The 72,089-nt window shown below is 35.9% G+C and overlaps 2 protein-coding genes across 4 annotated transcripts; one reads left to right on the forward strand and one right to left on the reverse strand.

Moving 5' to 3' along the window:
- Positions 1-16,653: 16,653 nt before the first annotated feature.
- Positions 16,654-20,883, forward strand: LOC110807317 (oxidoreductase, zinc-binding dehydrogenase family protein). Of its 2 annotated transcripts, none has more exons than XM_022032416.2 (11): positions 16,654-16,913; positions 17,021-17,233; positions 17,358-17,453; positions 17,713-17,801; positions 17,903-18,031; positions 18,331-18,451; positions 18,679-18,763; positions 18,852-18,961; positions 19,783-19,934; positions 20,149-20,245; positions 20,532-20,646. In XM_022032416.2, exons 1-11 carry the CDS (start codon positions 16,833-16,835, stop codon positions 20,553-20,555), a joined length of 1,197 nt encoding a protein of 398 aa, XP_021888108.2. In that variant the 5' UTR covers positions 16,654-16,832; the 3' UTR covers positions 20,556-20,646. The 2 variants fall into 2 exon arrangements, with proteins under 2 accessions (XP_021888108.2, XP_021888107.2); XM_022032415.2 differs by having other exon boundaries at positions 16,655-16,913; positions 20,483-20,883.
- Positions 20,884-20,893: 10 nt separating this feature from the next.
- On the reverse strand, positions 20,894-24,692 carry LOC110807318 (phosphoglycerate mutase-like protein). Of its 2 annotated transcripts, XM_088221299.1 has the most exons (11): positions 24,552-24,692; positions 23,785-23,849; positions 23,540-23,647; positions 23,353-23,432; positions 22,956-23,085; positions 22,786-22,860; positions 22,564-22,652; positions 22,200-22,304; positions 21,932-21,976; positions 21,265-21,469; positions 20,894-20,993 (listed from the first exon to the last, which is right to left on the reverse strand). In XM_088221299.1, exons 2-10 carry the CDS (start codon positions 23,845-23,847, stop codon positions 21,271-21,273), a joined length of 894 nt encoding a protein of 297 aa, XP_088077425.1. In that variant the 5' UTR covers positions 23,848-23,849; positions 24,552-24,692; the 3' UTR covers positions 20,894-20,993; positions 21,265-21,270. The 2 variants fall into 2 exon arrangements, with proteins under 2 accessions (XP_088077425.1, XP_021888109.2); XM_022032417.2 differs by lacking the exon at positions 20,894-20,993 and having other exon boundaries at positions 21,083-21,469.
- Positions 24,693-72,089: the final 47,397 nt, after the last annotated feature.

The raw sequence follows: 72,089 nt of genomic DNA on the forward strand, positions 1-72,089 counted from the left end.
TAATTCTTTTCATGACTTTTCAACTGCCTGAACCCATGGGCAATGACCTTCCCATGTTGTATGAAAATACAACCCAATCCCAAGTAGGAGGCATCACTATATACTGTGTATCAACTTGTCCCACTCAGTAGAGGCAACACGGATGCAGTAGTCAACCGTTTCTTAAGTTTTGTAAAGCTCATTTCGCAATTCTCGTTCAACTCAAACTTGACGTTTTTTTTTGTAAGCAGGTCAATTGAGCAGCTAGACTAGAAAATCCTTCCACAAATCTGCAATAATAACCTGCCATTCTCAGAAAGCTACGAATCTCCTCAATGAGATCAATTTCTCTTAACTAAGTACTGCCTTAACTTTTTGGAGTTCACTGATACCCATCCCTAGATATGATGTGCCTTAGGAAGGTAGTCTGCTCGAGCTAAAACCTATACTTACTCAATTTTGCATATAATTTTATTTCCCTAAGAACCTGCAAAACCTGAGTCAGGTGGTGAACGTGTTCCTTGCTGCTCTTTGAATAGACAAGGATATCATTGATAAACATAATGACGAACTGATCTAGGAATTGTCTGAAAATCTTGTTAATCAAGTTCATAAAAATGGCTGGTGGATTTATTAGTTCAAATGGCATGACCAGGAACTCATAGTGTCCATACCTAGTTATGAAGACTGTCTTGGAAATGTCATCTGCCCTGATCTTTACCTGATAGTAACACGAATACAAGTCTATTTTAGAGAAGACCTGAGCACCCTACAACTGGTCGAAAAGGTCATCAATTCTAGGGAGGGAGTACTTATTCTTGATCGTGACTCTGTTCAATCCCCTGTAGTCAATACATAATCTTAACGTCACATTTCCTTTCTTTATAAATGTGACTCCAGCACCCTAAGGAGACACATTATGTTGGATGAACCCACTATCCAGCAATTCATTGATATGTTTCCTAAGCTTTTCCATCTTAACACGACTTATGCGGTAAGGGACAACTGAGATAGGCTGGGTACTAAACTGAAGATCTATAATGAACTCAACTTCTTTGTCCACTGCTAGTCTAGGTATTTCATCAGGAAATACATCCAAAAAATCATGAACTATCGAGATCTCTTGAATGCAAACTTTTTTCTTAGGTTTGCCTATGTAGAGAAGACAACTAAGTTAAAAATGTTATGTAATAAGGAAATTGTCATGAGGGAATAATATTCAAAACTTTTATTAACTTGTAAATGACTCTTCCTTAGAAAGGTTGAATACAAGTTTCTTGTGGAATAATCTACAGTGGTGTGATGCACCGCTAACTAGTTTATTTCTAGAATTACATCAAAGTCCCCCATGTCAATCTCTATCAGGTCTACACTTAGTTTTTTATCTACTATATCTATGATATAAGCTTTGTATATAATCTCTCCTAGTAGTGTCCTACTTCTATAAGTAGATACAAACAGTACAGAATCAAGTCTCAGGTAAAACATTCAGGTTTTTTGCAAAAGCATGTGAGACAAATAAATAGAAAATACTAGTAACAATCAAAATTTATGCAAGATGATTACAGATAGTGCACGTACCCTATATCACGTTTGGGTTGGCTTCAGCGTCCTCTTGGGTGAGGTTGTAGACTCTGCTCTGGATAAGAGGTCTGGTTTGATTCTGATTTCATGGACACTCTATCGCATAACGTTGGACACTTCCACATATGCGGTAGGTATTGTTCAGACAATAGTAGGGTCGGTCCCCATGATCCTTGACACAATGCTGACAAGTCCTACCATATTCTGTTGCTAGAGTCTGAGGAGGAGCTTGAGTCACTGGCCTAAGCCTCTTGTTCTGCTGAACTGGTACATTGGGTGCTGGTCTGTGGTATAAGACTGGGGGTTTGGGATTCCCCACTACTGGAGGGAAGATATAAAGATTCCTCTCCACTAGCTGTGCCTTGGCCAAAACGACTGAGTAGGTGCTGAACTTAAATACGTATAGTTGCTGTATGATCTTAAGACAGAGGCCCCACTCGAACTTCCTTGCCTTCCTACCTTCATCCATCATACTATCGGGAGAATACCGGCTCAGTTCTAGAAACTTTTGGGCATACTTTGACACAATCATATCACCCCAGACTAGGTATGCAAACTCTATTTCTTTCAAAATGCCAGAGGTGCTCTGGGATGTACTCTACATTGAAGGCCATCAGGAACTATTCCCAAGTGACTGGAATGGGTAGGGTGGCCTGCTTGAGCTGCCACCAGCAACCTACATCTCCCACAAACATGTAGGTGGCAAGTACAACCTTCTGTTCAGGAACCACTTCAAGAGTTGCAAAGACCTTCTCTGTCTCAGCTAACCAATACTCTGCCTCTTCGAAGGAGCATGTCCTTGTAAAGGTAGATGGATTTAGTTTTTCGTACCTTTTAATGTAGCTTAGATCCATCATGGGTGGAACTGGGTCCTGTGGAAGAGGGACTGAATTGTGCTGGGGATGAACCGGCTGGCCTAATGGCGTGCCGGATGATACGGTGGATGAGCAGGGTTGTACCGAAGTGGCTTTGGATCTTCTCGCTGCAAGGGTGACTCAAACTGTGGCAGCGGGGGAGGGTCAGACAACTCTCTCCTTTCCTCCCTAGCCTGCTGGGCAGAGATGAGTCTCTCCAGCATCTTAAAGAGTCGATCAACTTCCTCTTAAAGTGAACCTCCCAGGCTACTCAGTTTAGTCGGGGCTTTCATCTCCTCATATTTTTGTACCTGTATTTTACAAAGAAGGGTTGAACAATAGTTTGTAGTTGGTATTTTTAAGTCTTTGTGTAAGGAATAGTTCCGAGAAACCTAATTCTGATACCAACTATAAAGACCCGAAACTCAAAATAAATGAATTTGTATTTTTAAATATAGAAATAAGCAATAATATTAAGGTTTACATTCCTTACACAATAAATTAGAATGCCCAATAGGGCTACAGAAATGTCTTTACTACAACAGATTGTAAAGAGAAACAAATAAATGATTTAAAATAATTAAATAGATGTTCTAAGTATTAACCTCCACTAGCTCTTGAAAGGTTTTGGGAAGTAAACTACTCATAATCTTTTTGCTGATTGGGATCTGGATTTTGCTCTTCTTGATCTAAAATATTTAATAGAAGAGTGAGTTATAATAGAAGAGTGAGTTATACTAGCATAGTAAGAATATCATACTAATCACTGATACAGAAAATTAAATATTAGTAAAAATAAGAAAAACAACTAATAAAGCCCTTAATTTAAGTAAATTCATTTATCATGAAGAAAACTGTTTATTTTATACTTACCATTACGAGTTTTCCAAAAATCAACCTATAAAGACCAATATCCATACAACTTTTCAATTTAACGCACAAGTGAACAAGAAACGATAATTTTCTTTTTTTACCTGCTTATTAGTACCCTTAGGGGTCCATAGGGAAGTCTCTATACGCGTGAACCCAATATCTAAATTTATCAATTAACCAATTGTCCCCATACCGCGTCCGGTAATGAGCGCCAAAGATTTCATTGCCTCGATACCCCGTCCGGTATGAAGGTGAACCATATCTCCCAAACCCTTCCGGTATGGGACTTCTCAGCCCCGTCCAACTGAGATAACGTTCACTCGTCCGCCCTTTCCTAAGATACCCGGTAAGCATTTTACATAAAGATCCCCATCAATCAAATAACCACCAAGCACATACCAATATCTTATTTCATATTCACAAATTAATTAAACAACATTTGTGCAAATAATACAATTTCATACCTTAATAACAAAGAAACATACTTAGGGTCTTTATTTCCAATTAGTCAATCAAATCAATAAAATAACGATTAGGTAGTCAATAAACGAAAAAATAATTAAAAGCAATAATTAAGGCACATGGCGGAATATTAATCAATTTAGGTAGCATAGGAAAATGAATAAGCAACACAGACAAACTAAGACAAATATAAACTGAACAGTTCCGGCTCCACTAGTGACCTGTAATTATTTTTAGGATTTTTTTAATTTTTCACAAAGCACAACATTATTGATTATTAAGTTTCAATTTATCCTAACAGGAAATAGGGTGAGAGATTCTTACCTGGATCGGTGTTTCAAAACGTCGTACTATCTACTACGTCTCTTAACGGGTCTTCAGGTATGACGACTCTGCCGGTTCTCTTTCACGGCTGGGGTTTCTCCTTCTGTTAACCTGTATAGAAAGGGACGGTGAACATAATGGTCAAAGAATTGTTTGAAATGAGAAATAGTAAGGGCTCATCGGAGGGGTTTTAGGATTTTGGCCATGGCAGCTCCATCGGACTTTGCTCGCGATTTTTGCCTCACTCACCGTCCTTTTTGCTTCGATATGGCCACAGGGAGACTCAAATCGAATTTCGAGCAGGAAGGGAAAAATTTTATCTTTTTTGGCTATTGGCGGTGGCTTCAGTGCGGCGGTGGCCGAGGATTGGCCTCCTTCTCCAGCATTTGGTTCTTCTTTTCCAACGAGAGTTAGGTGGCTAGGGTTAGATTCTCCTGTGATGCGATGTTTAAATACCAATTCTGTGTCAATCTGGGCTGTTCGTTCGAGGACACGTGGAGCGAGGAGGGTCGTTCGATGATTTTTTGTTTAAGCTGATTGTGTGGATGAATATGAGCATTCCATCGCGATCAATCTCGTTCGTTTGATCGTGTATAAAGAAGGAATGCATCTAGGTCGTTCGCATGTGTGGGATGCGATCTAGGTTGTTGGATCGCCCAGGCACGCGGATCACCCGCGTGCCCTTCCGCATGGAGCCGATGTCAGCCTGCCTGCCATGCGACGTGCTCTGGTTCGCTGGGGTTGCTGACTAGGCCGTTCCACGTGGCCAAACTTTCTCTTCTTGCGATTTAGCCTCATATTTTTAATTTTTCTTTCAAAAATATCTCTAATATTCAAATTTTCGCCTATTTTTTCTAAAATTAGTTTCAATTTCGTCCATAAAAGAGATTATTTATATTGAAATAAAATTACATTAATTATTTATATAATTTTTATAAATAAAAAAGATTATTTCAAACCAATTTTCGCGGCCGAGTATTACAAATAGAGCTCTTGTTAGAAGGCAATAAAAAAAGCCTGCTTAATCACGTTCTACCATAAATAAGCCTGTAAACATTAACAATTGGCTGAATACATTATAATAATAATAACAATAATAATAAATTCTTGTATCCTTATTATTGTTATTATTATCATTATTAATTTTTCATTAATTACCTTTTAATGTTAATTTATCTTTTATATATATATATATATATTTACCAAGTATTTTTTTAAAGATAAATATTGCACCAAGTTAACGTAAGAAATTACGTGTTCCCATTTTAAATTAACATTTTTAGCAAAAATAAAAAATTGTCATTATTACTTGTCTAATCTCTAATTTTTTTAATATTAAAATCAAACTCTAAGAGCATGCTTGGATGATGGTTCACAAATAATAGTATGATTTTTTCATAATTTTTTTCTATTTATTTGCACTAACACATAGTATGGTTTTTTTTGCTGGTTGAGCCATAGTTCTCAAAACCATGATTTTTCTCTTTTTTTCAAACCACCCATTTAGTGATTTTAGGATTGTTTGATAATTTTTTTTTCTTTATACTCTTAATATTTTTTATTATTTACAAAATTACCCTTCATTTTAAATCATTTTAACCGACACTTTTCACTCTTCTTCTTCTACCCAACACTGATTCAAGAAGAACCGCACACCTCGAGCCGCACACTTCTTCTTCTTCTTATTTTATTGTGTTGTGTGTATATATATATATATATATATTATATTTTATATATAAACATATATTTATTTATTCAATTAAATTCATGTAATTATAATTTTAATTATATATAATGTATTTAATTATATCGATTTTATTGTATATATATTTATATATTTATATATGTATTTATATATTTAATTATATATAAATACATGTATATAATATTTTAATTATAAATATACATGTATATAATATTTTAATTATATATGTGTATATATATTTAATTATATATATTTATATATCTCTATATTTAAAACTATATATTTTTTAATATTTTTTTTATTTTTCATTTATTATTATATACAATAAAGCAGAGAGAAAATAGATAATTTGGTCAAATATACAACTATACTATACTGTCAACTCAAATAAAAACAGTTACTACTACCAGGTTAATATATTATCATTCAAATATAGTTAAATTTGAACATTAATGAAACTTGTACATACTATACTTGTAATACCTGTGTCCAGAATTTGGTTCATGATTAATTTTGATATTTCAAAAAATATAAAAAAATTTAATTTTAAATTAATTTATTTTAATTTTTGTTGAATTTATGAAAAAAAAAATATGTTATGGATGAAATTGAAAATACTTTTGTGAAAAAAAGGGTGAAAATTTGGGTTCGGTGGGTGTTTTTGAAAGAAAAATTAGAAACAGTGGGTCAGAGTGCAAATAGAAAAAATTATGTCATGTAGGACGGTCCAGTCAGTAACCCCGATGAACTAGAGCACGCTGCGTGGCGAGGCACGCTGATGTTGGTGCCATGCGGGTGATCCGCGTGCCCTGCAATCGAACGGCCTAAGATCGATCCCGCGCACGTAGATGGTCTGGATTTATTTATTCTTTAAACGCAATCGGACGGTCGAGATCAAATCGCGATGGAGGGTCTAGATTCATTTTCTCCTTAAGCGCAATCGGACGGTAGAAATTAAATTGCGATGGACCGTCCAAATTTATTTCCTCCTTAGGGGTGATCGGACGGATGAGATCGATCGCGATGAACGGCCTAGACCAAAGTGGGATGGATATAAGTACCTCGCATCACACGGGAATCCAAACCCTAGCCGTTAGCCCCCACTGGAGAAGAAAAACCAGATGCTGGAGAAGGAGGCTGACCGCCGACTACCGGTGCACCGGAGCTATTGCCGACCGCCAAAAAAGATAAAAAAATTTTTAACCCGCTCAGAATTTGATTTCGAGCACCCCTATGGCCAAATTAGAGAAAAAAGGACGACGGATGAGCCAAAAACTATGGGAGAAGCCCGGTGGAGTTGTCGTGACCAAAGTCCCAAAACTCATTCGATGAGCACCTTTCTAATTCTCGTTTCATGTGATTTTCGATTATTGTATTCACCAACCTTTTATGTGCAGGTTGGCCGAATAAAGAACCTTAGCTACGAAGGAGAACCAGCAGAGCTATCGCACCCGGTGGTCCCCCCCGGTAAGTTCAATTTTCTGTGATTTTTCGGCCAACCGAGGCCCCTGACGTATTTTTCTACAGAGATACGGCCAAAATTGCCCAAAAATTAGCAAAAATTAACTAAGCCAAGGTGAACCGCCACCGTAGGCGGTGGAGTCAGTGCTGGAGCATGGCGCTGCCGTTATGCTGGAACTCCAAAATTGGCCGAAATGAGTTTTGGACATCGATTTTGGATTTATATGATATTTTTGGGCATGTGACAAGTGTTTTGAATTCTGCATGAATAATTTTAGAAACTCGGTACTCGTTTCGAAGCGTAGCAGACAATGCGATCTCCCAAAATACTAATCTGGGTAAGGATTCCTCATCATTTTCTTTGGTACGAAAAATTGAGATTTAATAATCAATAATTATGTGTTTTTAAAAAAAATTAGAGAACTCTAAAAATAATTACAGATCACTAGTAGAGTCGGAATCAGTTAGTTCACGATTGTTTTTGATTTCCTGTTTATTTTCCTATATTGTCTATATTTGTTTACTATTATACGGTGTGTAACTGAATTGATAGTTTTTAGGGTCTTTTTGGTTATTTGGTTATTTAGTTCCCCTGTATTGTTTGTTGGTATTTCGGTTATTGGTTATTTGACTATATTAAACTATATTGTTTATTTAAGTGAACTATGAGTATAAAATAAGTTATTAATATTATGTAGTTGATTATTATACTGATGGAAATCTGTATGAAAAAGACTTACTGGGTACCCAGGAAAGGGCGGACGGGTTCGAGACATAGGGAACCCTACCGTGAACATTATCTCTGTCGGACGAGGATAGGAAGTCCCTTACTAGTAAGGTTTGGGAGATATAGTTCACCCTCATACCGAATGGGGTATCGAGGTGGTGGAATGTTTTGTTCCTATTACCAGACGGGGTATGAGGACGACCAGTTATTTGTTTAATTGGATATTGGGTTCACGAGAAGGAGGACATCCTTATGGACCCCCAAGAGTACCGGTAAGCGGGTAAAAATCAAAAGTGATCATCTCTTGTTATCTTATATGTTAAAATAAAAAGTGTATGGATATGGGTCTTCATAGATTATTTTTGGAAAAACTTATTACGTAAATATGGAATAAATGACTTTCTTTATAGTAAATGAATTTACATTAAATTAAGGGCTTTATTAGTTATTTTTCTGATTTCTACCAATCTTCAATTTTATGTATCTATGATTAGTGTGATATTCTTACAGGGTTAGTGTAGCTCACCATTTCATTAATTATTTCAGATCAAGAGGACTAAGAACCAGATCCCAATCAACAAAAGAGTTGTGAATAGTTCACCACTCGGACTCCCTTCAAAAGCTAGTGAAGGTCGTCCTAAGATGCTTAGTTATTATTTTTCATTTATTTTTTTAGTTTTTGTTTATTCTTTTAGAAGAGACATTCTCATAACCCTATTGGACATTCTAAATTATTGTGTAAGGAATGTAAACCTTAACTCAGTTATTTCACTTCTGTATTTAATTTATGAATTTATTTTTATTTAAGTTACGAGCCTTTACAGTTGATATCAGAGCCGCGTTCCTCGGAACCATTCCTTACACAAAGACTTAAGGAAACACCAAAAATGAATTATCACTCAACCATTCCTTGTGAAATGCAGGTACAGATAGCTGAGGAGAGGAAGACCCTCACTAAACCAAGCAGCCTGGGAGGGTTCACTTCGAGAGGATGTTGACCGAATCTTTGAGATGCTGGAGAGACTCATCGCTACCCAGCAGGCCCGAGTGGAAAGGAGGGAGCTACCTGACCCTCCCCCGCTTCCATAGTTTAAGTCACCCTTGTAGCGGAAAGATCCAGAGTCACCCCGGTACAACCTTACTCCTCTATAGTACCATCTGGCACCACCACAGTATAGTCCAGTGCCCCTACTGCATCACCCGGTACCACCACAATACAATTCAGTGCCTCTACCGTATCATCTAGTACCACCATAAGGCCGTTTGGGCTCTCATCAGCATAATTCAGTCTCTCTTCCAATGAACCCAATTCCACATATGATAGACTCAGGCTACATTAAAAGGTACAAAAGACAAAATTCATCTACTTTTGAAGAGGTATTCTCATTTGAAGAGGTCGAGTACTGGTTAGTTGAGATAGAGAAGGCTTTCACAACTCTTGAGGTGGTTCTCGAACAGAAAGTTGTACTTACCACCTACATGCTTGTGGGAGAGGCAGGTCGCTAGTGGTAGCTCAAGCAGGCCACCCTGCTCGTTCCAATCACTTGAAAATAGTTTTTGATGTCCTTCAATGTAGAGTACCTCATAGAGCATCTCCGACATATAAAAAAATAGAGTTTGTACACCTAATCCAAGGTGATATGACTATGTCAGAGTATGCCCGAAGGTCCCTAGAGCTGGGCTGGTATTCCCCTGAGAGCATGATGGATGAAGGCAGAAAGGCAAGAAAGTTCGAGTGGGGCCTCCATCCTAAGATTAGACAGCAGCTATACATGTTCAAGCTTAGTACTTACTCAGCCATTTTGGCCAAGGCACAGTTAGTGGAGAGGAGCTTTCGCATTTTTCCACAAGCAGTGGGGAACCCCAGATCTCCGGTCTCACAATGCAGACCAACACCCACTGCATCAGTTCAATAGAATAAGAGACCGAGGCCAGTGACTCAGGCTCTTCCTCAGGCTCTAATAACAGAACGCAGTAAGACTAACCAACACTGCGGCAATGATCATAGGGACCGACCCTGCTATTGCCTCAACAATACTTACCGTATATGTAGGAGTGCCCAGTACTACGTGAGAGAGTGCCCGCAAAATCAGAACCAGGTCAGACCTCCTATTTAGGGCAGAGCTTATAACCTCACGCAACATGATGCTGAAATCAACCCAGACGTAATATATGGAAAACCTAAGAAAAAAATTTGCATTTAAGAGATTTCAGTAGTTCGAGACTTTCCAGATATTTTTCTTAATGAACTACCCGGACTGCAGTGGACAGAGAAATTAAATTCACCATAGATCTTCAACCAGACACCTAGTCTATCTCGGTTGTCCCTTATCGCATGAGCCATGTTGAGATGGAAGAGCTGAGGAAACAAATCAATGAATTGCAGGATAGTGGGTTCATCCGACATAGTGTGTCCCTTTGGGATGGTGGAGTCACATTTGCAAGGAAGGGAGATGAGTATTAAAGTTATGTATTGACAGCAGGAAATTAAACAGGGTCACGATCAAGAACAATACCCCCTCCCCAAGATCGATGACCTTTTTGACCAGTTGCAGGGTACCCAGGTCTTCTCCAAAATATACCTGCATTCAGGTTACCATCAGGTAAAAATCAAGGCAGAAGACATTTCCAAGACAGCCTTCTAAACTAGGTACGAACACTATGAGTTCCTGGTCATACCATTTAGACTAACTAATGCACTAGCCATCTTTATGGACTAGATGAACAGAATTTTTAAACAATTTTTGGATCAGTTCATCGTTATATTTATCGATGATATCCTGATTTATTCAAAAAATAGAGAGGAACATGCTCACCATCTGACTTAGGTTTTGCGAGTTGTTAGAGTAAAGAAGTTGTATACAAAGTTGAGTAAGTATGGGTTCTACCTCGAGCAGATTAACTTTTTAGGGCACATCATATCAAGAGATGGAGTGTTAATGAACTCCAAAAAAAGTTGAGACAATACTTGGTTGGGAGAAATTGACATCGGTCAAGAAGATTCGTAGCTTTCTGAAAATGACAGGTTATTACTGCAGGTTTATATAAGGATTTTCTAGCCTAGCTGCTCCTTTGACCCAACTCATAAAGAAGAATGTCATGTTTGAATGGAACGAGAATTGTGAAAGAAGCTTTTCAGAACTAAAGAAGCGGTTGCCTATTGCACCTATGTTGGCATTGCCGAGTGGGACAAGTGGATACACAGTTTATAATGATGCCTCCTATCTGGAGTTAAGTTATGCTTTAATGTAGCATGGGAAGGTCATAGCCTATGGGTCTAGGTAATTGAAAAGTCATGAGAAAAACTACCCAACTCATGACTTAGAACTTGCCGTTATTATCCACGCCTTGAAGACTTGGTGCCACTACTTGTATGGGGAGACTTTGGGGATCTATACTGACCATAAGAGCTTGAAGTATATATTTACTCAAAAAGATCTTAACATGCATCAGAGACGTTGGATAGAACTCCTTAAGGACTACGATTGCAATATTTTGTATCACTCGAGCAAAGACAATGTTGTAGCTGATGTACTCAGGAGAAAAAATACAGGTATGTTACCTCACCTAATGGTTTTAGAATGCAGGGTAATAGGGGCTACACAACAGATACAACTTCAAGACTTGAAGAGAGTTACATGCTTGGCCTACCTGACTGTTCAACCTGAGTTGATCCAGAGAATAAAGGAAGCCTAATTCGCCGATTCCACCCTAGTAGCTCTTAGGAAGGATGTAGAATAGGGAGCAAATTCAAAATTTTGAGTCCCTGTTGATGGGTTGCTCAGATTTTAAAACAGAGTGTGTTTTCTAGGTGACAGTGAACTGAAAAGAAACATCATGATAAAGGCTCATAACTTAAAGTTTGTCATGCATCCTAGAAGTACAAAAATGTATCAAAGTATATAACTCTGATTTTAGTAAAATGAGATAAAAAGAGAGGTAGCCGACTTTGTTTCCAAGTGTCTAGTGTGTCAGTGGGGGAAGACAGAGCATCAATGCTCAAGTCGGCTACTTCAGCCATTACTGATCCCAGAGTGGAAGTGAGAACACATCACAATAGATTTCGTGATAGGATTATCTAGGGCACACTCGGGACATGATACCATTTGGGTAATTATTTACCGGCTCACCAAGTCTTCTCACTTCTTGGCCATCAAGATAACTGATCCATTGGACAAGGTAGCAAGAATGTATATCCAAGAGATAGTCAGGCTACATGGAGTGTCAGTGATAGTAGTATCTGACAGGGACCCTAAGTTCACTTCTCGATTTTGGTCTAGTTTTCAGCAAGCCATGGGAACAAAACTGTCTCTTAGTACTGTATTCCACCATCAGATTAATGGACAATTAGAAATAACGATTTGCACACTGGAAGATATGCTCCGAGCTTGTGTTCTTGATTTCGGAGAATATTGAGATGATCATTTACCATTAATAGAGTTCGTCTACAATAATAGCTACTAGGAAAGTATCGGCATGACTCCGTACAAGGCATTGTATGACCGTCCATGCAGATCATTGATCTGTTGGGAAGAGGTGGGTGATAAAAAATTATTCCGCCTAGATCTTGTAAAGGAGACTACAACTAAAATAATTAAGATAAGGAAGAACACTCAAATGGCTCAGAGTAGGCAGAAGAGTTATTCAGACACTCGGAGGAGAGATTTAGAATTTGAGATAGGTGATCGAGTATTCCTCAAGGTCACCCCTTTCAAAGAAATAAGTAGGTTTGGCAAGAGGGGGAAATTAAATCCCCGGTTCAATTGGTACTACCACTTACAGACTGGCACTACTTTTAAAGCTATTCAGGTCTATAATATGTTTCATGTGTCCATACTACGCAAGTACAACTCGAACCCCTCGCACATCTTGGTCCACGAGCCTCTTTTACTCCAGGAGGATTTATTCTATGAGTAGGTATCAGTGGGTATTGTAGACCGGAAGTGCAGAGTACTATGCAACAAAAAAATTTCCTTCGTTAAGGTCCTATGGCATAATCACACACAGAGAGAGGCCACATGGGAGCAAAAATTAGATTTCAGAACTTAATATCCCCAACTGTTTGATTAAGTAGGAGGGAGATAAATTTGAGGGACCAAATTTCTTTTAAGGGGGGGAGAGTTGTAATACTTGAGTCTGAAATTTGGCCCGAAATCAATTTTGACATTCCAAAATATATAAAAAATTTATTTTTAAATTAATTTATTTTAATTTTTGTTGAATTTACGAAAAAAATAAGTTTGAGATGAAATTAAAAATAATTTTGAGAAAAAAGGGTAAAAATTTGGGTTCGAATGGTATTTTTGAAAAAAAATTGAAAACAGGGGCTCAGAGTGCAAATAGAAAAAATTGTGCAACGTAGGATCGTCTAGTCAGCAACCTGACAAACCAGAGCATGCTGCGTGGCGAGACATGCTGACGTCGGTGCCTCGCGGGCGATCCGTGTGCTCTGCGATCAGACGACCCAAGATAGATCCTGCACGCGTGAACAACCCAAGATCAATCCTGTGCACGTGGACGACCCATATTTGTTCTCTCTTTAAACGTGATCGGACGGTCGAGATCAAATTGTGATGGATGGTCTAATTTATTTCTTCTTTAAATGCGATCAGATGATCGAGATCAAATCACGATGGACGATCCATATTTATTTCCTCCTTAGGCGCAATTGGACGTACGAGATCGATCGTGATGGAGGCTCAGATCAAAGCGGGTTGGATATAAATATCTCGCATCACACGGAAACCCAAACCCTAGCTGCCATCCCCCGTCAGAGAAGAAAAACAAGACGCTAGAGAAAGAGGTCGACCGTTGACTGCCGCCGCACCAGAGCCACCGCCGACTGCCAAAATAGGTAAAAATTTCCTCTACCTGCTCGAAATTTGATTCCGAGAACCCCTATGGCTAAATCTAAACAAAAAAGACAGTGGATGATTCGAAAACTATAGGTGAAGCCCGACAAAGCTGTCGCGCTAAAAGTCCCAAAACCCCTCCGATGAGTCCCTTTTTGATTTCCGTTTTACGTAATTTTTCAATCATTGTGTTCACCATCCTTTTATGTGCAAGTTGGTTATAGAAAGAACTTCAATCGCAAAGGAGAATCGGCAGAGCCACTACACCCAGAGGTGCAACCCCCACCCCCCCTTGCCGGTAAGGTCAATTTTCTGTGATTTTTTGACCAACTGAGGCCCCTGACATGTTTTTCTACAGGGATACGGCCAAAACTACCCAAAAACTGGCCAAAATTAGATAGGTCGAGACAAATTGCCACCATGGGCAGAAGAGCCAGTGTCGGAGTACAGTGGCGCTGCCGTGCCGGAACTCCAAAATTGGCCAGAATGAGTTTTGGACATCGATTTTAGATTTTTAGGGTATTTTTAGATACGTAACAAGGGTTTTGGATTCTGCAGGGATAATTAAAGAAATTCGGTATCCGTTAGGAAGTGTAGTAGACAGGCAGCATCCCAAAATACCGATCCGGTAAGGGTCCCTCACCCTTTTCTCTGTTATAATAAATTGAGATTTAATGGTCGATAATTGTGTATTTTTATGAAAATTAAAGAACTATAAAAATAATTACAGGTCACTAGTGAAGGCGGAACTGGTTAGTTTACAATCGTTTTTTATTTCCTATTTATTTTCCTGTATTGCCTATATTTATTTACTATTATATTGTATGTAACTGAATTGATGGTTTTTAGGGTCTTTTTAGTTATTTGGTTATTTAATTTCCTTGTATTATTTGTTGGTATTTCGGTTATTGGTTATTTGGCTATGTTAAATTATATTATTTGTTTAAATGAACTGTGAGTATAAAATGAGTTATTGATATTGCGTAGTTGATTGTTATGTTGATGAAAATCTGTATGGAAAAGACTTACTGGGTACCCGGGAAAGAGTGGACGGGCCCGGGACATTGAAAACTCTACCTGAACGTTACCTTAGTCGGACGGGGTTGAGAAGTCCCTTACTAGTAAGGTTTGAGAGATATGGTTCACTCTCATACCAGACGAGGTATCAATGTGGTAGAATGTTTGGCGCCCATTATTGGACGGGATATGGAGACGACCAATTAATTGTTTAATTTGATATTAGATTCACAAGTAGGAGGACTTCCCTATGGACTCCCAGGGGTACTGGTACGCGAGTAAAAATGAAAAGTGATCGTTTCTTATTATTTTATATGTGAAAATAAAAAGTGTATGGATATGGATATTTATAGGTTATTTTTGAAAAAAACTTGATACGTAAATATGAAATAAATGACTTTTTTTATAGTAAATAAATTTACATTAAATTAAAGGCTCCATTGGTTATTTTTCTGATTTCTACCAATCTTCAATTTTCCGTATATGCGATTAGTGTGATATTCTTACTAGGCTAGTATAATTCACCATTTCATTAACTATTTTAGATCAAGAGGATCAAGATCCAGATCCCGATCAACAAGAGGGTTGTGAATAGTTCACCACCCGAACTCCCTTCAAAAGTTCGTGAATGTCGTTCTAGGATGCTCAATTATTTGTTTTTTGTTTATTTTTTTAAATTCTGTTTGTTCTTTTAGAAAGAATATTCTCATAAGCCTATTGGACATTCTAAATTATTGTGTAAGGAATATAGACCTTAATTCAATTATTTCGCTTCCGCATTTAATTTATGAATTTATTTCCATTTAAGTTATGAGCCTTTACAATACAATACTCAATATTAACGAATCATCATGCAAATCATTCAATCGAACTTTAAGTGGACTACCACATAATATTAGTTTATCCACATTTAAAAAATGTTTATCTTGCGTAAAAAAATTAGTTTATTTTATTTAATTTTTGAATATTAATCATTTAATACATAAAAATTAATCATCATTTATAAAACTAAATCAATTTTATTTTATGTATTTAATTTTGCAATCAGAAATTCATATTTTTTTTATATGTTTGGATAAAGAATTGCAGAAATATTTTGATGAACAATTTACTTCAAATTAAAATATTATTTAACGTAACTAAAGTTTGAACTAAACACACTCATAAAGTAAAACCATCTTGCAAAAGCAGATTAAGATGTATTTGATTAATTAAATCAAAGCTTTGATTAGTGGGTATCGTTAAACACTTACGGTTCCTTTAGTTTTCAAGTTCTTTAAACGTCACGACTAAAAACCCAAAAATATGTTTTTAGAAGAAAAAAAAATCTAAAAATAAAATTGATATTACATATGGGACTCAATTATTCTTAACGGGCTGTTTTTGGTTCTTGTGGCCGTTAAATTTTAATAAAATTTAAGACATATTATTTTGAAATGGTTAGATTATTATTTTTTGAAGTTATGATAATTGTCACCTTGTTTCTTAATTAACAACTTTTTTTTTCAAATTTTAGTAACATGCAATAGAAGTAAAAATAAAATAAAATTTTTATCTATTTCAAATAAAAATGGCACATAGTTTAAAATGGAATTTATTTTATTTAAATTAAATATTTGTAATTTCTTATTTACTGAATGAGCATACAAATTCATCAAACTAAAATGTTAACGAATTTAATTAATTATAATAATTATCTCGGGTAAAAAATAATTCTCAGGCAAAAGTTACAATTTTCAAAACTGGCCCACACTGTTACTGGGGCCCAATTTCATTAACAGGACAAATTAACAATCTTTTGGGTTTCCCCAATTTTAGAAATTGCACAATGGACAACGGTTGTTGATTTAAGCCATGGAAACGGCGCCGGTTTAAGTGCGTAACGTCTGATTCAAGACGGCTAGCCCCTGCAGTCTGTCTTTTGATCCTCGCAGAACAGCAGAAGCTCGATTCTTCCAGTAACAGAAAGATTCAATCCTGTGAAGTGATAAACGATGGTGAAAACAGTAATAGGAGAGGAAACTCAACTCAATTTGGCCGAGACTCGCATCTCCCAATCAGCGATTCCTGCTCAGGTCCTTACTTTCTCACTATACACGGACATGTATATTTACGATTTGATTGATTCATATCCGAGGAACCTGAAATGATTTTTTCTGTTTTTTGAGTTGAAAATCAACAGGTGGGGCTTGTGATAGGGAAGCTTAGCTCTGATTTAGACCGAGGCTTCGTATACGATTTGATCCCAACCCCACAGAACGATGCAGGAGAGCCCGCCTGCTCTCTCGTTGAGACGAACAAAGAAAAGAGAAAGGCTTCTAAGTCTAAATCGCAGCCTGCCGATTCCTCCTTCTTGGCCATTGACAGCGATTGGGTTGCAGAGCATGCTCGCCAGGTGCGGTTGATTTTCGTTGATGATTAATAATATACTTTTTCAATTCAATTTTGCTTGTGTGCTGCTCATATCTGAGATACGCATATGTCAATGCCAAATGCCATTAAAACGGTGTCGTTTTCAGGTATCTAGAATGCTTTTGGGTGGCATGAAGGTTGTTGGCATTTACGTGTGGGCTAGTGATAATGCTTATAAAAATTCGACTATGGTGCTTTGCCAGGTAAATGATGTTAGATCTTGGTACAAGTTTTCTGGAAACTGCAGCATATTTTGTGTTCAATCAACCTTTTGATATCTTTGAACTGAGTTTGCTCCACCATTGATCTTTGGTTTAAAATTGAAAGTTAATAGTTATGATCAGGTCAGGACTATTAGAAGAATGTCAACATTAACAGGGAATTATAATCTAGAGTTCTGTCTATAGTTTCTTTTAGTGTTGAAATAGAGATTATTGGTATTTAAAAGAAGGGTTTTGGCAGACCATAAAGGGGGTCGCCGAAGCATCACCGTTTATGACTACTGACTTGGATGAGAGGCTCCTTATTCACATATGCTATAGTCCAAGGAGGTATTGGGTATTAAAATTCTTGTTTGCAATACACAATTTTCATTTTTTTCAATAAATATACAGTTCAGTCTACATGCTTACTGGACATTTTATCGGCATAGATGGACATGTCGGAGTTGTGCATTGACTTCGAATATTACTTCAAGCAGCCTGCGACCTAGTGACTTTAAAGTGGGAAAGGTCTTAAATTCCCTACAAAGGTTTAGGTGCACTTACAACTTTGATATTAGGTAATTTGTTTCTTTCAGTTGTATTTGTATCTTCTTTTGAGCCTTTTCTTTTTCTTGTTTGCTAGAGTGCTTGACTTTTCTTTAATAATAGTGCATGGTCATGTGTGTTGGGTGCTTTGCTATTAGTTTCTTTGTGTGTATCTTCTATGTGCTCTCAAATGTGTATCTTCACGTGGAATAAGTGCATTATTCACTGAATTTACTTTGCCTGAATTATGAGAAACCTTAAAGAGATCAATTCTTGCAGCAATATTATATTTTACTTGTTGTGCCTCACAAGTGAAGGTATGTTTTTTCAGATTGCCTATACTTAATGGAGGTGCATCAAATTACCAAACACTTAGTGAAATTCTTCGCCAAGGAATTGCAATTCATGCAAAAGAGCTAAGAGGTGCAAGGGCTGTGATCGATGGAAAGTTGGTAGGGGCCAATCTGACATAGAACTTCTACATGTTTATGTTATGACTTCTGAATATAAGCACCACCGAAGGAAACTGGTTCAAATGGTTAAAAATCTTGCCTTTGGCATCTTTCTCCCTCATGTGCCCTGGATGTTTGCCCTCGCCTGTGATGGGCTAGAAAAAAAAAATAAAAGTTCAACACAAGCATTGGGTTTTTAATGGTTTCTCTGTTTTCTGTTAAGTCAGGTGATTGATAATGAGCCACGGGCTACAGATAGTTTGCATGAAGTTGAATTGTTTCTACCATTCATGAAAGATAGAGGTGCAGAAGGTTTGTTTTCCCTTTTCAATCGAATTATTTTGTGGTGCATTCTCTAACCTTAGGTACTGTTTCTAACATTTAACTATATTTTGTAAAGCTTGCAGCCTAAAGGACGTTGCTGGGATTCTCCTGTTTAGAGGTTCTGTGAGCTCTTATGCATATTTGAATAGCAAAGAACCAGTTTCACAAGCTGTTGCTGAGATCAAGGTATTGTTGAATGCAATTCTGGCTGTAATTATTGCCGAATATAAATTGATATTGATTTATCATCTAGTTTGATGTGGAGATCTTTTAGGAACAGAATGGCTGGTTTCCTATATGTAATATTGCATAACCATTGAATTGTCACCAAGAATCTCTATTCAAAATGGATAATCATGAAACAGAAGAATCTTTTTTATCCGAAAGGAAGAAACGGAAGGATTTGAACATTATTATGGAATGGCATAATACATTTTAGAGCCTAGCATGTTGATGCAGTAAAAGTTTTGCACTTCTTTAACAATATGATGTTGGACTATCTAGCATATGTTGGCTTCTATTGTTTTGGTTGTAGCAACCCTGAACACATTTGTTACTAATCCCTGTGATTGCCTTTCGATTTATCTTTTATTTCTATAATTTTCCTGTCTCTCTAAACCCTGCTCCAGTGTGATACATTAAATTGTGAGGTACCTGCATACTCAAATGAAAAGATTCTGCTGAGACTTGGCCCATAGATGTTCCATACTTCATCCTTCCCAGCATGCTTTTGCGGATTAAATTACATGCAATGCTAGCATCTGTTGCATAGAATTTATGTCTCGCATTTACCTTGTTGATAAATATCATCATTAATTTTGCGATATGTTAGTTCAAATTATTGTGACTAGTTTTTCCCAAAATCCCATTCCAACAATCAAATTGTGATTTTTCCTTTTTCTTTTTTCTTTTTACATTCATGAAAAGTTGGTATTATTATTCTTTTAGTATTTACAGTTGATGATCTTGCTCTGTGCAATTAGTACTAATAAAGTTCCCACATTCAGGGTGATATCATAAGGAGCTTGCAAAGCAGATTGGATATCATTTGTGACGAGGCAGTTGGAGAGTTGGTTTCAACTGATTATAGTGTTGAGAAAGGAAAAGATGAGATATTATCTTCAAAACCCACTTCTCAGCTAGTCCTGCACTTATCCAGGTATTCAGCTGCGGTTTTAGTGTACCGTCGTTTTTGCTTTGGAGAACAGAATAGCTGCACATTTTCAATGTTTGTTCTATTTTGCAACTTTATTAGCATAACCTGTAAAACAGTTGGTCCTTTATATCTCCTGTTTTATCACCCCTGTTTCTTTGGTTTGAACATGATTTGCAGTAGCAACGGTAATCGTATTTTTTATTTCATTTGAAAACAGAAAAACATGCAGTGTTGCATTTCCACGGAGAGTCTTTGTTCCTTGGTTGGCAGGGATCTTTATCTGTGATTATCTACAACAATCTGAATCACTTGAGGTGTGTACTTGGAACTTTTAAAACATTTATATCTAATTTCTTTATTATGGCTGGGTCTGTCAAAGCATCGAGAAGGAATTCTGAATTGAGATCTTGAATTTTAAGCATATCTGGCTTAGGCTTACTTAGCATTTTGCATGATTCAATTATTATTAGTAATTTGATGGATTATTAGAATTCCTTCTTCAATGTCTAAACATGAAGTCTTGTGTGTTTACATCTTTCATGCTGTGCTAGGTTCTAAATGATCATTGTGTTGAGTTAATGTCCATGGTGGCTTTACCAGATGCTTCAACAATTTTGGATCTAGAAGTAGAAGCCCCCTCACTGATCACAAAATCTTTCTGGGATGTAGTACTCCCTTTTTTTTCTGCAACTAGTTCTTCCTTAGACAGGAGTAACACCCAAGCAGAAGCTGCAGAAAGTAGCCGGAAATCTGGGAAGAAGTTAAATTTCCACATTATGCTTGCAGTATTCTTCCTTTTCGTGTCTATCATTATTGGGTATGTGCTTTATGTTAGGGGTAATGGTATATAATTTGTTCTCGATATTGTTCCATTATATTGTTATCCAACAAGATTATTAGTCATCTTTTCTTTCTTGGCTTGAGCCCTTGAAGCACCAGTCTATTGAACCAATTTTTGTCCTTGGCAGAGTAATGATCCCACAATAAGTGGGTAAAAGGAAAATAATTGTCTGATTTCAGTTTCTTGGTTGGTATGCCTGCTGGAATGTAGATAATCTTTCGCTGGAAGAAAAAAATTCTAAGATGACATGTTGGGAAATTAAATCGCGGTGATATACTTACTTTTTGTTTGCTATTGCAGTCATGAAAAATAGTATGGAGTTTGGACTTTTAATTGAAAATTGTGTTTCAGATCAAAATTAAGATTGTAAGTCACAGGATTTGAAAGAAAACTCTTTTGTTTTCTTTTTCTCATTTATTGACTAGGGGGGAAATGTTAAGTAGAAAAGTATGCAGAGAGAGAGAGAGAGAGAGAGAGAGAGAGAGATCTGACTTGTAATTAGGGTTGCCGGATATGTACGGAGAGGGAAAGACGGGTGGGTATTTTCTTCTCTAGAGTGTTTTCATTTGGAGCTAGTTCACGACAGGTGGGAATTTTCTTCTCTAAAGTGTTTTCTTGCAGAGCAAGTCCACGAGGAATTTTCTTCTCTAAAGTGTTTTCTTGCAGAGTAAGTCCACGAGGAATTTTCGCAATCGCACTGCATATATATAACATCAGAATAAGAATTGTCTTCGTAGATGCAAGATAATTTGCTTAGGAATGTGACTGTGCTTGAAGTAGAGAAGTAATTTTAAGTGCTTTAATACCTTATAGATTAGAAAAATGTTTTTATGTTATTATTTAATTCAAAAATAAAAAAATAAAAATAGAAGCACAATGGCAGTATTAATAACTTGAAATTAAGTTTAGTTCAAAGAATATATAATTTTTGTTAAATCGTCAAGTTCCAAGCAAACTTTGCTTTTTTTAATTAAAAAAAAAAAAAAAGACTTTAAATTTGCGTGATGGCAAATTACTTATATTTATTTATTATGTTTATAATTCAAATTATAATATTTGTTTTTTATTGTTACGTAGAAAATTATATAAATTTAATAAAGAAAGTTTATCTGTTCATACACAACTGAAATGAAAACTTATTGAAATGTCAGTTTCTCACCCTTGATCGGTTATGGTCACCGACCGGAGTTCGCAGTTGCCAAATCTACAAAATACACATCAAACAAGTCAAAACACAACAACTAAAAAGGCGTGTGCGGGCGCATGATTGAAAATTATCCGTCGATTTTGTTGACCGCAAAGTCAAATTTATGGTATGTAAAAATTACCACAAATTTTTTACCCCCTCTGTTAATTTTCAGTGGTGAAAGAAAAAACGTGAAATCACCACGCAGTGGGGGGAAAAAGAGAGTTAACTGGAGACTCACCGCTGGCACAATTCATCAAATTCATTTTTAAATGCAAGTAAAGTCTGCTGCAAGAATATCCCATGGCTCACAATTGCAATTTCCTTCTCTTTTCTTGTCCGCAACCTACAAAATTTTTCTCAACTAAAATTAGAAATATTTCTATAAAATTTCCTCAATGAATTCATTTTTTTATAAATATATAGGCTATAAATTTGAAATAATCTACTTGTTTATTAAAACTGCTTATTATTTATTTATCAATAAGCAATTTTAATTAGAAAAACAATAATTCTATAATAAGTTTCTTTATTTAAATATGTATTTTTAAATTAGCATTTTTGTATCAGCAAATTTCGAATACTATACAAATTGCAAAAATCACCATTTCATAAGCTTCATTCCCCTGGCTGCAACTTCTTGCAGACCTTCTCGACTGTCAGCTTTCCATAAAATATCATCATCACTTTCTATCTGAAAAGAGAATTACAAAATAACTTTACAGATTAACCATATCCATGACTCGGTAAAAATCTAATTACAAATCGGATGATTGATTGATGAAAGAAACTTTGATAAAAGTAGGGTTAGGACTAAAAATAGTTGCCTGTGAGAAGTCGATTAAAGGGAAAAGAGATTGATAATTGCTTATGCTTCTCCTCTTATCACATGGATTGATGCCCTGCAATATGAAACTCTAATTATCCTCACTTCAATTTGAGGTTGAAGGTTTAGATCCCACTAGACTTTAAATAAAATCAATTTAAAATATATTACCATTCGTTCTCTACAAAGCTCGATTGCTATGATTGGTAGTGAATTATGATCCCGGGAATCTTGTTTATTTTCACCTACTTGATTTCCTTTAATTTCTTCTCCGAAAACTCCGATTGCCGTTTGGATGGTTCTGCACCATAATTTTTTTATTATGGTAAACATTCATGAGATTAGCTAGGTTGACACACCTCCTGAAGTTCATGTTTTTCATACTTTGGCACATATATTCAAATTCAAAGAAATTAAAAAGACTGAAGTGCAAACCAAATAGAGATTGACGAGATTTAGTTTTTGTACAAAAAAATTAGGTTTTTATCTAATCGATCTTAAAGATATTTTCTTTAATACTAGTCTAGTAAATTTGAGATTTTTTAAATGAGCCAAGTGAATCGAATACCTTGACATCGGAGAAGTAACAACTAACTCAACCCTCTCGAAAAGTCCATTGGAGCGAACTTCTTTCCGCAGATTTTCAACCTGTTAAAACACAATTACTTGTTACAAAAACAAAGCTTGATTTGATTTGAAACCCAGAAGAATATAATTCTCCCAAAAGGAAAGAATAATAATGTGTTTTATAATACCTGCTGCCAGCCTAGAGGGGAGAGTTGAGCATCCAAGAGTTGGGGAGATAGTGTTGCTTCTTTACTCTTTTCTGCTTCTACATTGTGAATCCCTTGAGCATGCCTCAACTGCATAATATATAAATATAATATAATATCATATAAACATATATACATGTATATAATGTAATTTTGTGACTTTTGAGAGTGTAAGTTAATGTTTATAAATGAAATTAGTGAACTAGAGCAGGATTGGGATTAATTACCAGGTGAAGAATTTTGCGCTGCTCTAATGGATTGAAAAATATTGTAGCACTTGTATGATCCATCTCTACAAATTATACTCTAGATGGGTAAGTACAATATTTATATACAAGGGGTATGTATACACACATATACATACATATATATATAATATACATAATTTGGAATTTCCCATATTCAAAAGTAAGAATATGCCACGCCCGCTACAAGTAGTTTTTCTATTTTGGTTTTGCAGACAAAAGTATATTGATTAGCATCTCTCCACCATTAAATGCCGAACAACGTCATAGTTCAGACAGACTAAGCTCTCTCACTTCCTTTTACAAATATATATAATTACCCTTTAAAATTTGCAGCCATTTTTTCTTCTCGTTAATTATACATAAGAGCCATATGTATGTATATATATGGAAATGATGTTGAATTTTTGTCCAAATCCAAGCATATAATTTTCACCGAACCATATATGTTCATATACTTGCAGCTATTTAGGTACATCTGTGTGTGTCTGCGGGTGCCGACTCTTTAATAAATAAACTTGGAAGGAAACAACGGAGCAGTTGGGATTATTATTATATATATTCATTGTAATTATCATTACGTAGCAATTTTATTTTATTTAACAGAAGTTTACAGTTAATAGATATATAAACATTGGAAAACTGTAAATTTTTAAATTTATAAAAATGGAACCAAACTGATAGAAATATAAAAAGGAAAATGGCAATAAGATGAGAGTAAATAACCAGAAAATTTTCAGAAAACTTACAAGCAGGAGATTACGATAATGACGATGGTGACAGAGGTGACAACTTCTTTGAGATGTTGGAGAAAAGGAATTGAAGAAGAGAGTTTATATAGAAGAGCCGAAATGCCAAGGAAATTAAGAGGAAACCATGGATGAAATAAAAGTATTTCTGACAGGAAATTATCTAAATAATTAAAATAATAAAAAAGATAAAGAACTGGTCCGCAAATATTTGTTTTTTTTTTGTAAGTCAACGTACGTATCCACGGTGCGCCGTTTTGAGGTTTTGATTATTCAGCCAACGTGGTATACACGATGAAAGACATTTCAAAAAAAAATAAATAAATAATAAATATTCAAATACTAACAGGTGAGTTATTTGTGTGTGGATATATATATATATATACTTGTGTGTGTTTAAATTTTATGAAGAATTTATTTGAAATTTAATATTTAATTTGGTTATATAAATTTAAAAAATTTGAATTGATTGAATATTAGAAGTGTAACTGAAATAATTATTTATAAATTTTAATGAAAAGTAAAAAATTATTATTTAGATTGCACTTAAAAGTTTGCTCTCTTAATTAAAAAAAAAATTACTTGATTTTTAAAACTTAAAATTTTAGTCATTTTAATGCATGAATTTAATTCTTAAATTAACTTAACTCTCAATGTCACGCCTTATGAGGCGCAATTTCTACTCAAACCATTTCATGCAGTGAACTCATAAAATATATACATTCATGGATAAAAAAATATATATAATACAACCTAACATCTCATATGATATGTACAGTAACTATATATACAAAATATGAGCTCATAATTTAGAGTTTAACAGAACAAAATAAAACGTTTCGAATATGCACAAAATACATAAAAATTAGAACTTTTTTTACAGGTTTTACTCGTCCAGTAGCGGTGCTAGCTCTTCATTCTCTTATGAAAAATATCAAGGTGAAATTTAATGAGTTTTACCAACTCAATAAGTATTCATGTTCTCTCTATCCAGATAAAATTTCATGCAAAATACACGGTAAGAAACAAAAGCAATAAAAATATTTCAGTGCAAATTTATGTTCTTATTTTTACTATTTCACATGTTCTTGATCAATCTGATGAATTTTTTCGAATATCATATACAAACCTCAACGTCGAAATTTAACTAGTTGAGATTTAGAAATACTTACCCTCCTACGCGTCTTCCCGAATTTGTTTGAATATCCAAATTTTTCTGTACACACGACATAATTATTTAAAATACTTCGAAATATTAAAAATTAATTTAATCAAATTACGGGTTCCAACGACTACCAAACAGAATACCCGAATTTATTGGGATCCGTACCAGGAAAACCTTTCAGCTCCCCGTTCGACGAATTGGATTCTTGTTTTTTGAGAAACACTTTTCATCTTCCTAGACGGCAAACCATATTTTTATTTTCCAAGGAATACTTTTTAGCTTCCCAAATGGCGAATCAGAACTTAAAATGATGGATCGGGTTCCTATACTTGGGGAAGATCCTTCGGCTTCCTGAATGGGTTGACTTTCCCCATTCTTAAGGAAACCTCCTCGGTTCTTGTTCGGGTGGGTGGCCCGACCGAGCTCACATGGCCAGCTCGACACTAGCCTTGCCCCACCGCAGCTGAACCATCACCAAAACACAAAAATAGAACGGTTTTATCTTTCGGCGTGGGCGATTTGGCCTCGGCTTAGCTCCTGGTCGCCTCCTTTCAGTCACCCTGCAACTCCCTTGCGTGCTTGCAATCGGAATGTTGATTTTTACGCCTAAAAAATTGGTTAGTGCAAAATAAAAATAGATTGAAAGGAAAATAAGAGAAGAAGAGATGAAAAGGACAAACCTTTACCTCGCTTGCCTCGGTCTCCGCCGTCACACAACGTCTTAGTCGTTCCCTCTTCCTCCTTCTTTTCGGTTCGGCTTCCACACTCTTCCGCCTTCGCCCATTTCTTCTTTTCTTCCTCCCTCGTGGCAGTCGCTCTTTGACTCCCCTTTTCTTTCCTGCTCGGCCCCTCCTCTTTTCTGCTTAGCCCCTTCTTTCTTTTCTTCTCCTTCCTTATTTTTCTCTCCTTTCCCTTCCTCTTTTCAATCTCCCTCTTCCTTCCCTCTCTTTCTTCCTTCCCCTCAGCTTCCCCACACGACCCTCTCTTCTTCCTTCCCTTCCCGATCGCTTGTTTCTCTTATCCTTATCTCTTTTTTTAGCTACTCTTCAAAATGAAGAGAAAACCCTTATCTCTTCCCTTCTTATACATGTTCCCTCAACCGTTGGATCTTCATGACTCGATCTAGGCTGTTCATTTTCTTTTAAATCTCCTTCATCCGATTTCCTCAAGCAGTCCGATATGGGCTATCCATTCTTCTGATTTCCTTTGCCCTCTTCCACTTCTTTTTATTTATATTTTTATCCATTTTTTTCTTACTTACTTTCATTTAAGTTCCTAAATTTACTTAAAGGCCCAAATTTTTTAAAATTTCTTTCATTTATACCCAAACTCCAAATTTTATTTACATTTCTTTACTTTTAGGTGAATATTACATTCAAACTGTATAACTCTTATAAATGTATGAAGACAATGTTTTAGTCTGGATGCATTTTATAATTTCAGTTAAATTATATTCGTAGATTGTAATTAAAATACAAATATGAAAATTAATATATTTATTTCTAATAAATTACAAATTAAATCAAAAATAAAAATTATTATATGTATTAAGATTAATTATTGATTAGATGAAATTAGTTTGTTAATTATAGCCTTTTTGATTAATTTGTTGTTGTAACCGTTTTTGTCTTTTTCTCTTTGCCATTGTACAAGCTTTATATAGCCTTTTGTTGTCCATGAATACAATCAGAAAAATCAGAGTAATTTTTCTCCATCATTCTCTTTCTTATTCTTCGTTCCTAACATGGTATCAGAGCGTTCTTTTTAATCAAACAATTTTTTTTTTAACTCAGTGATTGAGCTTCAAACTTTAATCTTCAATGGCTAGAGAGTAATCAGATGATTCCCAAAACCCCTTCTTCCTTCACAGTGCCGACCATCCTGGATTGGTCTTGGTATCCAACCTCCTCAGTGGCAACAATGACAACACATGGGAGAGAGCAATCAGAATAGCTTTGAACGCCAAAAATAAATTAGGTTTCATAGATGGAACTTACGAGCAACACCGATTCCGCTGTCAGAGCTTGGTAACGTTGTAATAGCATGGTAACTTCTTAGTTGTTGAATGCTGTAACAAAGGAGATAGCTGATAGTTTGTTATACCATGAGAATGCACAATCTATCTGGACCGATTTGTGACTCCGTTATCAGCAGAGCAATGCTCCGTGCATCTACCAACTGAAACAGAGCATGAATAACCTTGTTCAAGGATCACTCAGCATCAACACCTATTATAGCGGATGAAAACAATCTGGGACGAGCTCAAAACTTACCAACCAGCTCCAACCTGTCATTGTGGAAACATAAAGGCATGGAATGATTATTAGGAGCAGGAGTTTGTGATGATATTTTTAATGGTTTTGAATCCTTCCTATGCTGCTGTTAGGGCTCAAATCTTAATGATGGAATCTTCACCATCCATTTTGAAGGTTTTCTCGCTGGTGGTGCAAGAAGAAATGCACTGTGCGATCGGCTTCGATGCGTACGCAGAGGCGGCTACGGGGCCTGCTTCTTCCATTTCCCTAGCTCAAGGTTGAAGACGACCCACCTGTTCACACTGTGGGCTCAGGGGCCACACTGTGGACAGGTGTTACCGGTTGCATGGGTATCCACCGGGCCTCAAGCCCAAGCCCAAGATGCACTCGCTTGACTCCAAACCAGGCTGTTTTTAATGAAGGACAAGCCCAAGCCCGCAATGTTTCAACACATTCTCGGTCCACTCCTAGAGCTAGATCATTTAATTTATCTGGGTCTGAGTCTAGGCCCGTTTTTTCTTCTGTAAGCCAGGTCTCGGCCCACAAACAAGCTCCTCCAGGGCACAACTCTTCTTCTTCCTCGGGCACGTACCCAACTGTGTGACAAGCGTAGAACTTCACCTCTGCCGTTGCCGGCGCTTGATTCTGCTACCTCGGTCGATGCTCTGAGCACGTTGTAAATTCAGAATATTATTGCCCACCTAAACGCACGGCTCCACCAACTGCACTCCGCCATCTCGCCAGACAACTTCTCTTCTTCCACCAATAACGCCATTTATGGCCTTCATGCGGCAGGTATATCACCCATAACCTTCTGCCTTTCCAGTTTCATACACACACTTACCTCTAAATGCTGGATTATTGACTCTGGAGCCACACACCACATATGTTGCACACCCACCCTTTCACCACGTTTAAGCATCAGGGTGATTCAGTGCTAATCACTCAACTTGAAAATGTGTTCCTCACTGACACTCTAACCCTACACGATGTCTTATTTGTCCCTCATTTTTCCTTTAACCTTGTCAGTGTCAGCATGTTGACCACCACCCACCACTGTACGATTAATTTTTCTCTTCATTCTTGTGTCATCCAGGACCACACTCGGGACTTGTTGATTGGGAAGGGTAGACGCATTGGCAACCTCTACTACTTAATTACTAGGCATTTTCATTTTCTCGCTGTTAATTCTGTTTCCACTAATTCTAAAAGTAGCATATGACACTTTAGAATGGGTCATCCTTCCTATGAAAAACTTCAATACATTAATAAAGATTTACAGATTTCGAATATTTCTCATTGCAAAATTTATCATTTGGCTAAACAACGTAAATTGTCTTTTGTTTCTCACAATAAATTATCTGATCGTCCATTTGATTTAATCCACATTGACATTTGGGGTCTTTTTTCTACACCTACTATCGAGGGATACAAATACTTTCTCACCATTATTGATGATTGCACTCGCACTACTTGGGTTTATCTTCTTCATCAAAAGTTGGATGTTCTTACCATTTTTCCTGACTTTTATACTCTCATCCTTACACAATATAAAATTTTCATTAAATCTGTGAGATCTGACAATGCTCATGAGTTGAGTTTTCATTCATTTTTTAAGTCAAAAGGCATTGTTTCTTATCATTCCCGTGTTGAGAACTCCTCAACAAAACTCAGTTGTCGAGCGCAAACATCAACACATTTTAAATGTGGCACGTGCCTTACTATTTCAGTCCCATGTTCCTATTGTCTATTAGTGCGATTGAGTCTTGACTGCTGTTTACCTGATCAACCGTACACCTTCCCCCTTGTTATCTAACAAAACTCCATTTGAACTATTAACTCACAAAAAACCATCTTATGATCATTTGCGTACCTTTGGTTGTCTATGCTATTGCTCCACTTTCGATAGTCATCGCCATAAATTTTCACCTCGTTCTAGAGCTTGTGTCTTCCTCGGTTACCCTTTGGGTTACAAAGGATATAAACTTCTTAACATTGAGAGCAATCAAATCATCATCTCTCGAAACATTATTTTTCATGAACATATCTTTCCATTTTTTTCATCCCACTCACCTAGTCCCATTCACAATGACATTTTTCATGACCGTGTTTTACCTCTTCCTCCCCATACACCTACACACTCACCAGTTTCTCTTGATTCACCTACCCACTCACCACATGACTCGTCCCAAACCCCACCACCTCGACCTCTGCGTGTCACACGACCACCTTCTTATTTGTCCGACTATCACTGCTACCATACAGATATACATGTACTTTACCCCATTTCCTCCTTTCTTACTTATACAAAGTTTACACCTCAATATCACAACTTTATTTTTGCCCTTTCCTCCCACACTGAGCCTACCACCTTCTCTAAGGCTATCCAATCCGATGTTTGGAGGACCGCTATGAATGTGGAGCTACATGCTTTGGAGAACAATAATACTTAGTATGTTGTTTCTCTTCCACTTAGGAAGATATCTGTTGATTGTAAGTGGGTTTATAAAGTCAAATATCAAGCCGATGGGATCGTAGAAGAACACAAAACCCATCTGGTTGCTAAGGACTACACCAACAATTTGGCATTGATTTCATTGACACTTTCTCTCCAGTTGCAAAATTGGTTACTGTAAAAATTTTACTTTCACTGGCTGTTATTCATGGTTTGAGTCTGACTCAGTTAGATGTCACCAATGCTTTCCTTCATGGTGACCTTCATGAAGAAGTTTATATGAATATTCCTCCAAGTTATTCTCCTTGAGAGGGGGAGACTTTTCCATATCAACCTGTTTACCGGCTACACAAGTCAATCTATGGGTTGAGACAGGCTTCCCGACAGTGGTTTCACAAGTTCTCACAAGTATTACTTCAAGAAGATTTCCATCAGTCACAATGTGACCACTCCTTGTCTGTCAAGCATCAGGGTAATGTTTTTCTAGCATTGTTGGTATATGTTGATGATATTGTTATTGCTGGTAATGATAATCATGCTGTCGAAGAACTCAAAGTTGCACTCAAACAAAAATTTAAGATGAAAAATTTGGGAACTCTCCGATATTTTCTTGAACTTGAAATTGCAAGAAATGACACAGGAATCACCTTATGTCAAAGAAAATATGCTTTGGATCTGTTAACTGAAATTGGGTACCTTGGTTGTAAGCCCTCATCTACTCCCATGGAACCCAATCTTAAGATATCCAAAGATGATGGAGAACCTCTGTGTGATATCACAAGTTATCGGCGACTGATTGGAAAATTATTGTACTTGGCCATCACTCGTCTTGATATATGCTATTCTGTCAATAGACTGAGTCAGTTCTTAGCTGCTCTCAGGACCAGTCACCTTCAGGCTGCTTTGCGGATTCTTCAGTATATTAAGAGAACACCTGGACAAGGTCTCTTCTTTCCTTCATCATCTACCATTCAAATTAAGGTTTTTTCTGATGCTGATTGGGGCACATGTCCTGACACTAAAAAATCTTTGACTGGTTATTGTGTTTTTCTTAGATTTTCATTAGTCTCATGGAAATCAAATAAGCAGCAAGTTGTATCTCGGTCATCTGCAGAAGCTGAGTATCGTTCCATGGCCAATACTACATGTGAAATAGTGTGGATTCTAAATTTGTTACGAGATTTAAAGGTGCAACATCAAGGTCCTCTATTGCTTTACTGTGATAATCAGGCAGCTCTACACATTGCTTCGAATCCAGTGTATCATGAGAGAACAAAATATATTAAACTCGACTGTCATTTTGTCCGAGAAAAAATTCAAAATGGTACCTTGAAGACAATGTATATATCCACTCGCAATCAACTTGTAGATTTAATGACAAAAGCTCTTCATCCTACGCAGTTCGGCAATTTATTGAACAAGATGGGTACAATAAATTTGTACTCTCCATCTTGAGGGGGAGTATTAAGATTAATTATTGATTAGATAAAATTAGTTTGTTAATTATAGCATTTTTGATTAATTTGTTGTTGTAACTGTTTTTGTCTTTTTCTCTTTGCCATTGTACAACCTGTAAATAGCCTTTTGTTGTCCATGGATACAATCAGAAAAATGAGAGTAATTTTTCTCCATCATTCTCTTTCTTCTTCTCCGTTCCTAACAATATGTTTAATAAAACATATGAAAATGTCTACTTAATATTTTTTTGGGGGCCTAACAATTAATACCTAACAAAATAATATAAATTGACCATAAATTTTAAATCAATAGAAAGAACTAAATTGTGGGTTCAATTGGACAGTGGTGGAAATTGCTTGCGCTCCCATAAATGAATAAACTATCAAATGATTTCCACACATATTAATCTGAAATACCGATTTTATTTATTTCTTTTTATTGACCATCTGATAATTTTTTAGAATTTTTTTTTTTTTTGTTGAACATACAATTTTTTATGAATACACTGATATTTTATATTAGTATAATTTACGTAAAAATTTATTCCATAAATATTAATTATAACAATCAAAATGAAATTCACACATAAAATACAATAAATTTCATTAGAAAGCTAATCGGAATTTTTTTTGCCTCGATTAGATTATGCTGCAAGATATGGACGGCAGGGCAAGTCTTTCTCGGGTTTGTACGTGTTCATCTACTTCAGGGCTTACGTGTTGCTGAGTTGGATTGCTGATCCAAATTAAAGCTACAATCCAGATAACCCTTAAAAAAATAATAATATAAATTATTATATAAAAAAATTTAAATTTAAATTAAATTATACTTTTTTATATTTTTTAATTAAAAGATTGCAATATAATTAATATATATTATTTAAAAATTCTATATTCTTTTTTTATTTTTTTATTTTCATGGTTAAATTTAATAGGAAAGATTTGTTTAATGCATGACTTTTACTTTTACTAATCTATGTAGTTTGATTTTGCTGTAAGTTTTTTTAAGTTTTGATATTATATATATGACTCTTTTTCTTGTTTTATAAATTATCAAGGTTTATGTTATTTTTCTGTATTTTTTAATTTTTTTAAAATTTTAATTTATTTATTTTTAAACTTATGTGTATTTACATTTAATGATTCCATACATATGAGTACCTTTTAAACGACTAAACTAATTTTATGACAAAAGGATAAAAATCAAATCTACACGATATTAACTACAAAGGAAATGTATAATTTAAGCCATACTCAAACCAAACAACATAGAGATTAGCTTATTTAATTACCAGAAACCAAAAAAAAAGAACCTATTTAATTACTATATATAAGTATATTTATATTCATATAGCATAATCCATAAATATTGAACCGATATAGTAATTACTTGTGATAACTCGTAAATACTCCGATTTAATTTTTTATAATTTATATGTGATTGACAATATATAATAAGGTTAAAAATATAGTTTATAATCAAATGAAAAAATAATGAATAACGATGAAGAAGCCAGAATAAGCATGAAGAGATATTGAAAAATATGAGAACTTTTTAAATGAATTAATATAATAAAAAGTGATAATATCACGAACCATACCCGGTCTTATAGGATAATTACCGAAACATACTCAAATCACATATACTTGAGTTAAGTAAAATGATTTAACTTTATTAATTATAACAAAGTCGCATAAGTATTATATTCTTAAAATATAAAACATAATATAACACTTAGGTATGAAAATTTGGCCCAGAATAATTGTAAAAATTCAGAACTTAAAAGAAATGAATTTATATTTTAAATGCAAAAGCAGACAATAAAGTTATGGTTACATTCCTTACACAGTAAATTTGAATATTTAATAGGGTTACAAGAATGTACCTTCTACAACAGTTCGTAAAAAAAAGAAATGGATAAATGATTAAAAACAAGTAAATAAATGTCTTAGGGAGCTTAACCTCCATTAACATTTGATAGGGTTCGAGAGGTAATCTACTCACAACCCTCCTACTGAATAAGATCTAGATCTTATTCTTCTTGATCTCAAATAGTTAATGGAAGAGTAAGTTATACTTGCCCAGTAAGAATATTACGCTAATCACTGATACGGAAAATCAAAAGTTGGTAAAAATTATAAAACAACTAATGGAACCCTTTATTTAAATAAATTCATTTAATATGAAGAAAACCATTTATTCCATACTTACCGTCGTGAGTCTTCTAAAATCAACCTATAAAGAAAAATACTCGGATAATATTATGATTTCATATACAAGTGAACAAGATTAGCAATTCTCCTTTTAACATGCTTACTGGAACCCTTGGGGTTCATAAGGATATTCTCATACTCGTGAACTCAATATCAAGATTTGTCAGTTAATCCGGCTATCTTCATACCTCGTCCGGTAATTGACGTCAAACACACCATCGCCTCGATACCCCGTCCGATACGAGGGTGAACCATGTCTCCCAAATCCTTCCAGTATGGGACTTCTCAGTCCCCTCCAGCTGAGATAATATCCACATTAAGGTTCTCTATGTACTGGGTCCGTCCACCATTTTCTAGGGTATCCAGTAAGCCTTTCATACATATATTTATATCATCAACTAATCATCAATTTTATACTAATATTTCATATTCACAAATCAACTGTAGGTTATGCAAACAGGTGATATGTACATTAAGAACATAATTGAGATATTTTATTTTAGAACATACCAACACGGGAATGTGTAGTGAGGTAAACCAAACAACCAAGAAAATAATCAGAACCATCAATTAAATACGTACAATATAATAGTAAGCAATTCAAGCAGTACAAGAAAATAAACAATGAATCAGAGTAAATAAGAATTGACCGATTTCCACTCAATTAGTAACCTATAATTATTTTAAAGATTTTTTAAATTTTTTATAAAACACAAGATATGCGATTATTAAGCCTCAATTTACCGTAATAAGGAAGATGGTGAGGGATTCTTACTTGGATTGATATTTCGAAACGTTGTGCTATCTACTATGCCTCCTGACGGTCCTCAGGTTTCCTGAATTTTTCTTTCAGAAATTAAAATACTTGTCACGTACCCAAAAATACCCCAAAAGGTAAAAATTGGTGTTGAAAAACCTTTCTAGCAAATTTTAGGGTCTCGGCATAGCATCATCGCAGTACTCCAGCATCGGCTCCACCTTCCACAGTGGCAATTCGCCTCGGTCTGACCAGTTTTACATATATCCCTGTGGAAAAATATGTTATGAAGTCTCGATTGACTAAAAAAATAAAAAACAACACCTAACCGTAGGGGGGTCTCCGAGTGTGGCGGCTTTTCCGATCATCCTTCGCGGCTAGGGTTTTTTTTCGACTAAACTACACTAAAAAAAGACGGTGAACACGATGGTCAAAGAATCGCATGAAACGGAAAACGAAAAGGGGGTCATCGAAGAGGATTTTATGTTTTGGCTATGGCAGCTCGACCAGACTTTGCTTGCTATTTCTGGCTCACCTGCTGGCCCTTTTGCTTTGATATGGCCATAGGGAGGCTCAGAATTGAATTCCGAGCGGGAAAATTTTTTTTTTACCTTTTTTGGCAGTCAGTGGTGGCTCTAGTGTGGCAGCGGTGATGGTCGGCCTCATTCTCCGATGCCTGGTTCTTCTTCTCCGGTAAGGGCTAGTATGGCTAAGGTTAGTGTTCCCTGGAACGCGATACTTAAATACTCTTCTCATGTCAATCTACGCAGTCCGTTCGGGAACACATGGTCCTCTATCATCCCTTGGATCTATCTTATTTGGGAAATGAATCTGGGACGCACGATCGAATTGAATCTAACTGTTTGATCGCATTTAAAGAGGGAATGGATTTGGGTCGTTCACGTGCGCGAGATGAGATTTGAACTATCGGATCACCAGACACGCGGATTGCTCACGTGGCCTCCCACGTGGTGCCAATGTCACCGGGGTTGCCACATGGTGTGCTCTGGTTTGTCGGGGTTGCTGATCAGGCTGTCCCCACATGGCCAAACTTTTTATTTTTGCGATTTAACCCCCTGTTTTCAAATTTTCTTTCAAAAATACCCATTGGATTCAAATTTTTACCCATTTACTCTAAAATTATTTTCAATTTCATCCATAATTTATTTTTTCTCAAAAATTTAATAAAATTTAAATTAAAAAAAATAAATTAATTATTTATAAATTTTTTATAAATGAAAATTCCCAAGCCAATATTCAGGCTCGGGTATTTTAATATTTTTTATTTATAAAATATATATATAAATAATTAAAAGTTTTATTTAAATTATTGAGAAAAATGAAATAGGGACGAAATCAAAAATAGTTTTGGGGAAAATGGGTGAAATTTTAAATAAGGGGGTATTTTTTAAAAAAACTTGAAAACAAGAGGTAAAATTACAAAAAAAGAGGAAATTCAGTCACGTAGAACAACCCAGTTAGCAGCAACGACGAAGCAGAGCATGCTGCATGGCAAAACATGCGAGTGATCCACGTGTCTGGCGATCCGATAGTCTCAATCACGTTCCGCACGCACAAGCAGCTCATATACATTTTTCTTTTAGGCACGATCAAATGGTCATATTCAATTTGATCATGCATTCCAGATTCATTTTTCGAATAAGAGGGATCCAACAGATGGGAGAGGGCCACGTGTCCTCGCACTGACGGCCCAAATCGACATAGGAAGGGTATTTAAGCATCGTGTTCTAGGGAACCCTAGCCTTAGCAGCACTAGTACTTGTTGGAGAAGAGGGAGAAAGACAGCCAGAAAAGAAACCGACCACCATCACCGTCACACTATAGCCTCTAGCAACGCCAAAGTAGGTACTTTTTGTCCTCTTCCCACTTGAAATTTAATCCCGAGCCTCCCTATGGCCATTTCAGAGCCAAAGGATTGATGAGTGAGTCAAATTATGGGTAAAGCTCAGCCTAGCTGCCGGGTCAAAATTTGAAATCCTCTCTAATGACCCCTTTCTTGTTTCTCATTTCATGCAATTCTTTGACCAACGTGTTCACTGTCTTTTTTTAGTGTAGGTTAACCGAAAAGGAACCCCAACCATGAAGGAGGACCGGTGAAGCCGCCGCACACAGAGACCCCCCCTCCTCGGCCAATAAGTTTTAATTTTTTGACTTTTTCAACCAACCGAGGTTCGTTAACGTATTTTTTTAAGGGATACGTGTAAAACCAGCCAAAACCGACCTAAAACGACCAAAATCAGCTAGGCCGAGACGAACTACCACCGTGGGCAGGGGAACCAACGAGGAGTACGGCGGCACCATCGTGCCTGAACCCTAAAATTTTTAAGTACGTGATGGGTATTTTAATTTCTGTAGGAAAAATTCAGGAAATCTGTCAGGAGGGGCAATAGGTAGCACAACATTGCAAATACCGATTTGGATAAGAATGCCTCATTCTATTCCCTGTTATGGTAAATTGAGGCTTAATAATCGATAAATCTTGTGTTTTATGAAAATTAAAAAAACTCTAAAAATTATTACAGGTTACTAGTGGAGTCGGAATCGACCAGTTCATGCTTTCACTGATTCACTATTTATTTTTTCATACTGCTTAAATTGCTCATTATTATATTGTGTGTATTAAATTGATAGTTTTGATTTATTTTCTCAGTTGTTTTGTTTATCTTACTGCACATTCTTTTTCTGGTCTGTTCTACAATAATTGTCTCAATTATATTCTTAATGTATGCATTGCCCATTGCATAACTTGTCATTGATATGAGAATATAAGATATTGGTATGTAATTGGTAATCGGTTCGTGGTGTGATTCCATGTTAGAAAGGCTTACTAGGTACCCTAAGAATAGTTAGATGGACTTGCTACGCAGGGAATCTTACTGTGGACATTACCTTAGTCGGACGGGGTTGAGACGTCTCATATCAAAAAGGTTTGAGAGATATGGTTCACCCTCATACTGGACGATATATTGAGGCGATGATGTATTTGGCGCCCATTAACGGACGAAAAATGAAAACGGTCAGGTTAATTGACAAATCAAGATATTAAGTTCATGAGTAGGAAAATATCCCTATGGACCCCCAAGGGGTCCAGTAAAAAGGTAAAAATGGGAGAATTGCCGCGTTAATCATTTATACATGAAAACAAAATATTTTATGAGTACTTGTCTCATTGGTTGATTTTGAAAAACTTATAATGGTAAGTATGGAAATAATGGTTTTTATTTTAAATGAATTTACTTAAATTAAGGACTCCATTAGTCATTTTATGATTTTTACCAACCTTCGTTTTCCGTGTCAATAGTTAGTGTAATGTTCTTACTTGGTAGTATAGCTCACTCTTCTATTAACCATTTTATATTAAGAAGACCAAGATGTAGATCCCGCTCAGCAAGAGGGTTGTGAGTAGATTACCTCCCGGATCCCATCAAGTACTAGTGGAGGTTAACGCTCTATGACATTTATTTACTTGCTTTTAATCATTTGCTTGTTTCTTTTTACGAACTACTATTGAAGGAATATTCCCGTAGCCCTATTTAACATTCTAATTCATTATGTAAGAAATGTAAATATTAACTTTATTGTCTGCTTCCGCATTTAAAATATAAATTCATTTCCCTTAAGTTTCGGGTCTCTACACATAAACATATGTACAAATCTTTATATTTTTCTTCTTACATTACTAAATAGAAGTACAAAACAGTAACCTTACTCTCAGTGTCTAGGTTCAAAAATTTTGTCTGTATCACTGCTCATTCTACAGCTGTATCTTCGGTATCTGGAGAGTGATAGAGGGGATGAAATAAAATGTAAAGGCCCAAAACCTTAAAAAAAAATATATATATAGTGTAATGGTGGAAGCAAATAATAATTAGGGATTTATATTCCTTACATAGTAAAATAGGATGCCAGTAGGGTTACAAAAATGTTAATTTTACAGTAGTTCATGGTAATAGAATAAATGGTTAAAAGCAAGAAAATAAAAATCCTATGGGGTTAATCTCCACTAGAAACTTTAATGGGGTTCGGGAGGTCACTTTTACTCGCAACTCTCATGCTGTTCAAAATCGAGATATTGATCTTATTGATATGAAATGGTTAAATAGGGGGATGAACTACACTAACCCAGTAAAAATATCACACTAATCACTGATACAGAAAATCGAAAGTTGGTAAAAATTATAAAACAGCTAATGGAACCATTAGTTTAGATAAATTCATTTAACATAAAATCGCTTATTCTATACTTACTGTTCTGAGTTTCCAAAATCAACCTATGAAGATAATAACTCGAATAACATTTTGTAATACCCAACCTTTCTTTTTTTCTTTTTATTAATTATTATTGTATGAATATAATTATTATTTATTAATATTGAATTGAATTGAATTGAATTTAATTTATTTTAATAGAAATAATAATAATAATAATAATAAAAAGGGGTAAAAATTATTTAGGAATTTAATTGAAAATAATTTTAGGGAAAAGGGGTGAAAATTTGGGTTTTAGGGGTATTGTTGAAAGAAAAATCAGAAATCAGGGGTCAAAACACAATTTAGAAAATTGTGCTATGTCAGCTACCCAGTCAGCAGCCTCGGCCAACTAGGACATGCCAGGTGGCAAAGATGCTGACGCGGGAGGCCACACGAGAGGGAGCCACGTGGGTGATCCACGTGCGCGCGATCGAATGGCTGAGATCCGTTACCGCGAGCATGGACGGTTTAGATCAATAACGCGCACAGACGGCCCAGATTGCATCGCGTATGGACGGCCCAGATTGAATCGCGATGAACGGCCTAGATTCATTCTCTATTTAATCGCGATCAGACGGTCTAGATTAAAAGCGATGGATGGCTCAGATCAAAAGTGAATGGGTATAAATAACCTCATCCGCACCCAAACCCTAACCCTAGCCGCGAGAGCCCCTCACCGGAGAAGACAGCCCAGCCGTCAGGGAGCCGACTGCTGCCACCCGCTGCAGTACCGGAGCAATTTTTTGGCTGCTAAACGAGGCAAAAATTCTATCCTTTTCTCAGAATTTGATTCTAAACCCACCTATTGCCAAATCGAAGCGAAAGCACCAGCCAATTGGCCGGAAAACATTGTCGAAGCTCAGCGGCACCTCCGCGGGGTGTTTCGATTTTTGCCTCTGATGAGGCCCTTCCGAATTCCTGTTCGATGTGATTTTTCCACCGTTGTGATCATCATTTCCTCCTCTACAGGTTGATTGGAGCAAAACACCCAACCGCAACGTGAGCCGAAGGAGCTGCCGCACTAGAGAGCCCCACCGCCGGTGAGTTTCGATTTTCTACATTTTTTCGGCCCACCGAGGGCCCTAAGTGTGTTTTATCACAGGAACCAAAGCAAATTTAGTGGAATTCAATCTAAAACAGCCAACCCGAGATGGATCACCGCTGCTCGCGGCGGCGCCGATGCTGGAGCACGGCGGAGCCGCCGTGCCAGAATTTTAAAATTGGCCAAGTAGGCCCTTGGTCTGATTTTTGGGTTATTTGGGACATGTGTAGGTACCGTAAGTGCGTTTCAGTTCCTGAAGAAAAATTTAGGAAACCCAGGGACTGCCCGTAGGCGTAGTGACAATCTAGTTTTCACCGTTAAATTAAGTAAGAACCCTCACCCTATTTTCTATCGTAGAATTGAAGTTTGAATAAATGATAATACTATATTTTGTACGAATTAAATAGATATGCATAATTAATTACGGTTGCTAATGGAGCCCAAACCGGACATATTTCTCTGTCGATTCCTGTTTGACTTGTTTTACAGTTTAAATGCATTATGGTATCTGGTTTATCTATTCTATGGTTCTAAATGCATGTATCACTGCTTACTTCACTACTGTTTGATTTTGGGAATCTAAGATATGCTTGCTTTATTGGATGCACGTTACTTGTTTATGTATTCATGTTTGAGTTGGTAACGGAGACTAAGGACAAATAGGAATGGGATGTAATTTGATAAATGGATAAGATGACAACCTCACTAGATATCCTGGGAGATGGTGGACGGACCGGGTTCATAGGGAACCCTACCGTGAACATCGTCTCATACCGGACAGGGTATGGAGACTTGGTCATTTGGCGCTCATACCGGATAGGGTATGGGGACAGCCCGCTTCACCCCTCATACCGGACGGGGTATTGAGCTTTATTATTTTGGCATTCATACCGGACGGGGTATGGGGATGGCCCTGAAATTAAGATTGTTAAGGGGAATGGTTCACGTGTAGTGGGGACCCCTATGGATCCCCATGGATACTAGTAGGCTGGTAAAAAATAAAAAACGGTGATAACCAGTTATTGCTAATGAATACGGGTTTATGATGTGTTTTATGTTACTGATTATGCATAAAATTGTGATCTGTATGATGTTATTGTCTTTATAGGTTGTTTTCACAGATTCTCTAAGGGTAAGAAAAAGGGGTAAGTAGTTTTATTTTAAATAATTTTATTGTTTTAAAATTTGTGCTCCATTGGTTGTTTTCGGTTTTCTACCAACCTTTACTTCTGTGACGGTGATATAGTGTGATGTTCTTACTGGGCTAGTATAGCTCATTCCTTATTTAACCATTTCAGATCAGGAGAACCTGCTTCCCGAGCCCGATCCACAAGAAGACGGCGAATAGATGATACATACTTTATAGTTTCTTTTATTTTTCTCATTTCTCATATTTCTTTTAGAGAACTTATTCCGTGATATTGTTTAGTACTTTTAAGCTATTGTGTAAGGGATGTTAACCTTAATATTTTATTTCGCTTTCGCACTCAGATTATTATATGTATTTTTTTTTGAATTTTCGGGGCCGTTACACATTTCATATCTAATGAACAAGAATAGCGACTTACATTTTTACATGTTTACCAGTATTTTTGGGGATCCATAGGGGTCCCCCTTATGCATGGGCCTAATATTCAAGTTATCGATTAACCAGCCGTCCTCATACCATGTCTGCTAATGGGCGCCAAAGTATACCACCGCCTCAATAACCCGTCTGGTATGAGACTTTTCAACCCCGTTCAACTGAAGTAATGCCTACAGTAGGATTTTTCCTATGCACCGAGTCCGTACACCCTTCCCCAGGGTATCCGATAAACCTTTCATACATATTTTCTACATCATTTACCAATCACCAATTACATGCCAACACTTCAAATTTACAAATCAACAGTAAGTCATACAATTAGACAATATGTAAATTAAGAAAACTTGATTAGGTCATTTATTATAAACGAATCAACAGATGAGGGCAACACAGTTAGGTAAGCTAAATAACTGAGAAAGCAATTAAAACTAGTAAATTAAAGCACACAATATAATAGTGAGCATTTTAGATAGTATAGGAGAAAATAAAAATAAACTAAAGTAAATATGCATTGATTGGTTTCATTTCACATAACACATTATTAAGCTTTAATTTATCGTAACAGAGAAAAAATATGAGGGATTCTTACTCCAGATTAGTGTCTAAAATACCGTACTTTTCACTGCACCTCCTGACAGTCCCCAGGGTTCCTATATTTTTCCTGAAAAAATTAAAAATACCTGTCACGTATTCAAAAATAACCTAAAATGCCAAAATAAGCATTTTAAAACTTTTTCGGCCAATTTTAGGGTTCTGGCACGACAGCGGCGCTGTGCTCCGTTGCTGGCTTCGCTGCCCAAGGTGGCGATTCCCCTAAGTCTGGCCATTTTTGGCTAGTTTTAGCTAGTTCTGCACGTAGACCTGCAAAAAACCAAGTCAAGGGGCGTATGTTGGCCAGAAAAGGCAAAAATCAGAACCCTACCGGTGGGTGGGTCTCCAGGTGTGGTGGCTCCGCTGTTTCTCCTTTACAGCCGAGGTTCCTCTTTGGCTAACATGCTTTAGAAAAAAATGGAGAATACAATGGTCAAAAAATCACATGAAACGAAAAACAAAAAAGGGGTCATCAGAGAGAGTTTTGAGTTGACCACGGCAGCTTGGCAGAGCTTCGCTCGTGTTTTTCAACTTACCCGTCGGTCTTTTAGCTTCGATATATGCATAGGGATATTCATAATTGAATTCCGAGAGAGAAGAGAAAAAATATTTGTTTCAGCATCAGCGATGGCGATGGTGGCTGCTCTCATTCTTCGATGTCTAGTTCTTTCCTCGGCCGCTCTTCTTGTTTTTCTTCGGTCACTTTTCTATTGGGTAAGATTTCAATTCCCTAAGAAGAGAAGTTTAAATACTTCTCTCCATTCGATTTACGCTGCCCATTCGAGTTGATGTAGAGCGAGGAGAATCGTCCGATGATTGTCTGTTTAGGCTGATCGCGTTTGCGAATTATGATCGTCCATCACAATCAATCTTATCTGTCCGATCTTGTTTGAAAGAAAAATAGATCTAGGTCGTTCGTGTGCGTGAGATGCGATCTGGATCGTTAGACCACCCACGTGGCCTCCCGCGTGGAGCCGATATCATCGTGTCCGCCACGCGATGTCTCCTAATTCCATGATTGCTGATGTGGCCATTCTACGTGGCTATTTTTTCATTTTTTGCGATTTTATTCCCTGTTTTTAAATTTTTTTTCAAAAACACCTTCCCTTATTCACAGTTTCGCTCCTTTTTCCAGATTTTTTTTTGCAATTTCGTCCATAATTCTATTTTTCTCAAAAATTCCACAAACTTAAATTAAAATAAGATTAAATTATTTATTTATATTATTATTAATTGAAAAATTATCTCAGACTAATTTTCTAAGTCCGAGTATTATATAAAATATCTCAATAAGTAATATTATGAAATCACAGCATAGTATTTGCAATATATAGTTTCTTTACACACAACAAAATACATATTATATAATCTTTTCGAAACATATATGAATCATTTTTTCATTTTTTGCGATTTTATTCCCTGTTTTTAAATTTTTTTTCAAAAACACCTTCCCTTATTCACAGTTTCGCTCCTTTTTCCAGATTTTTTTTTGCAATTTCGTCCATAATTCTATTTTTCTCAAAAATTCCACAAACTTAAATTAAAATAAGATTAAATTATTTATTTATATTATTATTAATTGAAAAATTATCTCAGACTAATTTTCTAAGTCCGAGTATTATATAAAATATCTCAATAAGTAATATTATGAAATCACAGCATAGTATTTGCAATATATAGTTTCTTTACACACAACAAAATACATATTATATAATCTTTTCGAAACATATATGAATCATTTTTTCATTTTTTGCGATTTTATTCCCTGTTTTTAAATTTTTTTTCAAAAACACCTTCCCTTATTCACAGTTTCGCTCCTTTTTCCAGATTTTTTTTTTTTACAATTTCGTCCATAATTCTATTTTTCTCAAAAATTCCACAAACTTAAATTAAAATAAGATTAAATTATTTATTTATATTATTATTAATTGAAAAATTATCTCAGACTAATTTTCTAAGTCCGGGTATTATATAAAATATCTCAAGAAACAATATTATGAAATCACAGCATAGTATTTGCAATATATAGTTTCTTTACACACAACAAAATACATATCATATAATCTTTTTTAAAACATATATGAATCAGAAGACGAATGAACAAATCAAAAAATAGATTCACAATTGTTTTGTTGTATACTTCATCACTATTATAGAGGATCAATCAGTTAACATACATTATGCATAGACACAAATACTTATCATTGGTTTTCAATGTACCAAAATACAGAATAACATACATAAATACCTTAAAACACTGCTATCCCCCGAACACGAAATGGTTAGGACACGCAGATCAAACTTTTTCTCCATGCACCCAAACATGGAACGATTACCACTTATCACTTTACGAATACACTCGAATATGGAACGGTTATGTATGATCACATTGAAGCCTGGCATAATAAAGGTGTTTTCGAAATAATTTCTTTCCATAATGAGTGATGCACACATATCAAAATCACATTTCGAAAATACAAAGTGAAATAACACTTATATCGAAATAAAACTTTAACAAATACTCACTTAGTAAATACAAAAGAAAAATTAAACACTTACACATTTTTTTACTGAAAATACGTAAAATACTTCAAAGTTACATAGGCTATGAATCGATAATATCCATTTACCTCAAGTCTTTAGTAGTCGTAATCTTAATTCCAACAGAGTTCTACTTTATTTACGACATTTTCCTTTCAAAAATTTGACAGAGTTTCAGAATGATTTTTTATCACTTTCTTGACTAAAAAAATATCTAATACAATACTAAAAAACTAATCCTAAAAATCAAAGAGAAATGAAACTTTAAATCTTAAGAAAAGACTTATCTTTCTAATGATTTATAAGAATATGAGCCTTCTTCCTCTTCTCTTCCTCTTCCTCTGCTTTCACAAATTTAATAGAGTTTCCCAACATTTTTATCTAAAACATCAAAATACTCTAAAAAATTACACACTTCGTACTCCCTCTTCTTCCTTCACCTCTATATCTCTCACTATTTTTTTCTCATATAGAATGTCGCTTCCTCCCTTCTCCCATCCCCTATTTATAGGAGTGGGGAGCCACGAGAGAAAGGTTGCCACCATTTCATTGTAATAGTCCGAACACTAATATCGATGGGTACGAACGTTAGTACAATATTTTTTACTAGTGGAATAAATAAATATTAAATATGTAGCAGAACTATATTTTAATACACATCCCTTATGACAAAATAATTATATATTTATGATAATTGAGGCATCTAAATTAATTTACAAATCTAAAGTAGGAATTAATAAGGCTTTCTTCACCATCTTCTATTGATATTAGACTTGTTTCTCTTCTCCTCTGACCTGGATGGGGGTGAATTGGGGTGAGTTTTACGAGCTCAATAAGAAAAATAATTCTGTAATAGAGACTTATTTACATACATTCACGTAACATGTAAAATATAATAATATTTATCATAAAAGAATATGTCAAACAAAGCATCTCAATTAAAATACATAAAAAAAACAAATCATCACACGAAACATATTCTAATCCTCAGTCTTTTAACCTAATTATTATTCTCCTTTCAAATCACACTCACACTCGAAATATCACAATCCACTCAGAATATCACATCTAAAGTTTCATCACGCGGTGCCATTTATATCGTCATCGATGAGAGCAAAATGAATCCATCCTATGGATAGCACACGCACATAAATTTCACAATGGCCACGTTTGGACTAAGCTTCAAACTCTATCCATGTGCAGGTTTACCATGTCCACTGAACTTCAATCACACACGCACCTTCCCCTCCTCGATTCAGACTAAATAAGTAGGTATACAGGGTCTTTATACTCTACACTCCTTTCAAATGTCTCTCATTATTAATTCACTCATTTCATACCTAAAATCTAAATTCTACGCATAATAAAACACAAACATACAGACAATATACAATATCATCATGTACATCAGAACCATATGTTTTCAAAACCACTTTCTGAGTCATCTTGTACCAGATTACACAGTAAGCACAGGATACTCAGATTCCTCACGTGACTGTACTAGATCCACAGTAAGTACAGTGCATTGTATATTTGCACCTGATCACACAACATGTACAGTGTACCCAAATTCCACACACACACTGGTTATACATTTCACTTGTATAACATATGTACACACATATTGATACACATATATATATTACAATATAAATATTTATCTTCACTAAATATCTCAAATAGAGTATATATTTATATTTACATACACACACACAATTTTTATAGATATATACGCACACGTTCATACTTAAACACGTACACACAATCACACACAACATATTGTATACATATTTATTTACGTATTTGCTCTTATTAGCTCTGTTTTTGTCAATTTTGTTCTTATAAATTCATATTACATTCATCGTATAATTTTATATATATATACACTACATAAATACAAACAAATACAAATTAGACATACTAATTATATTCCTATTATACCACACAATGCACTATATATATACACATTTATATAAATATATAATTTATATCTCCATACGGAATACACATAATTCTTACCTATGGTGTGATTAGAAAAATTTTGGGAATCTTTTCTAGTTCGATCTACGGTCCTCTTGGAAATTTGAATACTGTTTGGGTAGTTTTCCTCATTTATAATAGAAAATACATATATTAAATTATGAATAATTTTGAAAACTACATTATGCGAAATGAGGAACGAATTTTTCCTTGGGACACGCAGTCCTGGTCGCCAACATCACCCTGCGCCACCATTCGCATGTTACCAAAAATGGGAGGCGTTGATGATTGAATCAGCGTGTGTTATCGAATGCAACGCACCAACACCATATTTGGTCGCAACCCTTCTATTTTTCTTAATTTAATTTTTTTTCTTTTCTTTCATTTTATTTTTTCTCTTTTATTCCTTTTTTTCTTTTTTTCTTTTTTTTTCCCTCTTTTTCTCTTTTTTTTTCCTTTCCTTTTTTTTTTCTTTTCTTTTTTTTTCTTTCTTTTTTTTTTCTTTCTTTTTTTTTCTCTTTTTTTTTTTACTTTTTTCTTCCTTTTTCCTTCTTCTTCTTCCTTTCCCGTAGCTTCTTTTTTTTCTTTCTTCTTCTTCTTTCTTCTTCATTTTTTCTTCCTTCTTCTTATTATTATTATTCTTCTTCTTTTTTTGTTCTCTCTCTCTCTCTCTCTCTCTCTTTTTCTCTCTACGCGACAACATCTCTTTTCTCTCTCTAACCAACGATGATTACTCTCATCTTTCTTTCTCTTTTGGTTGTGGTGTCACGCAACATCGCGCGACCCTTCTCTCTTGGTCATTGATGCCGCTCAACCCTTTCTCTCCTCTCACTATCGTGTCTCTCTCTACTCGCTCTTTTTTTTCTTTTTTTTTCTGCTCTTTCATTACATATATATATATATTTGTCGCTTGGTTTCTTTTCCTTCTCTCTACATTCTTCTTTATTTTTTTTAATTATATATATACATATATATATCTATGTGTATATATTTCCCATGGTTTGCTTATGCTCTCAGAGGTGTGTACACCTTTGGGTCTTTCTTTTTTTTGTTTTATCTTCCTTCTTTTTTTATTGTAATTAATTATGTATATTATTATTATTATCTATTTATTCTTTTTTTTTCTTTTCTACCCAACTGGTGCCCAGCTGGATATTACATTTATCATGTCACTTCATTTGAAAGTTGTCATCTTTTATTATGTCACTTCATCTAAAAGTTACCACTTTTCACATGTCGTTTTAGCTAAAAGATTACCACTTTTCACATGTCACTTCATCTAAAAAGTTACTATTTTCACATGACACTTCATCTAAACGTTATCACTTTCTGTGATATCACTTCATCTAAAAGTTATCACTTTTCATTATGATATTTTATCTAAAAGTTACCACTTTTTATTTTACCACTTCATTAAAAATATTCCCACCTTTTTTCATGCATCTTCATGCTTATTCTAGCTCTTTCATCCTTATCTATCATTTTTTCATTTGATTCTAAATTATGTTTTTAACCTTATTGTATATTTTCAAATACATATAAAAATTAAATTTAATATATCAAATATAAGAAATTAACTCGGAAGTATTTTGAAGCTATCACAGATAACTTTTAGATGAAGTGGCATGTGAAAAGTGATAACTTTTTAGATGAAATGACATGTTAAAAATGGTAACATTTTAGATGAAGTGACATCACAACAACTGATAACTTTTAGATAGTGTCATGTGAAAAGTGGTGACCTTTAGATAAAGTGACATCACAGAAAGTGACAACTCTTAAATAAAGTATTTTACAGAGAAAAGTTTTTGAAACTAAACTTTGATATTAAGATTATTGTTTCATACTGTTGTTTTGTATTGTAAGAAAGAATATTTAAAGAATCGTACATATGTTTATGTTTTACATATAAGGAATATAATGTTTTTGGAACTCTGTTATGATTAATAAAATTATTTTATTTTACTTAACTTGATTTTATGTGATTTAAATAAGTATGCTCCGGTCATTGCCCTATAAGATAGAATATGGTCCGTGACAAGTAGTATCAAAGCACAGTTCTAAGACATCCCTTGAATACGAGGCTTAGGGTTACATGGAACTTAGAATAGTATAATAGAAAATTGTACAAACTCTTTTCGAACCTTAAATTTTGAATATAAGAAATGGTATGGCTAAGTCAAAAGATTGTTTATTTAGGTATAGGCAACAGGATCAGATAGAAATTTGATATATTTACATTTATAAGAAAAAGTATTAAACAAGATATTTTAGAGCCTGATAACTTTTTTTTAAGCATATAAGGAATAACAAATTTAGGAAAATTCTCTTTTGAGAAGTGAAGAGAAGTTCTATTAAACCTCTTAGGTTTAAATAGTTATCGTCATCAAAGAAATTACTCATTGAAATGAGTTTCCATATGGTTTAGAGTTAAAATAAGATATACTATTAATAATATGGAGGTCAAGAATTGTTATGTTCAGAAGTATGAATTCAGATATCATGTGAATAATGTATATGCTTTGGGGGATATAAATTATCTCTTTAATTAAAGAGAAACTGCTATTAGTGATATTAATGCTACTAGGAAAAAATGTTACCTCATACTAAGAACTAGTTCGAATATAGGAATACACAACACCCTTGTAAAGATTGGCCTATTAGGGAATAAGTTAAAAACCCGATGAGCAGAGTTATTATCCATAGTTGAGGATTAGAAACACACAATATCTCTTAAGTAGTTTTTCTAAACAAAATGTAACAATGCCCTTAAAATTTCAAGACTAAATACACCAGATTAGAAAAATATTACTACAAAAATGACCAAACATGTTAGACACTAATCCAATAAAAGGAAGTGTATGGCAAGTGAAAGTTGAGTTGTATAAAAATGGCAACCTTAGGACCAATGAAGAATGATGCCCCTCGTAAGGATAAAATCTTTAGGATGTGACTATAAAGTGTAATTGTGCTACTTTATGAGTATATAAAACATAGGAGACATTTGGAGCTCCCTTTGAAATATCTGTGAGCATATAGAATAATGATAAAAAGGACAAACCCAAGCATCTCAAGCTCATGAAGAATGGCCTACAAGGAACAGACTCTAATGAAGTAAAATCAACGAAAGGTATGGTTTCACCAAGAAGCCAATTAGAGACGATGACTAATCTCAAACCTAGTTAAGCATAATAACATATTTTTGGACGTACTATGCTCCACCCTGGAATAAAGAATAATGATACCCTAAAGACATAGCAAAACCCTAGTGGAAGCCCTTAAATATGGAATAAATCTCTAGAAGAATTTTTTCTGAAGTTTGCTAAAGATGAGAGGAAAAAAAATTCTTGGAATTATAATAAAGAGTTAAGAGTATGGTGAGAAATGTCGGAAGGGTATTGAAACTAGGCACAATCTGCCCCATAAATGGTAATAGATAAAGGTAACAAACCCTAAAGTCTTAGCAAAACCGTAGGACGATATCCAAGATGACTTAGTAAGGATTGTGAGATGTCATCTAAGCTAAACTAAGAGTAATAATGCTTCAGCAAATGTTCCTAAACATGGCATGGCTAGGCCACCTCTATGAAGATGCCTTATGAATCTTCTAAGGTTATCCATCTAAGCATGAACATCATAAATTTTTTGGGAGATCAAAGTACCTAGCCATAGAGAAATAAAAATAATTATAGAGTTTAACTAATCTTAGCAAGATCATTGGTGGACCTTCTAACTAAAAGATTCTAATAAGATTACAATGACAAAGATTTTCATTCACAATTTTGTGATAATGTTATAGAGTAACCATAAGCTTCATACATTGGTTCTAGCCAACATTTGAAGTGAAATATAGATGATACAAATTATTTGGGAGATAGAGTTTCCAACTTTAGTAAAAATTATCTACAGCATATGAACAAAGAATAAAGAATGAAATATTAACTTGTTATATATTTTGGAGATATTCTCATGAGTTGTAATGATTGAATAAGTTATATTAGACTCTAGTTCATGGTATCTACATCACGATCATACCAAGGAATTGGACTAGCTTACGGTATGTATGGGAACTAAATTATCTTTCAGTAGGACCTTCCACCCTAAAATGGATAGTCAATCGAGAAAGACAATATACACCTTGGAGGATATGACTAGAGTTTTTGTTATTGAATTATGAGATTACAAAAAATAACCATTTAACTCTGATAGAGTTCGTACACAATAATAGTTATCATTCCAGATATAGTGATGGAGTAAAAGACAAACTTTTTTTCTTTGCTAGGCTTCACTTATAATAATAACTATCAATCTAATAAAAAATGGCATCATATATGGGAGACTATATAAATTACTTATTTGTTAAAAAAAAAGAAGTTAAGGAACAAAAAGTAAAATAGACCTAAATTAGTGGAAGAAACTATAGAGAATGTGAAATTGATTAGGAAGTATCTTCTGACAACTCAAAATAGGCAAAAAAGTTATGACGACAATCAGAGAAGAGATTTAAAATTCGAAGTAGGCGACTATATATTTTTGAAAATCTCACTAATTAAAGGAACTATAAGATTTGGGAGGAAAAAAAAACTCAATCCCATATTTATTAGACTTTTTGAGATACTGGATAGAGTAGAAGTTGTCGTTTACTTTTTAGCATTGCCACCTCAATTAGCTAACATATAAAATGTCTTCCACGTGTCAATGTTGAAGAAATATCAACTTGATCCATCGCATTTACTCTGATCTAAACCCCTCGCACTTTAGGACAACTTGTCCTACATTGAGCTTCTTGTACATATAGTGGACTATAAAGATTATATATTACGGTCCAAAGTGATCTCCTTAATAAAGGTACTCTGGCAGCATCGTTCGACTGAAGAAGCTACATGGGAAGCAGAAGAGAAAATGAAAGCCAAATACCCACATCTATTTGTGACCACTAGTAAGTCTAATTTTGAGAACAAAATTTCTTTTTAGGAGGGGATGATGTGATAGCTCAAAAACACCCCGAGTTAATTTATTATATTTGATATATTTAATTTAGTGTTTTTATATGTTTGATAATATATAATAAGGTTATGTTTAGAGTCAAACATAAAAAGAATGGATAAAGATGAAGGAGCTAGAATAAGTATGAAGAGATATGAAAAAAGGTAGGAACCTTTTAGATGAAGTGGTATAATAAAAAGTGGTAATTTTTAGATGAAGAAATATAATAAAAAGTGATAACTTTTAGATGAAGTGGTATGTAAAAAGTGGTAACCTTTTAGATGAAGTGGATGTGAAAAGTGGTAATCTTTTTGATAAAGCGGCGTGTGAAAAGTGGTAAGAATTTAAATGAAGTGACATGATGAAATATAGCAACTTCTAGATGAAACAACATGGTGGAATAGTGGCAACCTTTCTCTTGTGGCTACCCACTCCTATAAATAGGGGATGAGAGAATGGAGGAAGAGACATTGTAGATGTTAGGAAACTAATGCAAAACATAGAGGTGATAGAAGGAGAAGAAGTACGAAGTGTGTGATTTTGTGAGAGTATTGTGAGGTTGTTAGATAAAAACATTGGAAAAACTCTGCTAAATTTATAAGAGTGAAGGCAAAGGAAGAAGATAGGAAGAAGCCTCACAATCAAAAAGAGATTAGAAACCATTAGAAATGTAAGTCTTTTTTTAAGTTTTGAAGTTCGGTTTCTCTTTAATTTTTTAGATTAGTTTTTGAGTAATGTGTTGGATATTTTAAGTTAAGAAATATGTCATAAATAGAACCAGAACTTTGCCGAAATTAAGATTACATTCTCCATAAGTAAATTAAAAGGTTTGAAATATGACTACTAAAGACTTAAGGTAAATGGATATTATGAATTCATTAGTCTATATAGTTTTGACGTATTTTACGTATTTTTAATATTAAAATTACATATTTTAGAAAACATTTAATTTATTGATGTGAGCATGGACATGAACCACAAAGAGCAGACTCAATCCAAAGAAAGAGGAGGGAATTGGCCAAAAAGGAGACCTTATAGTTGGCCCTAAATTTTCATATGTCTTCCCATTAACTTGACCACAATCTCTTTCAATTAAATGAAAAGACTAAATCTATCTTAATTAGAAAATTAGCTGTTAATTTTTAATTTATTTCTATATCTCTCTCTCTTAATTTGACCACAATCTCTTTTAATTAAAGGAAAAGACTAAATCTATCTTATTTAGAAAATTAGTCTTCAATTTTTAATTTATTTCTATGTAATTACAAATTAAATTAAGAAATTTTCTTTTATTTTTATTTACATGACTTAGCCTATAAATAAACTACCAAATCTTTATTGTAAAGTATTCAGAAATTACCTCAATAATATTAAGAATGTTTCTTCTTAAGAGAGATTTTTCTACCATTTTGTTGAATAAGGAGTGGATTTACTTATCAAGATACGATCTTATGGCTTTTTTTATTCTATTTCTTTTATTTCCAATTATCTTAGTTCCCATTATTCTTAACAGCAGGTTAAGTAGGGAGAGTTTCTATAAAAATAATTCTTTTGATACCTTTAAATAAAATTGTGTGAGTTCTTAATCATGTTGGTTGATCTTGGATATTAGAGCTTTGACTCCATCTAAACCTACTATCTTTTACTTTTGCACTTTAAATTCTTACATCGTTCATTTTTTGTTCATCTATTAAAAAAAAGAATTATCTCATGCATTGATCCAAGCAAGACATAACATCAATTGACACTTTCTTGGCTTGATAAAATTGTTGTTGAGTACTATTTTTTTTAATCTACTTTTCTTGCAATTTTATTTCCTGTGCAAAAAAAAATGAAAATAAAAGAAAAGAAGAGAAGAGAGAAAAGAAAGGAAACAAATAAAAGAAATCCTGATCAAGTAACATCTTATTGGAAAGTACTTGCCTTTTTGGTACTCAACCATCTTTCTTTGAAACAGTGTAAGAACTAACGCTTCATAAAGCAAACACCCATACATCGGTAATAATCAGTAATTTGCCTCAGACTGGTCATTTTTGGTCAGTTTTAGTCGGTTTCGACCGGTTTTATAACAATATCTATGAGAAAACATGTTAGAGGGCCTCAGTTGGCCGAAAAAAGTCAAAAAAATAGAAACTTACTGGCAGCAGAGTTTTTAAGTGTCGTGGCTCCGCCGGCTCACCTTCGCGGTTGGGCATTTTTCTTTGGTCAACTTGTAGAAAACAGAATGGTGAATACAATGATGGAAAAATTGCACAAAACAGAAATCGGAAAAGGGCTCATCATAGGTGATTTTTAGTTTTTCCTGCAGCGGCGGCGATGGGCTTTACTTGCAGTTTTTATCTCATTTACATGTCTTTTTATCTCATTTACATGTCTTTTTATTCCGATTTGACCATGAGGGTGTTCAAAATCAAATTTCGAGCGAACAGGAGAATTTTTACCTTTTTGGCAGCAGGAGGTGGCTCTGGTGCAGCAGCTAACGGCGGTCAGCTCCTTTCTCCAGTTACTAGTTTTTCTTCTCTGGTGAGGGGCTAGCGGCTAGGGTTAGGGTTCGGTGTGAAGTGATATATTTATACCTGTCTATCTTAAATCTATGCTGTTCATCGCATTTAATTTCAACTGTTTGATCGCGTTTAAAGAGAAAATGAATCTGAATCATTCATCGCGATTTGATCTGGACCGCATGATCATGTTTAAAGAAGGAACGAATTTGGACCGTTCATTGCTTTTAATCACGACTGTCCGATCGTGCCTGAGGAGGGAACGGATCCAGACCATCCACACGCTTCGGAACGTATCTGGGCCGTCCGATCACGGGCACACGGATTGCCAGCATGGCCTCCACCGTGGCACAGAGTCAGTGTGTCTTGCCACGTAGCGCGCTTCGATTCGTCGGGGCTACTAATTAGGTGATCCTATGTGGTGCAATTTTTTTTAATTGTATTGTGATCCTTAGTTTCTGATTTTTCTTTCAAAAACACCCCATAAACCTAAATTTTTACCCCTTTTTGCTAAAATTATTTTCAATTTCATCATCCACATATTTTTTTTTTCTAATTTTACATTAAATAAAAATTTTAAAATTTCAAAATTATATTTATATATAATTATTTATTTATTTTTTTAAAATTAATCATGAACCAAATTTTGGGCCCAATTGTTACAACTCTTCTCCCCTTAGAAGAAATTTGGTCCCTCAAATTTTTTTCTCTTTCACTCAATCAAATAGTTTGAGATATTGGGATATGAAGTCTGATTCTAGCTTCCATGGGGCCTCTCTCTGTGTGTGATTTTGCCATAGAACTTTAACAAATAAAATTTTTCGGTTGCGGAGTACTCTGCTCTTTCGGTCCAGAATACGGACCGGTACCTCCTCGTAGGACAGCTCCTCCTAGAATGAAAGGAGTTCGTGGACCAAGACGTGAGAGGGGTCCAGGTTGTTTTTGCGTAGTATAGACACATAAAACACATTATGCACCCTAGATAGTTCTGGAGGTAATGCTAGTCAGTAGGTGGCGATGCCAATTTTGTTTAAGATTTCAAATGTCCCAATAAACCGGGGATTTAGTTTCCTCCTCTTGTCAAACCTACTGAGTTTCTTAAAATAAGTGACTTTAAGAAACACTCGATCACCTTTTTCAAATTCCAAATCCCTCCTCCGGGTATCCGCATAACTCTTCTGCCTGCTCTGAGTAGTTTGGATGTTCTTCCTGATCTTAACAATTGTGGCTGTAGTCTCCTCCACAAGATCTGTACTGAACAATTTTCTATCACCCACCTCTTCCCAACAGATCGGTGATCTGCATGGGCGACCATATAACGCTTCATACAGAGCCATGCCGATACTTGCTTGGTAATTATTATTATAGGCGAAATCTATTAAGGGTAAATGATCAACCCAATGGCCCCCGAAGTCAAGAACACAAGATCGAAGCATATCCTCCAATGTGCGGATCGTCCTTTCTAATTGTCCATCGGTATGAAGGTAGAATGCGGTACTAAAGGACAATTTCATTTCCATGCTTGCTAAAATCTAGAACAGAACTGAGAAGTAAACTTGAGATCCCTGTCGGATACTACTGTCATTAACACTCCATGTAACCTGACTACTTCCCATATATACATTCTTTCTACCTTATCTAAGGGGTCAGTCATCTTGATGGCCAAGAAGTGGGAAGACTTGGTGAACTAGTCAACAATTACCCAAATGGCATTATGTCTCGAGTGTGCCTTAGGCAATCCTATCACGAAATCCATTATGATGTGTTCTCACTTCCACTCCGGAATTGGTAATGACTAAAGTAGTTTGCCTGGCCGTTGATGCTCTACCTTGACTTGGTGACATACTAAACACATGGAAATAAAGTCAACCACATCTCTTTTCATCTCCTTATACCAAAATCGGGATCGCATACTTTGATACATCTTAGTGCTTCTGGGATATATGATAAACTTTGAGCTATGGGCCTCTGTCATGATGTCCCTTTTCAGCTTGCTGTCACATGGAACACACACCCTATTATGAGATCTAAGCAATCCATCAGAAGAGACTTGAAATTCTAGATTTACTCCCTGTTCTGCATCTTTCTTAAGGGCTGCTAGGGCGGAATCGGCAGATTGGGTTTCCTTTATTCTCTGGATCAACTTAGGTTGAACAATCAGGTGGGCCAAACATGTAACTCTCTTCAGGTCCTAAAGTCGTACCTATTGCGGGCCCCTATTACTCTATATTCTGAAACCATTAAGTGAGCTAATATACCTGCACTTTTCCTACTGAGTACGCCAGCTACCACGTTGTCCTTACTCGAGTGATACAAGATGTTGTAATCGTAGTTCTTGAGGAGTTCTATCCATCTTCTCTGACGCATGTTGAGATCCTTTTGAGTGAATATGTGTTTCAAGCTCTTATGGTTGGTATAGATATAAAAATTCTCCCCATATAAATAATGGAGCCAAGTCTTTAAGGTGTGGATAATTGCGGCAAGTTTTAGGTTATGAGTGGGGTAGTTTTTCTCATAACTCTTCAACTACCTAGACTCATAGGCTATGACTTTCCCATGCTACATCAGAACACAACCCAACCCCAAGTAGGAGGTATCACTATAAACTGTATATCCACCTGTCCTGCTTAGCAAGACTAACACAGGTATAGTAGTCAACCACTTCTTTAGTTCTGAAAAATTCCTTTCACAGTCCTTGTTCCACTCAAACTTAATGTTCTTCTTTGTGAGCTGAGTCAAAGGAGCAGCTAGGCTAGAAAATTCTTCCATAAACCTATGGTAATAACTTGTCATCCCCAGAAAGCTACAAATCTCCTTCACCAATGTCAATTTTTCCCAGCTAAGCACTGTCTCAATTTTTTCAGGATTCACTGACACTCCATCCCTTGATATGATGTGTCATAGGAAGGTAGCCTGCTCGAGCCAGAACCCACACTTACTCAACTTTGCATATAACTTCTTTTCTCTAAGAACCTGCAAAACCTGAGTCAGATGGTGAGTGTGTTTCTCTTTGCGTTTTGAATAGATCAGGATATCATCGATAAATACAATAACGAACTAATTCAGGAATTGTCTGAAAATCATGTTCATCGAATCCATGAAGATGGCTGGTGCATTGGTTAGTCCAAATGGCACGACTAGGAACTCGTAGTGTCTGTACCTGGTTCAGAAAGCTGTTTTGGGAATGTATTCTGCCTTGATCTTTACTTGATGATAACTTGAATGCATGTCTATTTTGGAGAAGATTTGAGCACCCTGCAACTAATTAAAAAAGTCATCGATTCTGGGGATGGGGTACTTGTTCTTGATCATCACCATGTTCAGTCCATTGTAGTCAATACATAACCTTAATGTCTCGTCTACTTTCCTTACAAATGTGACTCCAGCACCCCAAGGAGAAACACTGTGTCGAATGAACCCACTGTCCTACAATTTCTTGATCTATTTTCTTAACTTTTTCATCTTTACATGACTCATGTAGTAAAAAAAAAACTAAGATAGGTTGTGTGTCAGGCTGAAGGTCTATGGTAAACTCAACTTTCTTGTCCACTAGTAGTTTGAAAAGTTCATCAAGAAACACATTCAGGAAGTCTCAGACTACTGGAATCTCTAGAATGCAAATTTTTTTCTTAAGTTTGCCTAGTTAGAGAAAACAACTGAGTTAAAATGCTATGTAATAAAAAAATTGTTATGAGGGAATAATATTTAAATTTTTTATTAGCTTGTAAATGACTTTTTGCTAGGAGGCTTAAATACAATTTTTCTCATGGAAACAATCTATAGTGGCGTGATACGTCGTTAACTATTTCATTCTTAGAAATACATCAGGGTCCCCTGTGTCAATCTCTATTGGGTCCATCGTGGTGAAACTGAGTCATGTGGAAGAGGGGTTAGATGTTAATAAGGAGGGATTGGGTGGCCCTGTAACGGTGTCGAATGATACGGTGAGGGCTCCGAATTATATTGTGACGGTGTCGGATGATACGACGGAGAAGTAGGGTTGTATCAAGGCAGCGTTAGATCCTCTCGTTGTAGGGGTGGCTCATATTGCTAAAGTGGTTGAGGGTCAAACAATTCCTTCCTCTCTTCCCTGGCCTACTGCGCAAAGATAAGTCTCTCTAAAATCTTGAAGAGCCGATCGATATCCTATGTCTCGGGCTACTCTATTCGGTAAGGGACCTCATCTCCTCGTGTCTTTATATTTATTTTTCACAAGGAAGGGTTGGGTGATAGTTCATGTTTGATGTTTTTAAGTCTTTGTGTAATGAATGGTTTCGAGGAATCTGACTCTGATACCAACTGTAACGACCTAGAACTTAAAAAGAAATAGAATCATAAATTGAATGCAGAAGCGAAATAATAAAGTGGTTTACATTCCTTACATAATAATTTAGAATACCAAATAGGGCTACGGGAATGACCCTTCTAAAAGAACAAACAAAAAATCAAAAAAATAAATAGAAAGTAAACAACTGGTCATCCTATTCACAACCTTCTTGTGGATCAGGATTTGGATCTTGCTCTTCTTAATCTGAAATGTTTAATGAAAAAGTGAGCTACACTAGCCCAATAAGAATGTCACACTACTCAACGATACAGAAATGAAGGTTGGTAAAAATCCTGAAAACAACTAATGGAGCTCTTAATTTAAGTAAATTCGTTTATCATAAATAAAATCATTTATTATATACTTACCACAGCGAGATTTTCAAAAACTGACCCATAGAGGCAATAACATAAAAACATCGTAATCTCATATTTAATTAGCCAGAACAACGACTGTTTCTTTTTTATTTGTTTACTAGTATCCCTAGGGGTCCATAGTGATGTCCCACTACACGTGAACCCATAATAAAACTTGTCAACTAACCGGCTGTCCCCATACCCCGTCCGGTATGAGCGCAAAAAATATATGTCCTCGATATCCCGTCTGGTATGAGGTAAGGTTCACGGTAGGATTCCCTTTGTATCCGGTCCATCCACCATCTCCCAGGATATCTAGTAAGACAACCGTTTCATTCATTCACTTGACCAAGCAATTTTTCGTTGCATTTAATTTTCAATTTCACAATTTAACTGTAAATCATGCAATACAAGCAATACATGCACTAAGAAAATAAAACCGAATCATCTTAATAATTTCGGTATATTATCATGCATTTAAAACTGTAAAATTAAACAATCAGTTAAAACAGGACAAACAGTGATAAATAACCAACTTTGCCACCATTAGTAACCTATAATTTATTATCGAAGTTTTTTAAATTACGCAAAATAACGTATTATTTATAATTAGATTTCAATTCTATAACAGAGAATAAGGTGAAGGATTCTTACCCGAATCAGTGTCCGAAACACTAAACTTTCAGCTGTGCCTACTGGCGGTCCCCAAGTTTCCTAAATTTTCTTGCGGAGATTAAACCATGCTTCACGTAACTAAAAATACCTCCAAAAAATCTAAAATTGGTGTTAAAACTCTTTTCCGACTAATTTAAGAATTTCAGCACGGTGACACTGCCGTACTCCCGCGACGGCACCGCCTTTCACAGCAGCAATTTGGCTTAAATTGGCCGTTTTTAGTCAGTTTTGGTCGATTTCGGGTTATACCCATCTCTGTGAGAAAACATGTTATGGGGCCTCGATTGGCTGAAAAAAGTCAAAAAAATAGAAACTTACTGCGACGGAGTTTTCCAGTGCAGCGGTTCTGCTGGTTCAACTTCGCAATTGAGCCTTTTTCTTCGGTCAACCTGTAGAAAATAAAATGATGAATATAATGGTAAAAAAATCGCACGAAACAGAAATCAAGAAGGAGCTCATCGGATGAGATTTTTAATTTTTCCTGCAACGATGCTGCTGGGCTTTACCCGTAATTTTTGGCTCATTTACCGGTTCTTTTACTCTGATTTTTCCATTAAGGTGTTCAAAATCAAATTTCTAGCAAATGAGAGAATTTTTTACATTTTTTGGCGTTCGGAGGTGGCTCTAGTGCGGCGAAGAGCGGTGGTCGGCTCCTTTCTCCGGTGACTAGCTCTTCTTCTCCAGCGAGGGGCTGGCAGCTAGGGCTAGGGTTCGATGTGAAATGAGACATTTTTACCCCTCTCACTTAAATATGGATTATTTATTGTGTTTGATCTCGACGGTCCGATTATGTTTAAAGAGAAAATAAATCTGAACCGTTCATCGCGATTTGATCTAGACCGTATGATCACATTTAAAGAGGGAACAAATCTGGATCATTTACCACGATTTGATCTGAACCGTTCGATCGTGCCTGAGGAGGGAACGGATCCAGACCGTCCACGCGCGTGGGAACGCTCCGGGGGGTCCAATCGTGGGTACGCGGATTGCCAGCGTGGCCTCCCGCGTGGCACCGAGTCAGCGTGCCTTGCCACACGGTGTGCTCCAGTTCTTTGGGGCTACTAACTAGGCGGTCTTACGTGGCACAACTTTTCTTAATTGTATTTTCACCCCTAGTTTCTGATTTTTCCTTCAAAAATACCACAAAACCCAAATTTTTACCCCTTTTTCTCAAAATTATTTTCAATTTCATCCTCTACCTATTCTTTTCCTAATTTTACATTAAATAAAATTTATTAATTTAAAAATTATATTTATATATTTTTATTTTTATTTTTATTTTTTTAAAATTAATCCGGGCCAAATTTCAGGCCTGGGTATTACAGGGTGGGTGACATTTAGGCGTGGCGAATGAATGTTGGGTCCATGGGGAACCAGGATACACAATGCGACTGGGTCTACACGCGGTGGGTCGAAAGGAGGGATTAGGGTTGTGGTAGAAGAAGGGAACCGATAACGGGTTCTATTCCTGGTGAGCAACTTGATGACAGGAGGCATATCTGTGCTGGTGCATAATGCAACCAGATCAACATGTCTTTTCTAGATCCAAGTGCAGTCGTGTTTATGATGTCCTAACAATTTATGGTGGGGCATGGCGAGTCCTGCGGCGATGAGCAGGTGGTACATGCAGATTTCGCTATTGGTGTGTGCGGCAACGTGTGACCATTCAATTTGTGGCACGAGTGGCCATGCGTGGTGGTGCATGGTGACTCTGGTGACCAGGGACTGTGTGTTCAAAGGTGAAATTAGTTTTCCTTTCATTTTGTATTGTCTCCAATATTATTCATTGATAATAACACGTGTATTTTTTGTGTGAACAAGGAATATATTAGAACATTAGTGGGGATTATGAGAGCACTGTAACCCGATGTCGTTTCAGGGTACCACATTGATGACTGTAAATGAAAGGTAAATTCATTTCCTTTCTCCTTCATTAATTTTGATATGGGTTAGCCTAACTAGATGGTTCATGCATGCATGCAGGTCTCAATTTTGTATCGCACAACCGAACTCGGGGCTGAAAGGATTCCATTGGGTATTCGAATCCAACTTCTTTATGTACATCTTTCGAAACCCAAGAATTTAAGGTATAAAATTGGTTTAGTTTAAGTAGAATTTAGGTTAAGTTTATTGTATGATTGTGTAGTTAGATATAGATAATTTTATAAGTAATCAAGAATTTCAAATAGATAGATCATGCATGCGATTAAAGTGTCGGACACCTCGGTTCTTTCACTAACCAAGATGAGAACTTCCCTTTCTCAGGTTAAATTTCATGTTTTTAGGATAATGTGAACGAAGCGATTCGTTAAGAGGATGGGTGAGTTATGGTAATCCTTATATCTAAGTTCTGGTAAAAGATCCCTAGTAACAATTGTGTATTATTTCACGTAGATCAAATTGAATTTGGGATAAACGATTGTGGAGCTTAACCAAGCCCTAGTCCTCTAAAGGTAAGTATAATTAATAACTAACTTGAAGCCTTCATAACATCATTTTCTAACCATTTTTATTAAATTATGTTGAGTTATATGCATGAGGAAGTAGGTTGGTGAACTGGTTTAAGGAACTAGTTTCCTGAACTTATTCAAAAACGGACAGTTTTGGTTAAATTATATATTTTAATCTTCATTTATTTTTTTGAAATAAATTTATGAATGCATGGTTCGATGTTTTGATGATGGTGTGTGTAGGTAACAAGTGAGAAAGGAAGGAGATTTGAGTAGAATGGTAAATTAGGAAAATAAGGGAATTAGGTAGAATTTAAACAAAATAAACTTTAATATAAACAATAAAAATTAGGAATAAAACACATGCAAACTAACAAAAACAAAATAAGATATAAACACAAAAAGATAAAAATAAATCAAAAAATAATGTAATCCAATTAAAAAAAAAGTTAGATTTATAAAAATAGAATAAAAAATAAATTAAACTAATAATAATAATTAAATCAGGTATTTAAACTACAAAACTCATCAGTATTAAGGATTTTTAGCTAAATTTACTTAAAAGAACTAAGTTTGAGAAAAAGGAATAAGGGGGATAGATGTAGAAATAATTAAAAGCAAAATAACATAAGTGAATAAAGAAAGATTTAGTTAGAGAATAAGAGGAGAATGATTTAGTTTCAGAAAAGGGAGAGTGATGAGCAGAATTTCAAAATGTGAAATAAAACAAAAAAAAATACAAATTTTAACTAGAATAGGAAGAAAAAAAATGAAACAAAGATTTGAAAGAAACAAAAACTTAGAGACAAATCGTTTAAGATTGGTATTGTCACAAACCATATCCTTTCTTAAGGAGTAATGATCGGAGTACACTTACTTACATAAAAATACACTTAACTTAGTTTTGAATACCTTAATTTTATTAGTCATAACAGAGTTGCATAAGATTTACATTTTTTGAATGTACAACAGAAACTGCGTAGGCACACATACTTATTATTGGTTTCCATGCACCTAAATATGGAACAACATACATGGATACCTCAAAACACTGCCACCCCCCGAATACGAAACGATCAAGGCACGCAAATCACATACACCTGAGCACATAATGATATGTATGAGCAATTAAAATATTGAGACCCCCCGAACACGAAATAGAAGGATACTCAAATCACATTGAGTCCTAGCACGATGGAGGTGGACTAGAATAATTCATCTCTTTAATTGATGATGTACACAAAATAAAAACTGTAATACCTGGGCTCAGAATTTAGCCCGGGATAAGTTTTCTTATTTATAAAATATATATAAATAATTAAAAATATTATTTTAATTTTATTTTATTTAAATTATTGAGAAAAAATGAAGTAGAGACAAAGTTAAAAATAATTCTGGACGGCCTAGCCAGCGACCATGATGAACTAGAGCACGCCGCGTGGCAAAACACGTTGACATCGGTGTCACGCGGGCGATCCACGTACCTGACGATCCAACAGTCTCGATCACGTCCTGTACGCACGGACGGATAAGATGTATTCTTTCTTTAGACATGATCGAACGGACGAGATCAATCGTAATGAACAGTTCATATTCACCTATGCAATCGACCTAAACAAGCAACGAACGGACGACTCTCCTTGTTTCATGTCGATGTGGAAGAACGGCCCAGATCGACATGGGGATGAGTATTTAAACATCACATCACAAGAGAACCTAACCCTAGCCGCCAAGCACTCGTTGGAGAAGAAGAACTAGACGCTGAAGGAGGCCAATCCCTTGCCGCCGCCACACCGGAGCCACCGTCGACTGTCAAAAAAAGTAAAAAAAATTTATCCATGCTTAGAATTCATTTTAAGCATCCCTATGGCCATATCAGAACAAAAGAGACGACGGGTGAGCTAGAAACCGCGGGCAAAGCCTAATGGAGTCGTCCCGTCCAAATTCTTAAACCCTCTCTGATGACCCCCTTCTCATTTTTGTTTCACACAATTTTCGATCATTGTGTTCACTGTCTTTTTCTGTGTAGATTAGCCAAAAAAAACTCCAACTGCAAAGGAGAATCGGCGGAACTGCCACACTCGAAGACCCCTCCTGCCGGGAGGTTCGATTTTTTTTTTTGGCTAATTAAGGCCTCATAACGTGTTTTTCCACAGTTATACATGTAAAACTAGCCAAAATATACCAAGTCGAGGCGAATTGCTGTCGTGGACGGTAGAGTCAACGCTGCCATGCTAGAACCCTAAAATTAGCTAGAAAGGGTTCTCAACACCAGTTTTGAGTTTTTTAGGGTATTTTTAGGTACATGATGAGTATTTTGATTTCCGCATGAAAAATTTAGAAAACTCGGGAGCAGTTAAGAGATGTAGTAGATAGTACGGCATTTTAAAACACCAATCTAGGTAAGGATCCTTCACTTTATTCTCTGTTATAGTAAATTGAAGCTTACTAATCAATAATCCCGTATTTTATAAAAATTAGAAAAATCATAACAATAATTACATATAACTAATGGAGGTAAAACTAGTCAGTGTACGATTACCATAGTTTACTGTTTATTTTCTCTTGTGTTGTTTAAGATGTTTACTATTTCATTATGTACATTAAATTTCTAGTTTAAAATGTGTTCTCGATTACTTGGTTTATTTAGTTTCTCCTGTACTGCGGTTATCTAGTTACTTGATTATTCGGTTATGTTAACTATATCGTTTATTTAGACGTCATTTAAATTAATTTGTGAATATATAACGAGATGTTGGTATGCGATTAATGATTGTTTGGATGATGAGAATCTATATATATGGAAGCTTACTAGGTACCCTAGGAAATGGTGAACGAACCCGGTATATAAGGAACTCTACTATAAACATTACCTCAATTGGACCAGACTGAGAAGTCCCATACCGAAAAGGTTTGAGAGATATGATTCACCTTATATCGGACGGGATATCGAGGTGATGATGTTTGGCGCTTATTACCGAATAGGGTATAGAGACGACCGAGTAAATTGACAAATCTAGATATTGGATTCACAAGTAAGGGTATATCCCTATAAAACTCAAGGAGTCCCAGTAAGCAGGTAAAAAAGGAGAATAACTTCTTTTACTCACTTGTACATGAAATTATAAATGTTATATGGGTGTCATTTAGTTACTTGTCTTTATAAGTTGACTTTTGAAAAACTCGTAACAATAAGTATGGAATAAATGTTTTAATATTAAAGGTATTTACTTAAATTAAGGGCTCCATTAGTTGTTTTGTGATTTTCTTACTAAGTTAATATAGATCACTCTTCTATTAACTATTTCAGATCAAAAGGACTAAGATCCAAATCTCGATCAGTAAGAAGGTTGTGAGTAGTTTACCTCCCAGGTCCCTTCAAGAGCTAATGGAAGTTAACCCCTAGGATATTTATCTATTTGTTTTAACTCATTTATTTGCTTCTTTTTTACGAGCCGTTGTAGTAGAAACATTCCTGTAGTCCTATTGGACATTTTAATTTACTGTGTAAGAAATGTAAACCCTAATTATATCTACTTTCGCATTTAAAATATAAATTCATTTCCTTTGAGTTTCAGGCTTTTACAAAAACACTTGCAAAGTTACACATGAAATAATTGCGTTCTTTTTTGGGTTGTTAAAAAATGAATGATGATAATAATAATAATAATAAGGATATATATATGTATAGAAGAGGAAGAGGGGCGAAAAGGAACGGTGCAGGTTGTGGGATAAGAATGGATAGTTGGGATGATTGGCAGGTGGGGTATAAATAGGTTGAAGAAAAGAAAAAAAAAAGAAAAATGGGAAAATAGGAAGAGAAGAGAGGAGATTTTCGAGAGAAGATGTGAGAGAGAGAGAAAAAAAAAGATAGAGAGCTGAAGAAGGAAGAGACGGGAAGAGACTAGTCGGTCGAGGACGGGAAAAAGAGCTAGAGAATGAGGAGACGAGTTAGATGACGGAGTGAGCTGTGGTGGTGTGGAGGACGATAGAGATCGGAGGTATGGTGAATTTGAATTTCAAACATAGGAATGGTAAGTTTGTAATGTAAATTCAATCTTGCAAACATTAAAACAGCATCTGGCTTTTGAGTTTCTACGGTGTTGTCAAGACAGTTAAAGGAATTAAAGGAGGAAATAGGTGCCATAAGGAATGGGAGAGCGAAGGAAGGATTTCAGTTACCGATTAGGACTGTGAGTGAAGAAGAGTAGGGGAATCCGTGGAAAGAGAAGTAAATAGGTATGGGAAGGGTGAGTCGAGAGATAGCAATATACGTGCGAGAGAGTGAAATTTAGACGAACACCATAAGGGGAAAAAAATAAAAGATGCGAGCATTAAGCGGGAAGAGAGAGTGTGTGTGTGTTCTAGGCGGTCATCCGAAAAAGGGAGAAATAGGGAAATATATCGAAATTGGGTTGTAGGAGGGGAAGTGAGATGCAGAGAGGGTCTGGAGGGGGTCTTGGCGTGAGAAGAGAGACATAAGGGCGAGAGAGACGAAAAAGAAAGTAGGGAATGTGTTTTGGATAGAAGTGTGTGGGGAATACAAGGTGATTAAGGGTGATAGAGAGAAAAGGGCTATAAGGTGAGAGGAGGAAGAAACATAGAGTAGGGGATGGTTTGGAAGAGGTACGGGTTTATAGGTGGTTAATAGAGGTGTGTTGCTGGGTGAGAGACAGAGCGAGAAAAATGCAGTGAGGTAAGAGGAGGAAGAAATAGATAATAGGGGATGGTTTAGAAGAGGTGCGGGTTTGTAGGTGGATAATAGAAATGTGTAGCTAGTTGAGAGAGAAAGAGATTAGGAAGGTAGAATGGAGAACAGTAACAGTGGATGTGTGTGTGCGCACAATATAAATGTGTTTGTGTATTTAAAAAGTATATAGAGATGTTGACTACTTACAAATGTGATAAATTGAATTTAACTTGTATGTTTGTTAAATATGCTTATATGTGTGGTACTTGAGTATGATTGTATAGATGGTATGTTGTTGGTTGTGATATTGGCTTAGAATTGGGACACTGATATTGGTTGTCGTTGCTGAAAAGAGTAAGTCGGTCGCTGATACTAGTGACGCTTGGGAGCTGCCAGACTAGTAACGAGTTGAGTTACCGATATTGGTTACGGAAGGAAACAGTAACGATGTGTGTGAATGGCCAACTTGGGCTCGAGTGGTGAGAAAAATAGGTCGCCGATATTGGTGACGACCAGGAGAAGGGGGAAGTTTATCTGGGAGTAGCAGTATAGGTGAGTGGTTGGGTCAGGACCGAGGGGACAGGTACCTTGGTAATATTGGGAGGGGTTCAATGTGGTGACTACACATAGCAGAGTTGATAATTTTTCATCAAGGAGATGTGATAATTACAGTAGAGTTTGATGAGTAGTAATAGGAGAGAATGGGTAGAAAAGAATGCATGACCAATGGAATCGGGGCGGGGGGGGGGGGGGGGAACTAGAAGAATAGGCGTTTAACTGGATTTTCATAATATATTTGTGATTTGAATTTACTATACTGAGTTTATATATACTCATTTCTTATCACTTACAGATGAAGTAGGACTGGAGACTGGATCAGAGCTGCGTGCTTCCGAACCTAGCATATAGAGGAGATGGAGCAGAGAGTATGACTAGTAAAACGGAATAGTTACATAGTTGGTAGCAAGTAACTCATTTTTGAAACGAAAACTTATAAATTCGTAAACTACTATAATGATGGATACACAATGGAGAAATTTTAGAAATTGAATAACTTGTTTCAAGTATTTTCTTTATGTGTATGATCGAATTTGTTTATGGAATGATACATGTAATGCCATGTATGCTAACAGGGTTGAGGTAACCCCGCTGATACAAAAAAAAAAAATTGGGGCGTTACAGTTGGTATCAGAGCAAACAAAGAGGAATACTAATGTGTGTCGTTATCCTGCAGGTAGACCAAGGAAAATGATGAAGAAGGGCCGAGGCCAACCCTGTCAGGAATCCACTCTGGGGGCGCAGGACCCACCGGAAGCCCCACAACAAGCACCTGTATTCCACCAGGTTCCCCTTGCTACATTTCAAGGGCCACCCCCGTACCAAGCAGTGCCCCCCCCAACCAAGATCCTCTGCCATTTCATCTGCATCCCATGCGGGACAAGCAAAGGCATATTAGGAGGACTTTAATCAGTTATGCAAAGTGGTTGAGAGCCTAGCAATGATGATTCGAGAGAGAGAACTACAGTTTGAGACAGCATTTGTTCCACAATCGGGGTTCACCAAGGTATGGTGGATATAAGTAACATTGAAAAATATCGAAGGCTAAATACTCTAGCTTTCAATTGGGGCTCTGATCCATTGGTAACAGAAGATTGGATAAAAGAAACAAAAGAATTATTTGAAGTGATAATCGTGACCACTGAACAGAAGGTATAACTGGCCACATTCATGTTAAGAGGATCAGTAGAGCGTTTGTGGAAATTGAAAAAGGGAGCTATGATTCCCCCCAATAACTTGGGATGTGTTCCTGGAAGCTTTCAATGCATAATAATTTCCAAATTTTCTCAAACAATGAAAAGAAACTAAATTCACAGAACTTAGGTAGGGGAGATTATCAGTAGTCGAATATGCCGAGAGGTACATAGACTTGGGTCGGTTCGTGCCCGAAGTTATGATGAATGAATCGAGAAAAGTTAAAGGTTTGAGAAGGGATTGAGGCCAGAGCTATATCACTAGGTAGTTATGTTTATGTTACTTACTTATCAGATGCTATTAAAGAAGGTGCAACTGGTAGAGACACTTTATAAAGAACATCCTGAGAATAACAGAGGATTTTTCAGTTATAGACGACTACCACCTCCATCAGGCCAAATAGAGAAGAAGGAAAAGAATGGTACAAGATCTAACACCAAGTCACCAGATACCTCCAAATAATACAGCCTGCGCACGGTGCAGTAAGAACCATGGAGATCAGCCGTGCATGGGTGGCAGTTGGGGCTGCTACCGGTGTGGCAGTACTCAGCACTTCGTGCGTGATTGCTCCTTGACCAGGGAGCCTAGTAGACTGATGGTTCATGGATGAGTATATGTTATAATAACTCCGCAAGCAGGTACTACTCCATAAGTAATACAAGGTATACTTTACATTTCAGATATTCCTGCTAGAGTATTAGTTGACCTTAAGGCCACACGTTTATTTATATCACCTATGTTTGCATCTAAAATAGGAGCTAAACCAATGGTACTAGATCGTGTACTTGTAGTATCCACGCCAACTAATGGCGTTTTACATACTGATGTAATGTTTAATTCATTTGGAATAGAAATAAAGGGAAGGAGACTAAAGTAGATTTAATTTTGCTGAACATTAAAGACTTTAATATAATACTAGGAATAGATTAGCTTGTTGCACAGCATGCTCATGTAGACTGCTTCTATAAGAGAGTGGTATTTAGAATCCTTAACGAAGAATCTGTTGCTATATGGGGAAAATAAACAAATAAATAAATTTGACTTTAAGGTATTATACAGAGTAGTCTTGAATTGATAGATTTATGAGTTAAAAATTTTACATGTGCCTTTGATAGGGAACGAGAGTAAGAGACTCACACTCCAGAAGATATCGATAGTGAGAGATTTTTAGGATGCATTCCCGTACGACCCTCAAGGATTACCACCAAATAGAGATGTCGAGTTCACCATAAAACTCTAGCCCAGCACGTAGCCAATTTCTAAAGTCCCATATCAGATGGTGAGATCAAAATTATTGGAGCTAAGTAGGTAGTTACAAGAGTTACTAGATAAGAAATTCATTCGACTGAGTGTATCTTCATGAGGGGTCCCGGTGTTATTTGTTAAGAAAAAAGATGGAACTATGAGAATATGTATTGATTATTGGGTTTTAAACCAAGTAATGATAAAGAATAAGTATCCTCTTCCGAGGATAGATGGCTTATTTGATCAATTACAAGGAGTACAGGTATTTTCAAAAATAGATCTATGTTTGGGGTATCATTAGTTGAGGATTAGGGCATAAGACATTGCAAAGACGGCGTTCCGTATGAGATATGGACATTATGAGTTTCAGGTGATGTCCTTTGGACTAATGAATGCACCAGCAGTGTTCATGGATCTGATGAACCGAGTGTTCAGATCCCTTTTAAACCGTTATGTGATTGTCTTCATAAATGATATATTGATATACTCGAGGGATTCTATAGAACATGCGGAACATCTGACAACGATCTTAGGGATACTTCGGAGAGCCAAGTTGTATGTAAAATTCAGTAAATGTGAGTTCTGGTTGGATCAAATAGCATTCTTGGGCCACATTGTGTCGAAAGATGGGGTATCTATAGACCCAGCAAAGGTAGAGGCAGGGGTAAAGTGGAAAAGGCCGAATACTATATCAGAAATCAAAAGTTTTTTAGGACTAGCCGGGTATTATCGCCAGTTTATCCAAGGGTTTTCGAGTATTGCAGCGCCCCTTACTAGATTGACTAAAAAAAATGTAAAGTTTGAATGGGATGATAAGTATGAAAGCAGTTTCCAAGAACTTAAACGTAGACTTACTACTACCCCGATATTAGCTATCTCGTCGGGGGAAGGAGGTTATATAGTGTATAGTGACACATCTCATTTTAGATTGGGTTGTGTACTAATGCAGCAGGGAACAGTTATAGTCTATGGGTCCCGAAAATTAAAGATATATGAAAATAATTATCCGACACATGACTTAGAACTGGCTGCAGTAGTCTATGCCCTAAAACTGTGGCAACACAACTTATATGAGGAGACTTTTGAAATTTATACAGATCATAAGAGTTTGCAATATCTGTTCACTCAGCGGGAGTTAAATATGCAACAAAGGATATGGATGGACTTGTTGAAAGACTTTGATTGTAGGATCAAGTATCATCTCGGACGAGAAAATGTGGTGGCAGATGCCCTCAGTCGGAAGGGTACTGGGGTGTTGGCTCATTTGATGGTGTCTGAGTGGGATTCACGAAAATCCATGCAACAGCTACAAATTCGAGAAAAAAGCAGTGGAAAATATGTAGCTAGTTTAAGGGCTCAACCTACCTTGGTCTAAAAAATCAGGGAGGGACAGATGGTGGATACCGATATACAGACAATCCGGAAGGGGGTAGAACAGGGGAAACGAAAGAATTTAATGTACAGAATGATGGGTTACTCAAATTTCGAACAAGAATATGTGTTCCCAATGATAGTGCAATACGAGAAGAAGTACTTAGTGAGGCTCATAAAACCAAATTTTCCATACATCTAGGGAATACTAGGATGTACAAGAACTTACAGAAAAGTTTCTGGTAGAGAGGTATGAAAAGAGATGTGGTCGAGTATGTGTCGAAGTGCTTGACATGTCAACAAGTGAAAGTGGAACATCAGAGGCCTGGGGGTTTGTTACAACCTTTACCAATGCCTGAGTGGAAGTGGGAACATATCTCCATAGATTTTGTGAACGGGTTGCCAAGGAATCGTAAGAAGTATGATAGTATCTAGGTGGTAATTGATTGTTTAACTAAATCTTCCCATTTTATAGCAATGAGGGTGACTAATTCAGTGGATCAATTGACTAGGTTGTATATTAAGGAGGTCGTAAGATTACACGGTATTTCCGTATTGATTATTTCAAATCGGGATTCCTGGTTCACTTTTAGATTTTGGAGAAGTTTGCAATAGGCGTTAGGTACTAAGTTGAGTTTTAGTACAACTTTTCATCCACAAACAGATGGGAAAACGAAGAGAACTATACAAGTATTGGAGGATATGTTGCAGACATGTGTTATCGATTTGGGGGAGATTGGGAGGAGAAGCTATCTTTGATGGAGTTCACTTATAATAATAGTCACCATACTAGCATCGGGATGGCTCCTTACGAAGCTCTTTACGGTCGACCCTGCAGGTCACCAGTGTGTTGAGAGGAAATTAGGGAGAG

This window comes from Carica papaya, chromosome 1 (genome assembly GCF_054855325.1).
Source record: "Carica papaya isolate Zhongbai chromosome 1, ASM5485532v1, whole genome shotgun sequence".
Lineage (NCBI taxonomy): Eukaryota > Viridiplantae > Streptophyta > Magnoliopsida > Brassicales > Caricaceae > Carica > Carica papaya.

Bases quoted from the DNA above. Each gene is read 5' to 3' on its own strand.
- LOC110807317 (XM_022032415.2), top strand. From the start codon at position 16,833: ATGGTGAAAACAGTAATAGGAGAGGAAACTCAACTCAATTTGGCCGAG. The intron at 18,962-19,782 runs GTATTGTTGAAT...TCCCACATTCAG, and splicing joins AAGCTGTTGCTGAGATCAAG to GGTGATATCATAAGGAGCTT. The intron at 19,935-20,148 runs GTATTCAGCTGC...ATTTGAAAACAG, and splicing joins CTAGTCCTGCACTTATCCAG to AAAAACATGCAGTGTTGCAT.
- LOC110807318 (XM_088221299.1), bottom strand. From the start codon at position 23,847: ATGGATCATACAAGTGCTACAATATTTTTCAATCCATTAGAGCAGCGC. The intron at 23,086-23,352 runs GTATTCGATTCA...ATTATGGTGCAG, and splicing joins GTTACTTCTCCGATGTCAAG to AACCATCCAAACGGCAATCG. The intron at 21,977-22,199 runs GTGAGTCTCCAG...TGTATTTTGTAG, and splicing joins TTTGATGAATTGTGCCAGCG to ATTTGGCAACTGCGAACTCC.